Genomic DNA, 72,089 nt, shown 5'->3' with positions numbered 1-72,089 from the left:
GGATGTCCCACCCCTCAGACTGTGCTCCAACTGCTGCATCAGTATAAAAGGGAGCAGCCCAGCTCATTCTAGGCTGACCATCGAGGAGGGAAGAAGCTTGGTGGAGGCTCTTGCCCAGGAGCCACTTCAGCACTTGACTGCAGGAACCAGAGATCCCAAGGACAAGACCAGAGACTTGTTGCCTACAGCCGGCCAATTGGAGGCGGAATCCCAGGGAGCTATCTACACTGATAGGCTCAGAGGCCCCGATGACGTACGGACCCCGACTTCAGGAGGCACGGTAGGAAGTGGCCCAGGGAGGCAGTGTGAGTGGTATCTCCCACCTGAGTCATGGTAGGATCCCCACTGACTGGGTGGTGACCACATTTGCTGCTGACAGGGCCCTGGGCCAGGACCCAGTGGAGCAGGGAGGGCTTGGGTCCCCCTACCCCAGCCATCACTCCTCTCCCCTCCCCCCCCCCCCCCGCCCTGGGTGGCGACCCCTTACTCTTGCCATTAGACCGCACAGCCCTGATCCCCAGGGCATCCATATTGCCTCTGGCCAGTAGGCCACACAGCCCTGATCCCCAAGACAGTCATACTGACTCTGGCCATTGGGCCGCACAGCCCTGACTGTAGCTATTAAGCTGCACAGCCCTGATTCCCAGGGCAGCCATACAGACTTTGGCCACTGGGTTGTGCTGCTCTCAGCCTAAGGATAGTTGGATAGATCATAACCGCAATGGTATCACAACCCCGACCTGCCCCAAAGGGGGACGGGGTGTGCATATCCCACAACAACAAGGAAAATGGGGAAATGTCAGTTATGTAGGTCCATTCACTGATTGCTGGACAAACAGCAAGAATTATGATTAAAGGAGATTAATATGAAGGCACCAGTTGTGATTTCATAGTTATGGTTGAATTCCATTTTGCACATACAGCAGGGATCCAATCCCTGAGGTATAGGGAAAATACAGTATAACTCCCCCATGCACTTACTCTTTGTGCATAGGATGAATTCTATGATAACTTAATTTTAATTGACATAATATGCTTAGGTTATATTTTAATAAATTCGGTTGTAATTAACTTAATTATTAATGATTGCTTCATTATGATTATTCCCAATAAGCCTACATTCAACTGGAGTTGTGGTTGAGAATGCACATCAGTAATTTAATGGCAAAAACATTTCAGGGATGATATGATTGCTTTTAAGTTTATCCTTAACTGAATTTCCACATTTTGAAATAATTATCTCAAAAACAATCAAACATATTTAAAGTATAGAAATACACAGTTAAGGTACCCAGAATAACCTTTACTCTGCCCTGTAGCAACAACATACAATTATGATTAATGAAAACAGTGTTGCCAACTTTCATGATTTCATCGTGTGTCTCACAATTTTGGTATATTTTTCAAACTCCAGCTGCTGGAATTGGGAGAATGCAGGAGCATTTCAGTTTCATTTAATAAATATACGTTTCTATATAACAGTCACCACAGAAATGCTAAATATTTGTGAATAGCTATTAGATACTTGGACAAATGGTTTTACAGAGCTCAAAGAATTCTTAATGTAAACAGAAAACCATGAAACAGTGAAGGGTCATTTTTTCTAGATGAATACCTGACCACCATAAACATTAAGAGCATATACATGTGAACAGACTTCAGTGTTTCTAGGTGTTTTATATCTCCCTCCGAACAGGATACAAGAAAAGATGGACCATTGAGTCTGTTCCTGTACAGCAGTACTTGTGTTCCTTCCTATGGTATGTTTCTGCATAGAAATTTGTGCTCTGTCCATGCATGACCTTTTAATGGCACAATTTAATCTCTGCAAACTTGTCACATTTGATTCTTTACTTTTAAGGTGTTTTGCCTGCCACAAACTTGATTTGTTGGTTTACACAAGTGTAGATTTAAGAAATGAAGTTTGAGACGCTTATGAAATTATTTTAAACTGGATTCAGAGAAATTTAGCCTTTAATTTCTTGTTTTAAAACATTCATAAATTCTCATTTCATTTATCAGATGGTGTAATTGTTTCAGACTATACAGTAACACATAATGGATGATGCATACTAAATTTGAAGTCTCTCAAAATGTATGGTATAACTGTGTGTATCACTGCAGCACATTGCTTGATTATTAGCCACTGCAGCATAACTCTACTGCATTATTAGTTGTGACTGCTATAGGCTACCAGATCACACTAGGGAACAGAATGACTGCCTCCTTACGAGCTGAACTGTAATACACAGGGAGGGGCGGGGGGTGGAAGCTGTGTGATCACAGGGTCTTCAATTTGAGTGACATGTTGGAGGTCTCATGCAGCCAGTACTAAAACATCCTTGAAATTTCTAAACATTGTAGATGATAATTTGCTACCTCAGAAAGTGTTGCGGCCAGCACAGGGGAATTCCTTATTTGTCCTGCTCCTAACAGCTAAAGAGGAACTGCTCACCAAACTAAAAAGTAATGGTAGCTTAGGTACAAGTGATTATGACTTGATCAAATTTATGATGTACAAGCAGTCTAAAATCCAAACCAGTTGTGTGTGTCTGTTTATATATATATATATATATACACACACACACACACACTCGATTTAATAGGGCCAATTTCACAAAGCTGAAAATATGAGCCAAATCAGCTGGGATGAAGAATTCATTCAGAAAAAAATGTGAATGATAGTCAGGAATCATTTAAGAACACCTTATTAGATGACCAAAAAGACAGAATCCCACAAGGCTGTACTGGTTAAAAAACCTACTTGATTTAGAAGGGCAGTGAAGGCAGCTGTAAATATATATGGAAGAAAGGCAAAGCTGATAGTAATGAATATGAATCAGAAGTTAGGAAATGTAGAAAATGGATGAGGGAAGCCAATGGACACAAGGAGAAATCTATGGCCAGCAGAGTTAAGAACAATAAGGAGTTTTTAAAATATATTAGCATTGTCAGGAATCTTTTTGTTCCTATTGGTCCATTACTAGATAGAAACGGTATAATTATCATAATTCAGAAAAGGCAGAAGTGTTCAATGAATATTTCTGTCCTGGGGAAAAAGCAAATGATAGTCTCATCATATAGTGATAACACTCTTTCCATTTTACTAGTATCTCTGGAGAATGTTAAATAGAAGCTACTAAAGTCAGACATTTTTAAATCAGCAGGTCCAAATAACTTGCATCCCAGAAAGTTAACAGAGCTGGCAGAGGAGCTCACCATTGCATTCATGTTGATTTTTCTGTAAGTCTTGGAGCAAGTTTCAGAAGATTGGAAAAAAGCAGACGTTGGGTCAATTATTTTAAAGGGGAAATAGGATTAACCTCACAATTATAGGCCTGTCAGCCTGACATCAATCCCAGGCAAGATAATGGAGTGGTTGATACAGGACTCAATTAATAAAGAATTAAAGGAAATTAAAGGAACGTTTTTGGAAAATAAATCCTGCCAAGCTAACTTGATATCTTTTTGTTTGAGATTACAAGTTTGGTTGTCAAAGATAATAGTTTTGATGTAATATACTTAGACTTCTGTAAGGTGTTTGACTTGGTAATGCATGATAGTTTGATTAAAAAACTAGAATGATATAAAGTTTAACACAGTGCACATTAAGGGTATGTCTATACTACAATATAAACCTGTGCTTGAGCCTGGGCTCAAGCCTAACCCCCTCGTGTCTACACTGCAATTGCACTAACCCAGGCGTTGGACCCAAGGTACCAGGACCTTGCAGGGCTGGAGGGTCCAAACTCAAGTGAAACCAGGACCCAGGGTTTGAGCCCTATTGCTTTGAGGTGTAGACGCAGCTCCTCTTGAGCTGGGAGTTAGCCAGATGTATCCCACAATTCCATGGGACAGCTTCCTTAGTTGTCTCTATCCCAGCAATCTGCAATCCACTCTAGCGAAAATGGAAGGCACCCACCTTTGCAAACAGCAGCAGCTCAAGTCAATGTTAACCCATTCTCTTCCAATTACCCATCTGCAAGCACACTGTCAGAGATCCTCTTGGGTTTGCAATGGAGAGTGAACTGCTCAAGCCTTTTGCAAATCGAGCTGCTTCCTGGCAATGTGCAAGGTGGGCAGTAAAGTTTTCCCACAGTGCACCATGGTCCTAGGCCTAGAGTGGCCATATTGGGGGGCAGCGACTAGGGACTATGGGATATGGTTACATTGACTTGGATCTGTGCACTGCAGTGTAGATGCTGTCATAAACATACAGCTAAGGGTAGCATAAAATCCCTCTTTACCCTGTAAAGGGTTAATTCCTTTTTTACCTGTAAAGGGTTAAGAAGCTCAGATAACCTGGGTGACACCTGACCAAAAGAACCAATAAGGGGAGAAGATACTTTCAAATCTGTGGGGGAAGGTTTTGGTCTGTATCTTTCGGAGCCAGCCAAGAAACAGGCAGGGAAATTCCATCTTCTTAAGTATATCTGAACTAAGCATCTAGTCTTGCAGAAATAGTAAGTAATAGCAGAAATGAAATGCGTTAGATTACCTTTTGTTTTAGCTTGTGAATTTCCCTGTGCTAAGCGGGAGGTTTATCCCTGTTTTTGTAACTGTAAGTTTTGCCTAGAGGGGAAATCCTCTGTGTTTTTGAGTCTTTTGTTATTCTGTAAAGTACTTACCATCCTGATTTTACAAAGGTGATTCCTTTACCTTTTCTTTAATTAAAATTCTTCTTTTAAGAACCCGATTGATTTTTCATTGTTCTTAAGATCCAAGAGTTTGGGTCTGTGTTCACCTGTACCAATTGGTGAGGATATTATTCTCAAGCCTCCCCAGGAAACGGGGTGTAGGGGTTTGGGGGAATATTTGGGGAAGGTAGGGCTCCAAGTGGCCCTCCCTAAATGTTTGTTTAAATCACTTGGTGGTGGCAGCGATACTAAGGCTAAAAAGGAATTTGTGCCTTGGGGAAGTTTTTAACCTAAGCTGGTAAAAATAAGCGTAGGGGGTCTTTCATATGGGTCCCCACATCTGTACCCCAGAGTTCAGAGTGGGGAAGGAACCCTGACAGATGCCAGAGCCCTAGGTTTGAGCATAGGTTAGAAAAGCCCCTAAGATAGGGTTAACAATGTAGATGCTCATGCCCAGGGTTCCCTAACAAGAGTCAGCTAACTTGGATCCCACTAACCCTGGGCTTACATTGCAGTGCAAGACATACCCTAAATGGATTAAAAACTGCTGAACTGATAGGTCTCAAAATGTAACTGTAAATGAGGAATCATGAAATAGGTGTGTGTGTTTATAGTGGGGTCCCACACTTTTGGCCCTATGTTATTTAACATTTTTATCAATGACCTGGAAGAAAACACAAAATCATCAATGAGGTTTGCAAATGACATAAAAATTGGGGGAGTGATCAATAATGAAGAGGGCAGGTCACTGATTCAGAGCTATCTGGATTGCTTGGCAAATTGGATGCAAGCAAACAATATGCAATTTTAATGTGGCTAAATAGAATTGTATACATCTAGGAAGAAAGACTGTTGGCCATAATTACAGGATGGGGGACTCCTAATCTGGGAAGCAGTGACACTGAAAAAGATCGGGGGTCATGGTGGATAATCAGCTGAACATGAGCTCGCCGTGTGACATGGTGGCCAAAAGAGTTAATGAAATCCTGGGATGCATAAAAAGGGGAATTTGGTTGAGGAGTAGAGAGGTTATTTTATCTCTGTATTTGGTACTGGTGCGAACGCTGCTGGAATACTGTGTCCAGTTCTGATGTCCACAATTCAAGGCGGATGTTGATAAATTGGAGAGGGTTCAGAGAAGAGCCTCGAAAATGATGAAAGGATTAGAAAACATGCATTATAGTGACAGACTCAAGGAGCTCAATATAGTCATCTTAACAGAGAAGGTTAAGGAGTGATGTGACTACAGCCTATAAGTATCTACATGGGGAACAAATATTTAATAATGGGCTCTTCGGTCTAACAGAGAAAGGTGTAACAATCCCCTGGCTGGAAATTGAAACTAGACCAATTCATACTGGAAATAAGATGTAAATTTTGAACGTGATAGTAATTAACCATTGGAACAATTTAACAAGGGTTGTGGTGGATTTTCCATCACAGACAATTTTTAAATAAAGATTGGATTTTGTTTTGCTAACAGGAATGCTCTAGGAATTATTTTAGGGCAGTTCTGTGGCCTGTTATGCAGGAGGTCGGACTAGATGATCACAATGGTCCCTTTTGGCCTTGGAATCTATGAATTATCACATTGTCCTGCATTCACTAATCATGCCAGCTACACCAACTTAACAACACCACCTCCCTGAGCAGTGCTGAGTCATGGTCAATGTAGTTAGGTTGACACAGTGAGAGTGTAGACACTGCGTTACTCATGTTGACCGTTACTGACCGCCAGGAGCTGTCCCACAGTGCCCCATGCTGACTGCTCTGGTCACCATTGTAACTCCACTGGCCAGGGGTCAAGTAGAGGTAGGGGTAAGAAGTCGCCCCTCCCCTTTAAAGGCCCGCAAATTTTTGAAATTCCAAATCCTTTTCCTGGTTATCTGGCTTGGCGAGCACACCTAGCAGCTCTCCACTGTTGAGTGTTACTGCCAAACTGACCATGCTGGCTTCATGCTACAGATGCATTCCTGCCTGAAGAAGACAGAAGGTTTTGGCTCTCCTGGGCCTGTGTGGAGAAGAGGCTGTGCAGGCACAGCTCCCATCCAGCTGTAGAAATGTGGACATCTATCAGCAAATTGCTCAGGGGATGCAGGAGAAGGGCTACAAGAGGGACATGCAGCAGTGTTGTGTAAAAGCCAAGGAGGCCAACAATGGAGCTGATGCCAAGCTGTAGACCTGCCACTTTTACAAGGCGACGCATGCCATCCTTGGTGGAGGATTCCCCTCCCCCCCCCCAAAAAAACAAAAAACAGCACTGTGGATACTTCTGAGGAGCCTGAGTCACAGGCCCCCGTCGTGAACAGCGAGGAGGAGGATGGGGGACAGGTGACCAGAGCATCCAGCTGACCAGGTGAATGTGCCTTTGGTTGTTTGAAGGGTCACGGGTTTTGTTTACTTATGAGATTGGACCTCAGTGAGAAAAATATCCCAATGGTTATAGCTGCCTGCTGTGTCCTGAATAATATCTGTGAAACAAAAAGGGAAAGTGCCTGCTGGGGTGGAGGGCAGAGGTGGAGTGGCTGTCTGCTGAATTAGAACAGCCAGATACAAGAGTTATTAGAAGAGCTCAACGTGGAGCTATAGTGCTCGGGGAGGCCCTGCTTGCAGCTTTCTGAACAGTCCTGTGTTCTTAAAGATGCAAGTGCTCCTGGTGAGGATGCACACCACTGACACAAGGAGTCAAGTGTGCACATGCGCAAGTGATGTAATAACTGCAGCAGCTGTATGCTGACGTAAGTTAGGTTGACATAAATGTGTAATGCATACAGACCTGTATCACTATAACTATGTTGCTCAGGACTGTGAAAAATCCACGCCTCTGAGTGATGTAGTTATACTGACCTAACCCCCAGAGTAGATAGTGTTGTGTGGAAGAGAAAAAAAAATGGTTTTAAGTGTAGCTTCTCCCGTCCCCATAGCTACTGCCTCTCAGGGATGTGGATTTAACTATGACAATGGGAGACACATCTAGCAGAGTTATAATTTAAGCTCCCAGGCTCATCTTTTGAAAATCTTATGCAGGTTTTCTTTGAGGATGAGGACTGATAGGTCAGATATAGAGTGATCGCTGTGTGAAAAATGTTCACCCCCAGGTGATAGGGTGTTTTTGTTTTTTATCATTTTCCTGTGTGAGTTCATTCGAGAGTGTAGTGATTGTCTGGATTCACCCACATAGTTACTATTGGGGCATTTAGTGATCTAAATGAGGTACACCACATGTTGTGATAGGCATGTGTAGGATTCATGAATCTTGAAACCTGCACAACACTTTTAAAAGATGACAAGCCTGTGAGCTTAAATTCATAACTTTGCTAGACACTAAAAGTTATGGACTGGATTTATAGCTTATTACAACAATCTGTAACACATTAACTACCTCCCCCCAACTGCTCCCCCCCACACACACCCTTTCTTTTCTTCCCTATGACTGGAGTGGTGTTAACGGGCCACTTCACCTTGAATGGTCCCTTGAAATATGTGTTAACTACTCAGGGCCGGCTCTACTGATTTTGCTGCCCCAAGCAGCGCACCGAATTGCTGCCACGGGCAGCTGAACATAGAAGCTGCCGCCGAATTGCCGCCGCCGCGGAAACACGCATGCTGCCCTAATGGCAGCAATTCGGCGCGCTGCTTTGGGGCAAAAACACGTGGACTGCCGCCCCTTGCAGATTGCCGCCCCAAGCACCTGCTTGGAAGGCTAGTGCCTGGAGCCGGCCCTGTAACTACTTATGCTAAACAATCTGTTCAACCCTTGTATTTAGCTGTGATTCTGAATTAGGGCACGGCTACACTAGAGCGTTTACAGTAATGCAGTGGCACTGATGCAGCTGCGACACTGTCAGATCTGTAATGTAGCTGCTCTAAGCTGACAGGAGAGAGCTCTCCAGTCAGCTTAACTACTCCAACCCCTGCGAACAGCAGAAGCTTTCCTGCCGACACAGTGCTGTCCACCCCAGTGCTTATGTCGGTGTAACTTATGTCACTCAGGGGGTGTGATTTATTCACTCTCCTGAACAACATAAGTTATTCCGACATAAGCTGTAGTGTAGACATATCCTTGAGCTCTGTGTAAACTCAAAAGCTTGTCTCTCTCACCAACAGAAGTTGGTCCCATAAAACAGTGCTTCTCAACCTTTCCAGACTGCTGTATCCCTGAATCCTGAGCCCTGCTGCCTGGGGCTGAAGCATTCAACTTAACTTTGCAGGGATTCCTGTGGTGTGGGGCAGCAGGCAATTGCCCTGCTTGCCAACCCCTAACACTGGCCCTGCACTTGCAACCTCCTCTTCCCCCGCAACCTGTCCCATGACCCCTCTGGGGTTTGCAATCCACAGTTGAGAAACACCCCCTGGAAGATCTCTGCATACCCTCAGGGGTATGCGTAACCCTGGTTGAGAACCACTGCTGTAAAATATGTTACCTCACCCACCTTGTCTCTAACATCCTCAGACCAACACAGCTACAACAACAGTGTATATCACTGTAACACTGTAGAATCCTGTATGTCATTGTGGCAATATTTAGCTATTTTATCACTACGGCTGGGCTGATCCAAACACTCTCGAACTTTTGGGAGGAAGAGGTTAGGATGGTGGGCAGGATTGAAATCTGGATCTAAATGTATGTATTATTGCTAGCCCCCGTATCTAGTGAGGTCCAGCAAAATCCTCAAATCAAACATTAAAGAACATTATGAGAAATGTTTACAGTCTAGGTCTGGATCTACATTTTACAACTTAAGTCTATTCCTAACTATTACAGTTACTGAACAATGTTACGGTCTTGGCTTGTTCTCCCATTAACATAGCATAGCATCAGCTCTCTCACGAATGTGGAAAGAGCAGAACAGATCTTGTTCGGTGAAACGCAACAAAGATACGATTCTAGTTTTATCTCATTTCAGAACTTTTTTTGAGACTTATTTTTTCCCCTAAGCCATCTCCATATCCCATTGCACAAAATGAAATTAAAAAGGGAGAGAAAGAGACAATATGTAATAACTGCTTTCTACACAGCAGACTGTGTAGTTAGTTAGTTAGGATCTCAGTCCGCCTCAGACACAACTTAAAGCAAACCAGCCAGACTGCTGGCCAGCCTGAGAGACCTGTACATTTCTCGGCACTGATTCAAAGAAGGTGTCAATGTAGATTAAGCCGGGTGACTGAAAATAATATATCTGAAATAAAATAAAAGTGCTGTTACGGTAATTCAGCTCACCATTGTTGCTGATTATACTACGGTCACAGGAAAATGGCATTGTAAAAGGCAACTGAGTAATAACATTGCACAATATTTATCAGCTTCATATGTATAGAACTGAATACTTTATTGGTAGTCTGTTCTCTTATGTTTCAGTACTATGCATTACCAGAATAGAGATTCCAAAGATGCTGGTTCAAAAAAATCCATGGTTATTCTAATTTTCCTCCATTTTCTAGTATGAAATTGTAGTTTCCTATACACTAAGTATCATTCTAGGAAATTAGTTTTAACTGATTATATATCTCAACAAGCTATTGTTTTATATCACTGTATATTAAATTATTTGTATACTAGCACAACATTCTCAACCCATGCACAATATCTCATTTATATGATTAATGAATTGTTTCATTGTTAACCCTTAAAACCTGTATATGTACTGTGCTTTCCTATACAGATCTGTTTCTGAAAAATCAGACATTAGGAAGTTTACTTAATAATCCTATTCTGTGAAAATTGTTTACCTCCCTGGGCTGTTTACCTCCTCTGATAATATACTGTCCACAGCACTGCAGTAAAATTTTGTACTTGCAATCCACTTTATATATACCAACTATTGGAACAATTTACCAAGGGTTGTGGTGGATGCTCCATCCCTGGCAATTTTTAAATCAACATTAAATGTTTGAAATGTTCTAGTTCAAATAGGAATTAATTCAGGGAAGTCCTATGGCGTGTGTTATTCAGGAGGTCAGACTAGATGATCACAGTGATCCCTTCTGGCCTTAGAATCTGTTAATTAAATATCCTCCTTATTTATGGTTCTCTTGGTGCCCTTTGAATGCATGTTACATTGTGTAATGATGGAGCGTCAATAGATGGTGCTGTTGAGTTTTAAACTATTGTCTAGGCCAATATGCAAATCTTGATCTAGGCAGAAAGGGTGCTGGGATTTATAGACAGCCTTAAAGAGGTTTTTGTTTACAAGAGTTAATTAAGAATGGACTTTGAATGGGTATATGGGACTTTAAATGGCTGTCTGCTTCCAAGAGGAAAATGCTGAAAAGTAGGTCAGCTACCACATGGCTAAACAGCTAGGCCTCTCCAGGGAAGTATCCACTGTTCCAGTGACTCGGGCCATCAAACGTTCAGCATCTACTGAGTAATTAGTGTTTATAGTTTGCAATTAATGCTATAATAGGATATGCTTTATTTGGTATTGCGCTTGGCTTGACCTATTTGAATGACAACTCTCTGAGCACATCTGCATAGTTTAAATCAAAAAGGTAATGTTTTAAAGGGCATTGTTAATAAGTAAATTGAAAATGTTGTTCCTTTCCTTTTTTTCCTTTATTTCAAACTAGTAAGAGAGAAGCAGCAGTTTAACTCTGTTGTTAATGAACTAAACACATTTATCTAGTATGTAACAGTTTATGTTTTATTTTTAAAAACTGATCCAGAGCATTAATGGAAGTGTAGCAGGATGCAGCTCCAGAATATGCCCCCTTATTTAATGGCATGGCACTGCAGTCACCTTACCTTAGTTTTTCTTCTGGTTCGTCAGTGATTCTCTCAGCCTTCAGCATTTTTCAGTTTCTGAGGTGACTGATCCCTCTGGCTAAGTCACAAACATCCACCCTGTCTGGGGTATCAAAGTTCAAAACATACACAAGAGCCTTCTGTCCCAGTCTCACTGGGCACAGCCCTTCCTTCCTGAGAGCTCATCGTCATCTCACTTCCAGCCCTTCTCCTGGGCTTACCAGCCAGTCATCCCTTTGTACGCAGGGATGATCTACATCTCCTTGCCAAGTAGCAGTGTAAGGGGAACCTGCATGACTCTCTGTGTTTCTGGCCCTGGGAACCCCAAATAATTGGGCTGCCTGCTTCCATAGCTACAAACTTCTCTGCTTCTCCTTTCCAGGGCCTCTTCCCATGCTACCTGACTTCATGGCTGACTTCCTGCTCTTTTATAGGTCACTGCCTCCCAGGGCTTCTCTCGCTGGACTCCTCCCACTCTGGAGTCTCTTCTTTGCTCTCAACCCTGTGTTCAAACTTCTCCCTTCAAACAAACAGACCCAAGGCTGTGCTTCCCTCAGGGCTGGCCTTTCCATGAGGCGAAATGAGGCAGCCACATCAGGTGCCAGACTGTGGGGGGTGGCGCCAGTAGGACCCAGAGTGTAGAAAATTGTGTCTGCTGCTGGTGCATATGTATTCTCTCTGCTCTAGATGCACAGAGATGGTGGAGTGCTGTGCTGCAGGAAGGAGGGCACAAGAGACATAACAGGCAGGCAGGAGAAAAGGTGAGAGGGAATAACAGAAAGCAGCAGGAGCTGAAGGGAGAGAGATGAGGAGGAGCCTCTTATGTACCTCTCTAGCACCCCCAGGAGTCTGGACTGATTAACACCAGGTTCTCAGGGAGCTTCCTGTTTCCTGCTGCTTCCCTGAACCCACTTGAGGAGAACAGGCAGTCAACTGAAGCAGTAGGAGCGAGTTAGGCCCTTAAGACACTGATATCTTCCCTCAATCAGGCCCTGCTACCAGCCTGCTTATTTGTCCCCTTCAATTGAGTGTTGAGAGACACTATAGCTGGCACAGAACAGCAGTCATAAGTGAAAGAAGAAAACACCCCTCTGGGGCAGCATTCAGAAAAAGAAAGAAAGCAAAGGAAGCTTTTCTATCTAAGCAGGAAGGAGCTCTCCTGAGATACCTAGACACAAATGTTCACGGTGAGCGTTCTGGCCCCAGTGAGGATGTGAGTGGTGAGGAGATGCCTGATCTTCCAGTTAGTCAGAGTGCAGGTGACCTGGCAGCTACTGCAGAATCCATATCTCCATCTCAAATGGATGTAACCATGCACATTCCTGAAGAAAAGTGTAGATCAGAGAAGCATGTGGTGGAGGCGCAAGAAACAGCTGCTGCTGAGTTTAGTTCCTTAAGTCTAGATGATCCAGGACTGTGGACCCACTTGAGCAGTAGCCTGAGGGACTTCTTTGTACTGCATGGGCAACGCAAGTGAAAAACTTCATGTTCCCCAAAGACAATGAAAATAGAAGTTTCCATCCAACACGTTACTGGTGTGAAATCCCCAATGGTGACAAAGTGGAGAGGCCATGGCTTATGTACTCAAAAACCCAGACTGCTGCATACTGTTTTTGTTGCAAACTTTTCCAGTCTAATGTTCCAGCCACATTGGGTTCTACAGGAACAAAGGACTGGAAAAATCTCTCTAGAAATCTGGTATGCCATGAGAAGGCAGCAAATCACCAGAGAGCATTCCATAGGTGGAAAGAGCGTGAGATGAGACTAAGGTTAAAGGCCACCATAGATGATCAGCATCAAAAGAAGATTGCATCAGAATCTCTTTACTGGCAAAATGTTCTGAAAAGGCTCATTGCCATTGTGAGAATGCTTGCTACCCAAAACCTAGCACTGCATGGCACTTCAGATCAGCTGTATGTGCCAAACAATGGAAACTTCCTTAAAATTGTGGAGCTGATGGCTGAGTTTGATGCTGTACTCCAGGAGCATCTAAGAAGAGTCACCACCCAAGAAATGTACACACACCACTACCTTGGAAAAACAATTCAAAATGAGATCATACAGTTACTGGCAACAAAAGTCAAACAGAAGATTGTGTCAGATCTGAAGTCAGCAAGATATTACTCTGTTATTCTGGACTGCACACCTGACATCAGCCATACGGAACAAATGACTTTAATGGTGCATTTAGTAACAACAACAGAACTTAGTGAAAATGTACCTGCAATGGTGACTGTCAGAGAGCATTTTCTAGAATGTATTGACATTGATGATACTACAGGAGTTGGAATGACAAATGTGCTTCTTAAAAAGCTGGAAGATACGGGAATTGCGATAGCTGACATGAGAGGTCAGGACTACAATAATGGTGCCAACATGAGAGGAAAGAACAGAAGAGTGCAGACACGGATCCGAGAGTTAAACCCTCGAGTTTTTTTTGTCCCATGCAGGTCTCATTCATTGAACTTGGTGGTCAGTGATGCAGCATCAGCTTCTAGTGAGGCTGCTGAATTTTTTAATCTAATTCAAAGCATCTATGTACAAATTTTTCTCTGCATCAACTCATCGATGGCAAATTTTGAAGCAACATCTGGGAACATCTCTCTGACACTGAAACCCCTGAGTGCCACACGATGGGAAAGTCAAGTGGAGGCGATAAAGTCTATCAAACACAAAATTGGGAAGATAGATGATGCCATCGTTGCCATTATGCAGGATAATGCTATGACAGGAACTGTTCATGGGAGAACAGTGGCAGAGGAAAATAGAATCACCAGAAACATACATAACTACAAATTTTTGTGTGGCTTAGTGTTGTGGTATGACCTACTGTTTGAAATAAATGTTGTAAGCAAGAGACTCCAAGGTGTTGACCTTGATATATCTGGAGCAATGAAACAACTGGACAAAGCAAAGTCATACCTACAGTCTTACCGGTCAGATGAGGGATTTCAAAATGTTCTGAAGAGTGCACAGAAGTTGGCAGAGGAACTTCACACTGAAGCTATTTTCCCACCCATTCAAGAATACAAGAGTCACCGAAGCAGAAGACATTTTGATTACGTGGCATGGGATAATCCCATAAGAGACCCCAAACAACAATTCAAAGTTGAATTCTTTAACCAGGTGCTAGATTGTGCAATACAGTCAGTTGAAGAACGTTTCATGCAGCTCAAGGAACACGGCAGTGTATTTGGGATGTTGTATGATATTCCAAAACTCCTCACTATACCTGAAGAAGACCTACACCAGCAATGCAGGGCACTAGAGACAGTGTTGACACATGATGACATGCGCTATATTGATGCGAGTGATTTAGGTGATGAACTGAAAGCCCTTTCAAAATACATTCAGCAGGATCAACTCCAAAGGCTGTTCTGGAATATATGTGCACAAATAAAATGACCACCCTCTTTCCAAATGCTTTTGTTGCTCTGTGCATACTTCTAACACTTCCTGTAACAGTTGCCAGTGGAGAACGCAGCTTCTCCAAGCTGAAGTTAATAAAAACACATCTATGCTCCACAATGACACAGGAGAGGTTGGTCGGCCTTGCAACCATCTCAATAGAGCATGAGCTGGCCCAGACTGTGGACCTTCGGGAAGCAGTTCAAATCTTTGCAAACAAGAAGGCACGGAGAGCACCACTTTGATTATTCAAACAGATTAAAATGCCAGTGTTTACTATACAGACAAGAAAAGTTACATTTGCTGTTCAGGTGTTTGAAAGTTAAGTGTTACTTAAAATTTTTGAACAAGGCATTTTAAGTTGTTAGTTCTCCTTTATTGGGGTAGGTAGCAGAACAGTACCATGAGAGGAGTAGAACAGGAAGAAGGCAGAATTGAGACCTTTCAAAGTTTTGGGCCAAGCGAGGGGGCATGGGGGCGTCATTTGAGCTCCCCGCCTCAGGTGCCAAAATGTTGTGGGCCGGCCCTGGCTTCCCTTCTAGCAGGCTTCCCCAGCTTGCTAGAGTTCTGTTCTACCCTGCCTCCCTCCCCCGAGATATGCATTGAAAAAGGTACCTCTAGCCCAAAAATATTCTATAGATATCTCTGTACATCTGTTGATGCTCTTCAATGTGCATTAGAGGTATCTGTACAATATTTTTAAGGCAAAAGGAGGCGAGATATGGGTAAATCTCTTTTTTTATTACACACACACACACAGATATATATATATATATATATATATATTGCTTTATTTAATACTTTGGACTCAGCTTGGGTACCAAGTTTTAAGCAGAACTTCCCATTGAGATGAATAAGGTGTTCTGCTGAAAAACTGATGGTATGAGATGGTTTTTACTACTTATTTACTGAATTACAAACTAGAAGTATTTACAACACATACTGTGATAGAAATAGCATATGCGAGACTACAGGTCTGATATAAACTTAATTTTGTATCTTTAATTGGTTTCATTTTGATGGGTTTTAAAGTAACTTTGATTACCAAAATAAAGGTTTGAGAAGATAAGCTGTTTGACTTAAGCTATGTCTACATAGCCCTGCAGTTCAGACTATAGGGGTGTGAATTCTAGCGTATACCAGTGTATTGCACTGTAACTCCCCATGTGGACACTGTGGGCATGAACTAAAAGGTCCCTAGTTTGCATTAATATAGACCTCTTTAAACAGGACCAAGTTAACGTGAACTAGGTACCTTTTAGTTCATGCCTGCAGCATCCAAACAGGGTAGTTAGAGTGCAGCCATTAGTGCTCACTGCAATTCACACCTCTATAGTTCCAAACTGGGGGGCTGTGTAGACAAGCTCTTAAAGCTCATTTCTCAATTAGCAAGAGGAATGTAAATTGTCTTGTTTGCACGAAGAATGATGACATAATTGTAAGTTGTTTAAACTTATTTTTAATTTTATTGATGATGAATGTTGAGTGACTGCTAGGGCACTTTCCACTACCAATCGTCTATTTTTATAGCATATTTTTGTGTCAAACTTTCTGTGAATTGGTGACACAGTGTCATCTCAAGATCTTTCATCCAAATAAGACCATGACCGCTTTCTCAAAAGATTTTTGATATCTGAGCGGGGGTGTCACAGATTTCATCTGTGCAGTATATAAGACACTGGATTTTTTTTTTTTAATTGCCAGCTTCTGTGGGATTTTTCTCAAAACTGATACTAGAAGATGACGTAATTTGAACCTGACTGGACCAAGTCATATGGCTCCAAGGTAGGCCTTGTACCTGATTTTATCCAAAGGCTTTGGAGGGAGGCACTGCAACATGGCGTAACTGAAGTTCATAAACCATAAGAATCCAGGGTAAGGCCAAGAAACCTGGCCCTTCAGGTCAATAAAGTACCCGAGGGACTGACCAGAGCTTCCAAGATTGATCACCTTGGGGGAGACAGTAGGTCACAACATCAACCAATAGTCGACTCCAGCTTTTGACTAGTCTCTCCCTGCACCCAAAGCAGGCCCACTAATGAGAAGCACTGTGCCAGCCAAAGATCACCATCTGGTTCCTTGACAGCAGTTATAGCTCCTTCCTACTCCAGGAGAATTCAGAAGACTGTAAGAACTGAAGAGTCATCTGTTATCTTGAGTTCTGTATTTTTCTTCTCCATTTTTGTATTTTGTTTGTATTAGCTAGAAGACTTCTAAGCCTATTTAAGCTTTCATTTGTAGGGTATGGAAGTGAAAATGTGACTGTGTACACCCATGTGTATGTGAGCGAGAGCACCCATACAGTCCACACAAAGAAGGCACCTCAAAGAAAATTCCCCAAGTAAATAGCCCTAAATATTGTCTCATAAAGTTACTCATTAGCGTGTGTTCTGTGCTCGATGTTTAAAAGTCCCAGGAAGCTTGAAATTGTCACCTATAATTTTTGGTACACAAGAATTGTCAAACTTCTGCTTATCTATGGTGTTCTGTTAGTCTGAATTATAATATTTCTGTTGAGGGTATAGGAAGAAAGGGTTAATCACCCCTACAATAATTGAAATCTAAGGACAAGGTTTTATAATTGGCTCTGAGGCTGTGGTTCAGAGAGTACACACAATCTGGTTTCAGTGTTAAGATATTTACCAGCTCCAAGTTATAGATTTAATTGATTTTCGTACAATTTTTGAATTTGGATCTACAGTGGAACTTCCAAGTTACATACACCTTGGGAATTGAGGTTGTTCGTAACTCTGAAATGTTCTGTAACTCTGAAGATGTTGCGTACTTCAGCAGTGGGAGGGGGGTGATTGGGACTGCAGCCACGGGGTGGGGGTGGAGAACAGAGCTCAGAGTGGGGGGAGGGTTGGGGCTTCTGCCCTGTGGGAGCACTGGGACTCAATGTTTTAGACCTGGGGCTCAGGGCTTCAGCCCTGTGGCTCTGTTCCCAGCTTCTGCCTTGCGGGCGGGGGGCGGGAGGCAGGGCTCCCTGCTGGTTTCAGCTGGGGGGGGGGTCGATGCCAGGGCTCGGGGCTTTAGCTATGGGAGGAGCGCTGGGGCTGAAACTGCTGCTCCCCCCTTAGCTAAAGCCCCAAGCCCCAGCACCCCTTGCCAGGCTGAATCCGGGAATGGAGTCGTGGGGCTGAAGCCCTGAGCCCTGGTGCTCCCCTGGGTCAAAAGCCTTGAGCCCCAGTGCTCCCCCAGGTCAAAAGCCCTGATACCCCCGCCCAGAGCACTGACTTCCCCCCCTGCAGTTGCTGCCCCAACCTCCCATAGCTGAAGCCCTGAACCCCAGGGCTAAAGCCCTGAGGCAGTACAGTATTTGCTGGTTTTTGTTGCTTTTTTTGGTCTCTACTTACTTCCGAGTTCCACGTGGTGTCCAGTTGACCAGTAAGTCTAACTCTGGTGTTCGTATCTTTGAGGTTCTAGTGTATACCCAGATAGACAGCTACCTCATTAGGATCCTCTTTAGAATTTATAAAGACTGGTTATTTTTATTATTAATTTGAAGTTTCAGTTCATTCAATGATTTAATTCCAATCCATCGTTGAGTCTAACCTGGTGATTTGATGTTGATTTGACAGTTGAATTGCTTTATTCTTATTTTGGTTTAATATTAGCTTCACTTTGGTGATATGTTTCCTTGATTTTTTTTTTTGGTTGGTTAAATATTTTAATAAAGTTTGAAAGTTGATACTGTGTCAAATTTCTTTCAATAAGCAATGTGGGTCCAGAGCCTCTGAGGACCTGGGTGGATACCAGAGGGCCAACCTGAAAGTCTGACTAGCTCCCCCTAATTACAGAATATCAAATTACTGTGACATACTGACTACTATGTAAATGATATTGCAAAAGGGCCTGCTTAATATGACACAGGAGTACAAACCTGTGGTGTGTAATCCTGGCACAGTGCTAGATCATGACATCAGTTTTGAAACAGAACTTCCCATTGTGCTATGGCCTGTATTTGGCGTATACTTTCTTTTCTTGTATCTAAATTGTTCTGGTCCATTAATTTAGTATAATCTTGCCTTATGTAGCACACATTATTTATGCTCTTCATGTACTACATTTTGTAAGGGTATAAATTAGACATTGAGAAACCTAATAAACAGATCACTGTTACTTTGCTACCAATTGTTTATAAGCACAAAGAATAAAGTTCCTTTGCTCCATTAAACAGTATTGTATACTCCATGGCACAAATTACTCTAACTCAGTTTGATTGAATCATGCAGCTATTGCTTAGAACTAAAATGATCTTGTTAATAAGTATGCTAGAATAATATTTGCTTCCTACCTAGAGGGCATGGGTGGGGAGACTGGTCAGGGGAAGAGTAGAAAAAGAACAGTGGTGTGCATAGAAACAAAAATGTTAGGGTTATGAGGAAAGATTAAAATTTACTTTATGTATAACTTGGCTATGCAGCAACTAAGAGAGGATATAAATGTCTACAAGTATATAAAGGCTGTGTGAACATTAATGATGGACAGGATTTATTTAGAATGGTACAAAATGGATTAAATTAAGAAGATAAATATTTAGGCTGAAAATCATAAAAGACTTCTGACTTTTAGACCATTTGATGGTTCAGGAGAAGTGGTGAAAACCTAGTTGTCTGGGATGTTAAAAAGTAGCCTGGACAAAAAACTGGAAAATACACTGGAAGGAACAACTTTGCACTTAGAGGCTGATAGGCATCTAATAAGTCTTTTTCATTAGTCTTCTATAGGGTGACCAGACAGCAAATGTGAAAAATTGGGACGGGGGTGGGGAGTAATAGGAGCCTATATAAGAAAAAGACCCCAAAATTGGGACTATCCCTATAAAATCGGGACATCTGGTCACCCTAGGCTTCTATGATTTGGGATTACCCATCTCCCCTCTACAGACCAGCTTACCTCCTATGAAAGAGATCCACGTCAGAGCTGCTCATCCACTGCCAGCTCCCTGCAGATTTCCTGAGGTTCATTGATGGTCCTTTGTGGTTTGCAGCAGCAGGACTTCACTCTGACTTAAATGTGTGGAGCAAAAATATACAGAGGACAGTTTTTCTGCTTCTTCCAACAGTGGAAGAACTCCATAGTTGCAAAAGTCTTTGCAAAGTCAGATTACTGGTGAAAGCCAGTTTGGTGGGCTAGTTGGGAACATTATCCTGCCATGAAGGAGATCTAAGCTTGGGTCCTAAATTCCATTCTTTTTTTCCCTCTGCCCATAAGGCCTAGGATTCTTGTGAAGGAAGCACACTCAGACTCTGATAGATAAGAAAGTGCCTCACACTACTCTACAGTGAACCCCTACCTGGCTCTCAGATCAATGCTGATGGGCTTTGTGCGGTAGTCCAGTCTAGCTTCCTTTGCCTAGAGCCGGGGAATCAAACATACAGCCCACAGGCTGGATCTGGCCCATACTACCTACCTGAAAGGCTGTTAAAGAGAGTGCAGAGCCCTCAGCACTGACCCTGGGGCCTGGCCAACTGGCAAGGAGAGTTCATGCTGTTGCCTTTAAAAGGGTGTCAGGGACCTCCTGCTGCAGGAGGCTCCTAAGGATCTCCAAGATGAATTATAGATGAGTCAGCCAGAATTCCCTTTGGAGACTCCAGCTACAGTACAATGCACTCCATTCAGTGCAGCCCTTGGGTCAAAAGCCACCAGCTTGCTCTCCAGTTGTGTAATAAACACTGCCTTTGATCTGCTGCCACTCCTGCTGTGCATTTCTGTTTCAGGCATGTGACAGTTCTGGTCTCACCTTTCCTGTTAAGGGTTTGGGCAAAACTGGACAGGTTAAGGATGGATCTTGAACTTAAGAAATATCTTTACTTTTGTTGGAGTTGTGTAGGAATGAAATCCATCCAGGGGTGAAATCCATCCCTCATGTAAAGCTACTGAAATTAATAAAGTTCCATAATGTTTCTGTATATTTTTGTTTTGTTTTTTATAACTGAGAACACCAAAAAGAGCACATGCTGTAATATTTTATGTGGATTTCTATTTAATGACTTTTTTTGGTTATTTATAAAATATACTGGTCAGGGATGTTACTTTCTGTGCCCTCACTTATTCCCAGTTAGTCATATTTAGCACATACTGTACCATATCTGCTATTAAAGGAAGGTCATGGTCAGAAATTCTTAACAGCACTGCTGACGAATGCCTAGGCTGCAGTCATGGCCTCCTTGGGCAGTTCACAGAATGCTAGAATGAGCAACTCTATTTGCTTTAGGTTGTTTGTTTGTTTTGACCTATCTACTGTATTAAGTGCCCCAGTCCTGCTAACTTTACTCTTGTAAGAAGTCTGTTGAAGGCCAGGGGATTACTTTGCATGGGTAAGGATTAGTTGGGTGCATAATGGTAGCAGCGTTGAGACCATAATTTTACCCGTAATGTGTTCTTTTCTTTCACAGCAAGCCCACTGAGTCCAACCCTCCTCCCCTTTATTTTGCTATTGGTTAATGTTACAAAGTGTGATCCCTTTGTCCCAGTGCTTCTCAGTAATAAAGGGGGGAAATCCTATTCAACATTTAAACAACAAATATTATTTTCATTTCTAAGATATTTTGTTTGTTTTTGCGCACGCGTGTGCACACACACACACGTCAGACTTGCTATGCACACTAATTTGATGAGAAGACCCATCATCTTATTTCTGGGTCCACATGATCTTGTCTTTTCTCCCTCACCCCACTGTTTTGATGTCCCTCTGTTGTCCCCCAGTTTTGCAGCCTCATCCATGCAGGAGGACCCTTATGTCCACCCAGAGTCCCAGGGAAGTCAATAGGGCTCTAGATGGGGACAGGCGACTGCCAGTGTACATCCTATTGCAGGATGGGAGACTTGGGGCAGATTTTGAAAAAGCATCCAAGGGATTTAGGAGCACAAGTCCCAGTGAAAAATCAAAGGCACTTGTGCTCCTAAAAACCCTAGATTGTAAGTTTTCAGGACAGAGACACTGTGCTATTTATTTGTAATATGAGGCATCTTGTATTTATTGGGGTACAGTAAGGGATGTACATATAAATAGTAGTTAACACTCAGAGAAGTCTTTGATTATAAAACAATTAACTGGATGTTTCAAGAGACCCTTAAAAAGCAGTTTTCCTCCACGTTTTACCTCCTGTCTTTCGTCTCACTGAGGTACCTGCTAACTCTGTTGATCAACAGTCCTGTGATCAACAGTGCGTGGCCCTGTGAGCAGCAGTCATTATTGTTCTGGTGTACCCTGGCATTTTATGTCTGTAATCTCCTTAGACCCCAGCAGGTGGTTCTCTTTGGTAGCTGAGCTGTGTCAAGCTGCTGGGCAGAAGAGGTGATTTAAATGATCTATTCAAAGGAAAGTATAATTCAGCCCATATGTCAGGGCTGTACATGCAGACGGGGGGGGGGGGGGGGGGAAACAGCATAAATGGAGAAAGAAGCACTGAGTCAGCAGCAGGGATGATTAAAATTTATCCAAAACATATTGGCTGAGATTTGTGTAGCGCCTCCCGGATTACTAACGAAAAGAGGCGGGGGGTTGGAATTCCACTGATTGGCAGCTGTACCCTGAGAAAGGGACACAAGGAAACCTTCTAGTCTGTCAGGATCTCATTACTTGCAATGAGTTCTGACAGTTCTTAGGTTACATATGTATAAACCAGTAAGGCAGAAAAGGAAGTAGACAGTAATTTTATTTTGAAGTGGCACTGGGGAAGGATTGTTGTCTTACTTTCTGAATAGTGCAACCACCGCTGTTTCCATATACTGAGTAAACATATAGCATTCTCTTCTCTCCCCCCCCCCCCCCCACACACACACTTCCCTGCTCTGCTCCTCTTGGGCTGTAGCAATAGTGGAGTCTTCTCCATCAAAGTTGCATTGTTCCTTTCTCAAGTTCCTGATTGGAGTGTAAATGTTACATTTTACAGCTATGTATAGTTAAGATTGCAACTGATTTAGTTTCCTTTATAAGCCCAATTTAGACATATCTCTTTCCACCCTCCCCCCAAAAAGTCCTGTGGGTCTCAAAATTTGGTAGGTTTGATCTGATAATGACAGAATTTTCTATGACATTTGGACTGGATCCCATACAAAGTAGTCCATGGAGGGTTGGGGATTGGACTGGAGGCTGCCAGGATCTCATAACATGCTTTTTTGTATCAGAGGGGTAGCCGTGTTAGTCTGAATCTGTAAAAAGCAACAGAGGGTCCTGTGGCACCTTTAAGACTAATAGAAGTATTGGGAGCATAAGCTTTCGTGGGTAAGAACCTCACTTCTTCAGATGCAAGTAATGGAAATCTCCAGAGGCAGGTATAAATCAGTATGGAGATAACGAGGTTAGTTCAGTCAGGGAGGGTGAGGTGCTCTGCTAGCAGTTGAGGTGTGAACACCAAGGGAGGAGAAACTGCTTCTGTAGTTGGCTAGCCATTCACAGTCTTTGTTTAATCCTGATCTGATGGTGTCAAATTTGCAAATGAACTGGAGCTCAGCAGTTTCTCTTTGGAGTCTGGTCCTGAAGTTTTTTTGCTGTAAGATGGCTACCTTTACATCTGCTATTGTGTGTCCAGGGAGGTTGAAGTGTTCTCCTACAGGTTTTTGTATATTGCCATTCCTGATATCTGACTTGTGTCCATTTATCCTCTTGCGTAGTGACTGTCCAGTTTGGCCAATGTACATAGCAGAGGGGCATTGCTGGCACATGATGGCATATATAACATTGGTGGACGTGCAGGTGAATGAGCCGGTGATGTTGTAGCTGATCTGGTTAGGTCCTGTGATGGTGTTGCTGGTGTAGATATGTGGGCAGAGTTGGCATCGAGGTTTGTTGCATGGCTTGGTTCCTGAGTTAGAGTTGTTAGGGTGCGGTGCCTGGTTGCTGGTGAGAATATGCTTAAGGTTGGCGGGTTGTCTGTGGGCGACGACTGGCCTGCCTCCCAAGGTCTGTGAAAGTGAGGGATCATTGTCCAGGATGGGTTGTAGATCACTGATGATGTGTTGGAGAGGTTTAAGCTGAGGACTGTAGGTGATGGCCAGTGGAGTTCTGTTGGTTTCTTTTTTGGGCCTGTCTTGTAGCAGGAGGCTTCTGGGTACACGTCTGGCTCTGTTGATTTGTTTCTTTATTTCCTTGTGTGGGTATCATAGTTTTGAGAATGCTTGGTGAAGATGTTGTAGGTGTTGGTCTCTGTCTGAGGGGTTGGAGCAGATGCGATTGTACCTCAGTGCTTGGCTGTAGACGATGGATCGTGTGGTGTGTCCGGGGTGGAAGCTGGAGGCATGAAGGTAGGCGTAGCGGTCGGTGGGTTTTCGGTATAGGGTGGTGTTAACGTGGCCATCGCTTATTTGTACGGTGGTGTCTAGGAAGTGGACCTCCCGTGTAGATTGGTCCAGGCTGAGGTTGATGGTGGGGTGGAAGCTGTTGAAATCATGGTGGAATTCTTCCAGGGTCTCCTTCCCATGGGTCCAGAATCTTTATACCTACTTGGGGTTATTCTATCTACTACCCAAGATCCACAAACCTGGAAATCTCCAGAGGCAGGTATAAAGATTTCCATTACTTGCATCTGAAGAAGTGAGGTTCTTACCCACAAAAGCTTATGCTCCCAATACTTCTGTTAGTCTTAAAGGTGCCACAGGACCCTCTGTTGCTTTTTACAGATTCAGACTAACACGGCTACCCCTCTGATACTTGACACCATGCAAGGCACTGCATTTAGCCGTATGGAATGGAAATCTATCAACCTCATGAAGAAACTTGCACAAATACAGACAGATATCATCTTCCTTTCCAAATGCAAATGGATGGACATCATACCAAATGGACTGAAGGTGAAAAATCCATTGCTATCTACATACTGCACAGACCACAGTGAGAGATTATGCCATACACTATCAAAGAAACTGAGGAACCACCTGATCAGCATCCTATACAGCAAACAGAAAAACATCAAGAAAGAGCTCTCCAACCTGGAGACTTTCATAAATAACCAACCCTCCACACAAATGGACTTTACTAAAATAAGACAGGAGATCTACATTACACACTTCACCTCTCTACAAAGGAAAAAGGACCGTAAGCTGTCTAAAATCCTACCTGCCACATGGTGCCACAACAGGGGTACCCCTAACTCACCCAGCAATATCGTCAATTTATCCAGCTACACACTCAACCCAGCAGAAGAGTCTGTCCTATCTCGGGGACTCTCTTTTTGCCCCAGCACCCCCACGAACATGATACAGTTCTGTGGTGATCTGGAAGCCTACTTTCGCCGCCTCCGACTCAAAGAATACTTTCAAGATAACACTGAACACCGCACTGATACACAGATACCCTCCCACCAACAACACAGGAAGAAGAACTCCACATGGACTCCTCCTGAGGGTCGAAATGACAGTCTGGACCTATACATAGAATGCTTCCGCCGACGTGCACAGGCAGAAATTGTGGAAAAACAACATCGCTTGCCTCATAACCTAAGTCGTGCAGAACGCAATGCCATCCACAGCCTCAGAAACCACCCTGACATTATCATCAAAGAGGCTGATAAAGGAGGTGCTGTTGTCATCATGAACAGGTCTGACTACCAGAAGGAGGCTGCCAGACAACTCTCCAATACCAAATTCTACAGGCCACTTTCCTCAGATCCCACTGAGGAATACACTAAAAAACTGCACCATCTACTCAGGACACTCCCTACACTAACACAGGAACAAATCAACATACCCTTAGAGCCCCGACCGGGGTTATTCTATCTACTACCCAAGATCCACAAACCTGGAAATCCTGGACGCCCCATCATCTCGGGCATTGGCACTCTCACTGAAGGACTGTCTGGATATGTGGACTCCCTACTCAGACCCTACGCCACCAGCACTCCCAGCTATCTCCGTGACACCACTGATTTCCTGAGAAAACTACAATGCATTGGTGACCTCCCAGAAAACACCATCCTAGCCACCATGGATGTAGAGGCTCTCTACACAAACATCCCACACACAGATGGAATACAAGCTGTCAGGAACAGTATCCCTGATGATGACACAGCACAACTTATTTCTGAGCTCTGTGACTTTATCCTCACGCACAATTATTTCAAATTTGGTGACAATATATACCTCCAGACCAGTGGCACCGCTATGGGCACCCGCATGGCCCCACAATATGCCAACATTTTTATGGCTGACCTGGAACAACGCTTCCTTAGCTCTCGTCCACTCACACCATTTCTCTACCTACGCTACATTGATGACATCTTCATCATCTGGACCCATGGGAAGGAGACTCTGGAAGAATTCCACCATGATTTCAACAGCTTCCACCCCACCATCAACCTCAGCCTGGACCAATCTACACGGGAGGTCCACTTCCTAGACACCACCGTACAAATAAGCGATGGCCACGTTAACACCACCCTATACCGAAAACCCACTGACCGCTACGCCTACCTTCATGCCTCCAGCTTCCACCCCGGACACACCACACGATCCATCGTCTACAGCCAAGCACCGAGGTACAATCGCATCTGCTCCAACCCCTCAGACAGAGACCAACACCTACAACATCTTCACCAAGCATTCTCAAAACTACGATACCCACACAAGGAAATAAAGAAACAAAGCAACAGAGCCAGACGTGTACTCAGAAGCCTCCTGCTACAAGACAGGCCCAAAAAAGAAACCAACAGAACTCCACTGGCCATCACCTACAGTCCTCAGCTTAAACCTCTCCAACGCATCATCAGTGATCTACAACCCATCCTGGACAATGATCCCTCACTTTCACAGACCTTGGGAGGCAGGCCAGTCGTCGCCCACAGACAACCCGCCAACCTTAAGCATATTCTCACCAGCAACCAGACACCGCACCCTAACAACTCTAACTCAGGAACCAAGCCATGCAACAAACCTCGATGCCAACTCTGCCCACATATCTACACCAGCAACACCATCACAGGACCTAACCAGATCAGCTACAACATCACCGGCTCATTCACCTGCACGTCCACCAATGTTATATATGCCATCATGTGCCAGCAATGCCCCTCTGCTATGTACATTGGCCAAACTGGTCAGTCACTACGCAAGAGGATAAATGGACACAAGTCAGATATCAGGAATGGCAATATACAAAAACCTGTAGGAGAACACTTCAACCTCCCTGGACACACAATAGCAGATGTAAAGGTAGCCATCTTACAGCAAAAAAAACTTCAGGACCAGACTCCAAAGAGAAACTGCTGAGCTCCAGTTCATTTGCAAATTTGACACCATCAGATCAGGATTAAACAAAGACTGTGAATGGCTAGCCAACTACAGAAGCAGTTTCTCCTCCCTTGGTGTTCACACCTCAACTGCTAGCAGAGCACCTCACCCGCCCTGACTGAACTAACCTCGTTATCTCCATACTGATTTATACCTGCCTCTGGAGATTTCCATTACTTGCATCTGAAGAAGTGAGGTTCTTACCCACGAAAGCTTATGCTCCCAATACTTCTATTAGTCTTAAAGGTGCCACAGGACCCTCTGTTACATGCTTTTTTGTGATTGCCAGCTTCTTAGGCCTTGGCTACACTGGCGCTGTATAGCGCTGCAACTTGCTGCACTCAGGGGTATGAAAACGCCCCCCCCCCGAGCGCAGCGCTGTAAAGCGCCAGTGTAATCAGCGCCTGCAGCGCTGCACGCTCGCTCGCAATGCTGCAAGCTATTCCCCTCGGAGAGGTGGAGTACTTGCAGTGCTGCAAGAGAGCTCTTGCAGCACTGGCGGCGTGACTACACTCGCGCTTCACAGCGCTGCCGCGGCAGCACTGTGAATTCTCAAGTGTAGCCAAGGCCTTAGGCTGTATCAGAATTGGATCTAGGAAATAGGCTATTTTTGCTGTGATCAGGAATCAACACTAAAGATATTGATCCAGACCTAGAGATCCAAATCCAGACTGCTTTCTCTGGTTGCCAAATTAATGAGTAATTTGGATTTTGAGTTTCAGTTTGGACCCAGAAACTGCAATGAAGGGTTATTTAGAAAGGCCATTGAATGAAAATTTAGAATTAATAATTGTAGAGGGTTTACTTATCCATCAATCTACAATATTTCTACAGTACCTATCACCTTGGTTTCCAAACATCAATAGAATATCCTACTCTAAGAACTTGGAGAATGTAAGCATCAGTGAAAAAGAGGTATTATTTAGGGTGAATCTGGGATAGCTAAAAATAATGGAAGGAACTTGAGAGGAAAAAAGGAGGCACAAGAGAAATTATTTAATGGTAAGATCTACTGTATCTGGCTGGGGAGTAGTTTCCCAAGAGAAATAATAAAAATGTCATTTCTTTGGTGCATTTTAAACTTGTCTGGACAAAGCACTGAAGAATACACTGTAGGTAATAATCTTAATTAATGAGGCTCCATATAAAAGGAATTTGCTGGTTCTTTCAGAGGTAAAGTCACTCAGGTTTAGCCAGAGCTTGCTGTCTGTATAGATGCAGGGCATTGTCTTCAGGTGACAAATGTAAAGTCTTCTGAGTTTGGCCACTGCCATCTCAGTAAAGTTCTAGAAGTGTTGGGAGCATGTCAGGTTGCGACCTGTGTATTGGACCTATGAACTTCCTAGCTGGTAAATGCCAGTAGTGAGACAGTGGGACTATTGTTGCTAAAGATGGTCAGTGCCTCCTTGTCTCAGAGATGTCTAGGTTTTGTCAAGGAGGCTGTGGGGAGGCCTCTTTTCAAGAAATTAACTCTTGCTGCTGATGATCTCAGCAACTACAGACTGCTATTGAATACCCTCCATTTTGGATAAGACTATCAAGTAGGAAGTGCAAAGCAGCCATGGAATTATTTGTTGTCTTCAGATTTCCTTGATCCTCGTTGGTTGAGGTATGATAAACAAGCTGCACTAAAGATGTGGGTTGATGTCTCCACAAGCTACGAACAAAGAGCATCGGACAGTTGCCTTTGTTAGGTGGTGTTGACAAAGCCACCCTCCTTAGTTGGAGTAGATGGCACTGCTGTGAAGTGGCTTCATTTTTTTAAAAATACCAGTCAACTAGGAAAGCAATTATAATTATTCATCCACCCCAAGGGATACTACAGGGATCTACAGATCATATGAGGGTTGTTAAAGAGGGATATGGATATGGGATGTGAAGCATGTGTTTGCCAGCTGTAGGGCTGATCTTGCAGGTGCAGTCCACTATATAACCCAACAATGGGGCTCGGATGAAGGGAGCAGCAGCTCTGGAGGGCCTAAGTATCTCTGTGCTTAAGCATCAGTGTTTGCAATGCTTCTCCGATCCAAATAGGAAGCTCTAATATTTCCATTCAGTGTCACCTATTTTACTGGTAGTGTTGTCTCACTGGTCTGTACTGAGGACTAGTAGCCTCCAGTCCCCATTTCCAGTAAAATCTCCAATAATATTAACAGCATGATCGGGAGAGAAGGCACGGCTGGACTATCACCATGTTTCCATTCTTAGTTGCTGCAGTGGCTCCTCCTCCTCCTCCTTTGCCTTGCCATGGCTGCTTTACCATCATGCTTCCACCCACATGTCTGTCCACTTGCTGGGAGGAAGGGATGAAAGGGAATGTGTGGGGACAGATAGTCAGAACTACTAAAGAACAATTAAATACATTTATTTGTGTTCAACTTTCAAATATCAAAACTCTCTTTTCCATGAGCTGTTCTGAACATGTCAGTATGTAGAAAGTTACTTTGGAGTTTCCAGAGACTGTCAGCTCTTTAGAAGAGAAGTGTGAAATGTACAGAGGAAATCTCAAAAAGGGCTCCATTTTAAATGTTTCCTTTAAGAATGTTTATGAAACTTTTCAGCCAGAAAAAATGATAGAAAATGTAGCTGAATGCTTATGAAGAGTGACTGTATTAAATTTGCAAATAAATTTAATTCTGAAAGTGTGAAAGCAGGACTAACTCCTTCTATGTAAATACCAATCGAGATACAACCTCACCAGTGGAGCCTCTGAAGTGCCCCCTTAATGGGGGGGGGGGCAAATGAGTCAGAGCCTAGCACATCTCATTGCACAATGACAGCCAATCAATTTTATGATGAGGTGTTCTGAAATTAGATACTGTCAATGTAAATAATCAGAGGGCGTGTTTTTCAGAGATGCTGCATATTGAACTCAGTTTGAGTTGTGAGTGGTCAGCTCTGCTGAAAGGCAGGTGCAGAAAGTATGTTCAAAACAATCAGATTTCTTTGCCTAAATTACCTAAATTATTAAGACTGCATGAAATGTAGAAGTCCTATTTCCTTCTCACTATGCTGTTGGTATAGTTTTTGAATTTCAGCATAGATAATGAAAATCAATGAGGGCAACGTCTCTGGTTTATAGTAAGTTTGACTTTCAGGTTGACAGTACTGCAGTGTTGGGTTTGCAAGCTATCCAGGTGATTGCTTGCTTGTTGAAAAACTGTCATCACTGGAATTATTAGAAATTATGGAAATATTTGTATTTGCTTTGTTTTATTAAAGCTTGTTTTTGCAAAATTAGAGTATACATTGTCCCATTAATTATTTTTATTGTTAAAGAAGTTTAATGAAAATTACTGTGTTGTAGTCTGATTCTTTCCACCTGTGTTTTAAAATATAATGAAAGAATAATTTTAACATCAATGGTACAGTGACTCCCTTTGTACGTAAGGGGTTCTTGAGTTTGAAGTGTCTGATGTACCTAACCCTCTCTCTGGCCTGGTCTACACTACAGAGTTAGGTTGAAGGAAGCCACCTTAAGTCGACCTGTTAATGTATGTGTCTACACTACTAGGTCCTTTACGCCGACCTAAGTCACCTCAAAGTCGATTTTCATGGGTCGACTGCGAGGTAGTACAGACGCAGCATTGTGTAATTCAACTTAATTGGCCTCCAGGTGGTGTCCCACAATGCTCATCTGTGACCGCTCTGGAGATCATTCTCAACTCTGCTGCACTGCAGCCAGGTACACAGGAAACAACTCCTCCCCTGCTAAAGCCCCAGGAATTTTTGATTTCCCATTTCCTGTTTGATCAGCATTGGGAGCGTGCCAGCTTGAGTACAGCTGATTGTAGAGACTACACGCCCCAAACGCGCTCCAGCCTGGTCTGCACAGGAGGTGGTGGATCTCATCGCTGCACGAGGAGAAGAGTCTGTGCAGGCAGAGCTCCAATTCAGCAGAAGAAATGCTGACATCTATGCAAAGATCGCTCATGGAATGGGGGAGAAGGGCTACACGAGGGAGACACAGCAGTGCCGTGTGAAAATAAAAGAACTTCGCCTAGCATATCAGAAGGCAAGGGAGGTGAACTGTCGTCCTGTTGCTGAACCCCACACATGCTGGTTCTGCAACGAGTTGCATGCAATTCTCGGGGGTGACACTACCTGTACCCCCACAAGCAATGTGGACACCTCACAGGTGTGTGAGTCTAGGGACAACTGGGAGGATGATATGGAGGATGAGGAGGAGAATGGGAGACGGGAGCGGCGGATCCATTCTCCCCGAGAGCCAGGAAATATTTTTAATCCTGGAGCCCTGTGGGTTGCAGGACATCACAGTGGCCGACCGTGATGCCAGGGAAGGCACCTGTGGTGAGTATAAAGTTACAATCAAAGTCCAGTTAAACTTTAGCGGGCACACACATTCGGTGGTATTGCATGTTTACTGTGAAGAAAAAGCGAGGTGCTGTGGTTCTCTGCTTACAAGAGGCTGCTCCAGCTACGCAGAGGGCGGCCCCCGAAAAAGACTGTTTATGTGGCCTGGGATAGCCCGGGAATCCTCCATGGATATATATAGGAAACTTTCATGGAGGTACTCTGCAATCCTTTGCAGAAGGTTTCTGGGCAGGGCAGTCTTATTTCTTCCACCATGATAGAACACTTTCCTACGCAACTCCTGAATTAATTCTGCTGGCATCATTGCGGTACACAGCAGAGCAGCAGAAGGACCAGGTCTATGCCCAGACTCTTGCAGGATCTCCTTCCTTTCCACCTCTGTTACCCTCAGGAGAGGGATATCAGATAGAGTAACCTAGGGGAAACAGGGGAAGTTCTCATTAAAAGTGCTCTTACAAGGAAAAAAAGGGCATGTAGACCCACCCCACCCTGCCACATTCTGGATCGCCAAACCACGTGGCCACTAATGTGCCTTTACTGTGCTCGGCATGGGTCAGCAAGTAGTTTAAGTGGGTGATAGGGGACTGGGGCCCCACATGTGAGATTCTGCAATTTGGGAGTGAAAACGTTCCCCCCCATCACCACCACCCCATTTGTAAGCAGCTTCCCCTGGTGCTATGGGGAAGGGCCATTGTTCGACTAGCTACTGCTGTTCCAGACATGAGCCTGCCATAAACTTCATTAAAAGTGCGGTCACCCATGACTCTGGGGAGGGGGGGAGGGTTTACTCACCATGGCTGGAACAGCAAAACGGTGCAGTGACTGCTTACGGATTCTGATTATGTTAAGGCTTGCACGTGGTGTAATAAGGCGGGGGGGGGGGGGGCGGTATGAAAATGGCCTTGCTATGGAAACATTTTATGCATGTACAATGGTCCCTTTCTTTTTTCCCATGACAGACAGCTGGAAATGTGTCCTTTGGTGTGTCATCCACACTTGAAAGCAGACTTTCGCTGACTAGAATGAGGAGAAAGAGAATGCGGAAGGACATGCTCACCGAGATAATGAACGTCTCCAGGACTGCTGACACAGAGCTGAGAGTGTGGAGGATTTCACTGTCTGAGAAGTTAGATATGGACATGGAGAGCAGAAAAGCTTCCCATGAGCATGAGTGTGTGGCACAGGATGAGATGCTTTGGATTATGAGGGACCAAGCAGACATGTTGAGGCGTCTGGTTGAACTGCAGGAACAGAAGCAGGAGGGTACAGTCCCTCTGAAGACCCTGGTGGACAACCAGCCAGCATCACCTGGTGCAGAATTACCCTCCCCAAGCGTTCCATGAGGCATGGGAGAAAAGTCCATTATCCCTTTCACTTAACTTAGGGAGAGGGTACAAGGAACAGAAGGCCCCCATTCACAGACTTTTGATGGTCTAGAATGCAATGTTATGTTACACAGCTGAAAATGTTTCTCCCATTCCAACTTTACAACCTCTTTTCCCCAAGGCTAACCTTTTTTTTTCTGTTCTCCCTCTTTACTTATGTTTGTTAAATCAAGTAAATGGATTCGAGAAATAAATGTTCTTTCTTGAGTAGAAGCAGTAGGCTGAGCAGGGGGGAGTTGGCTTTACAGGGACAGTGATACAAGCCAGGTGAAGGCTTGGGAAAGCACAATGCAGACAAGCAGCTCACATTACTGTGACTCATTATTGAAACGGCTTTTCAAAGCCTCGTGGATACACAGTGCCCCTTGCTGTGTTCTTCTTATTGCCCTGGTGTCTGGCTGCTCAAAAATGGCTGCCATGTGATCTGCCTCAATTGCCCCCCCCTTTTCCCCCACAGATATTATGGAGCACACAGCAGGCAGCTATAACCATGGGGATGTTCTCTTCACTAAGGTCCAACCTTGTTAGTAAACTTCTCCAGCACCCTTTTAAATGACCAAAGGCACATTCAACCACCATTCTGCACTTGCGGAGCCTATAGTTGAACCATTCCTTACTGCTGTCCAGACGGACGATGTATGGCTTCATGAGCCATGGGAACAAGGGATAGGCTGGTTCCCACAGGAGAACTATAGACATCTCAACATCGTCAGTGTTCATTTTGTGGTCTGGAAAGAAAGTTCCGGATTGCAGCTTTTTGAACAGACCCGAGTTCCTAAAGATGCACGCGTCATGAACCTTTCCCAACCATCCTACGTTGATGTTGGTGAAACGTCCCCTGTGATCCACCAGCGCTTGCAGCACCATTGAAAAGTATCCCTTTTGGTTAATGTACTCTTTGGCAAGGTGGTCTGGTGCCAAGATGGGGATATGCGTGCCATCTATTGCCCCACCGCAATAAGGGAACCCCATCGTGGCAAAAACATCCACTATGTATCCACCATCGCACATTTCCCAGACTCACTACCCTTCATAGCAGAAATCGATTAATGGCCCTGCATACTTGGAGCACTTGGATTTACCTACTCCAAATTGATTTCCCACTGACCGGTAATTGTCTGGCGCTGCAAGATTCCAAATGGCGATCGCCACTCACTTCTCCACTGTCAGAGCAGCTCTCATTTTTGTGTTGCTGAACTGCAGGGCAGGGGAAAGCTCTGCACAAAGTTCATGGAAAGTGGCCTTCCACATTCGAAAGTTCTGCAGCCACTGCTCCTCCTCCCATACCTGCAAAACAATGCGGTCCCACCAGTCAGTGCTTGTTTCATGGGACCAGAAACGGTGCTCAACAGAATGCAGCTGCTCTGTGACTGCCAGCAGCAACTGTGAATTGTTTTTTTCAATGGCTTGCCACAGGGCTGCTTGCAGGACATCGCTATGTTCCGCGCGGCGGACCCTACTTTGGCTCTGGAAATACTGCAGGGGAAGGCGCGAGGTGTTTGAGATGCTCACAGCAAGAGTGCACAACTGAGCAGGCTCCATGCTTCTGGGGTTATGATGTATGCGTGGCAGTTTTAAGGCGCAAAAAACACTGGGTTGTTTGCCGTTGATATGAGGGAGGGAAGACAGTGCATCCTGGGATGCCGACGCAATGTTCCCGTTCTCCCCTGCGACAATGTTTTGGTCCCATGAGGCACTGCACAAACTTCCCAAAGCACACTGCGGCAAGTTGCACTTTGGGATAGCTACCCACGATGCACTGCTTTGTGCATCGATGCAGGCACTGCTAGTGAGGACCCACTCCATCGAGACAATGAGCGTGGTGTGGCCACGCACAATCAACTTAATTTATTCAGAGGCTTGAGGTCGAATTAGATAAAGTTGACTTAATTTTGTAGTGTAGACAAGCCCTCTGTCTCTCACTTTCATACAGCTGCACACACACACACACACACACCCTCCCCCTAATTTGTTGTCTCCTTTGTCTTCCTCCCAAAAGAGGCAACTCAGCCAGCCACCTAACAGCAAATAAGTCACACTGTAAAACCATCTGCACTCTGCCTCTGACTTGCTGCTATATGTAGGTCTTCTCTGAATGTGGGGTTTGGATCTTGAGGATATTCTACCTTATTCCACCTCTCCAAATCCTGGATTATGGATATCTTTTGCAGTTTAAGGGCCTGACCCTGCAAGCATTCCACGTATGGGACTATCACTGAATTCAGTGTGGAAAGCCTGCAAGTTCAGGCCATTAGGCACTGATCCTGCAACTGGATCTGGGCAGACCCCTGTGCCAATGTGGACCCTGCATAGGTACAAGAATTCTTTTCATGGATACAGTTGCAGGTTCAGAGGTGACATTTTTATCACAACCGCATCAGAAGGTACATAACACTACAGATCTGTTTCTGCTGCCATGGAAATCAATGGCTAAAAGCCTGATGATTTCAGTGGGTAGAGTAAGGGGAAATGCCTACTTTCAACAAAGATATAAGTGCAAAGTGTTAAGAGAAAAAATATTACAAACCACATGCTTATATTCACTTGTATATTGCCTCTGGCTCTGTAGAGAAGGTTAGCCCACAAAAATGTATTAAAGCAGAAACTGCGTCCCATAAATAATCCAGATATTAAAACTTTCTACCTACATGGTTCTTGTTCTAAAAAGAAATGATTTCATAAGTTATTACTTTACACTCATCATGCACAGTCCAAAAACGTTACCAAAAAGCCAACATAATTTGCGGCGAGGGGCGATACGTGACCCTTAGTTGATAAACATTGAATTTTAGTCTGCTGCACGCACTGTCTAACAAAAATTCACTTGGAGAAATGCTGTTCTGCATAGCATTAATAGTAAATCATGATTCTGCAGTTCATATGCCACATTAGAGAGCTAGTTTTGTTCAGAAAAGTTTCAGATAACCAGGGGTCCTGCACTTTTTGAAACAGAGTACACATTTCTGGTTGTGATCATTGTGGGCTCTATTCTCCAAGCTGCTACACGCTTTCAGCTCCCACTGAATCCAAATGGGGATTGAGGGCGGTAGGCACCTGACTGGAATGAGCCCCTTGTGACTTGCCTACTGTTAAAGAATAACTGAATTCTGCCCTGAGACAGTAGGAGTTGAATGCATGAATGTGGGATTAGGATTTGGCCCAAAGTGCATGGAGGAAAAAAAAGAACTTGGACATTTATGTGTGTCTCACTTTAATTTTGGGGGGTGTTCTAATAAATAGACAGAGTCCTTAATCCATTGGTTCTCAACCAGGTGGTGTGGGTGAGCCAACAGATCTCATTGTGTAGTGACCACCCTCTCTTTTTTAATGTTTAGGTGACAAAGGGATCTTGGAACTATTTTCTATTGTAATAGGGGATCATGATATAGAAAAGGCTGAAAATCACTGCCTTAATCTGATGTTAAAATCAATCAGTTTTATTACAGTTTAAATATCTAGGAAATTGTTTTAATGGCCTGTATTTTAAAGCAGTAAGGATTTTTTGGTGTATGATGGAATGGTAAGCCCCTGTAGTGTCTAGCTGGCATGTCTTAAGTGTATTGATTTCAATTAAAAAGTCATTAGCCATTCTTTGAAAGCCAGCTATATAAATAAAATACTGACAGGAATATTTTGCCTATTGTGTCATTCAACTGCCTGAACCATCCAAAAGTCCATTCCTGCCAATGCAAGTAGTTCTAAAGAAGTTAATGGGGCTGCTCGCTGATAAGGCCAGTGCTATGCCTGGTGATGTGTGCAGGGTTGTGCCCTGAGACAGTGATCCTTAGCCTATGGCTCTAAAACTTAATGCAGTTCTTCAGCTGGTGGTTATGGGAAGAGTCATGCAGCTTAATTGAATACAAGGTGGGTAACAAGTTGAAACTGAACTAGCTCTCCTCTTTGACAAGCAGACAAACTGACTAGAGCTGGGTGAATAACTGACTTTTTGGATCACTTGGCAATTTTGAAAAGTTGAAAATAAATTGTTTCAGGTCAGACCAAAAATGAAAATGTTCAAAGTTTTTGGTGAATCAAAAGGTCAAAAAATATATTTTGGGCCAAACAAAATGTTCCATTCAACCTGAAACAAAATGTTTCATTTAGACTTTGATCATTTTTTACATTTTTAGAAGCCCTACTTGTTGCTTTGTAGTGCCTGTAGAAATGTATAACTGCTTAAAATGCCATATGTGTACTACTCATGAGTGTCAGTGCTACGCATGAGTTCTGCAGGTCATTCCAAAGACGTGTTGATGAATCTTTTACACCACACCACAACAGCATGTATTTTGTATTATAGATTGGGCTGGTAGCAATGCCTTTTACTAAGGTTGCCCACCACTTCACATTATAAAACCTGGTTTTCAGTTATTTATCACTCTGCCAATTTAGCTGTTTGGCCAGAAATTTTCCATGCCAGATGTCTGCCTCAGGCTGATATGTTTTGGAAAATTTCAGTCAAAACAGTTCAGTTGTTTCCAAGAATGAGGCTGGGGAAAATAGGTTTTGCAATGTTTTTTTTTTCCTTTTTTTCTTTTTTAAGTCTGGTGACCTTTTCTTTGAAAAGCCTAGTGCCCCCATGTGTTAGAGCAGGGACTTGAAATTTGGCAGGGGTGGTATTTGTCAGAGACATGCCTTTTCCTGTCCCTGTGAAAATCTGTCCAAAGTTGGCCAAGTCATAAGCCTTTGAAAAAATTGCAGTTGGCATGTGCTTAGAGATTTCTTAGATTTTAGAAATCTCCAAGAGTCTCACTGAGCATGCTCAAGCTTATTTCCTCTGGAAAAGTAGCATGTGATCATGTCATTAAAGACTGTAGCATTATGCATATGCACAAGGTGGCCAACTTCAGGTTGCACAGGCAATCTTAACGGTGGCACTTCCAAACTTTTGAGTGCTTGATTTTGCAACCTTAATGTTGTTGTAATATCCTTTGTGCCTAATATGCTGCATATGTTACAGGATCAACTATCTTATAAATGTTTTAGGAATTTTTAAAACATGTTATTGGGGACTCTTTTTGTATCCCCCCCATCCTGTAAAGCCAGGTGTCCCATACCATGAGTCCAACTTTACAGGCCTTGGAGAAGCCCCCCAAAATGACTTTTCTAAATATAAAAATGTCATATTTGAAGCTGCAGTGTCTCAGGACCTACTGAGGCTACAAACAACTGCTATGTCTTTCGTTGGGAAGCTGGGAATCTTGACCGAAAAAAATATATGCATGATATCAAAGATATAAGTAGTTTTAGGCCAGTGGTAAGAAGATAACTTCTCGAAATTGTGAGATAGACCTTAACCTCTGAATGGTCCAGCTTTGAGTATGGCCCATACTGGGCCTCAGGCCAATGTAACTTTAATAGGATGTTACACGTTTTGGAGAAGTGCGGAAACACTTTTGGCGCAGGTTGACGTAAAAATTGGCAGCTGTTTGCTGGAAGACTTGGAATGTTAGAATAGTTACCATTGGAGATGGATTAGTGGGCAGAGTGCTGGTGAGGTGGTCAGATGTGCACAAGAAATACAATTTATCCCACAGTTCTGGACTTTATCCCATGGATAATTCCTCACACTCTATATCTTTATCTAAAGCACTGTAGATATCTGTATCTCTACACAGTTAGCCACATTTTACAAAAAAAATGTAACTTACCTTACCTCTTGGCAGTAAAGTATGTGCAGGTATTCCCTATTATTAGACTGTGAAGATATTCATGATACTACCATTTAAGTCATGGTAATGGGAAAACTAACTAAGGGTGCCCTATATACACACTAATAATTGTCAGAGCAGTAAACTGATCCAAGTCTTACAACATTTAATAGCTAGGCCACCAAATGCAAGAGAGAGTGAGCCCCTTCCAGTGCAGCACTCACAGGGACAAATTCTCTTCTCCACCTCCCCATTACAATTTTGTGGAAGTTAGTGAGGTTGCACCAATGAAACTGAGGAGGAGGATTTGGCTCAGAGCCTGTTTTTAATCTGCACGTATGGTATCAATTTTGGAAGGATTTTGTCCTCACAGCTATAAGGGTTTGTAAAAACATATACTTTTCCTCAGTTAAATTCAGACTTCAGATCACTCATCTGAAATTTCGAATAGTAGAACCTTCTATCTACAAAGCCAGGTGCCTTTTATCTCTTTCTCCATACCTTGCCGTGGAACCAACATCTATATTCAGATGAATGCTTCAGCTGCATGGCCCAAGGGAGAAGTTCACAGGTGCTAGGAGCAGGGCTCCTTGAGGCAAATACTTCTCTGGAGCCCAGTTCCCCTTGGGTATACAGTGGAACCTAAGTCTTAGTAGAATCCAATGTAAAATCTTTGTCCAGTCTTTCCTCTAACTACAGGCACTGGAATCTCTTACTATCTTTAGCCTGCTTGGCCTTGCTTCCTATTGTGTGTCCTTAAAGCTGCTATTAATTTGGACGTGTGGGGCATGACAGACTATGCGCTCTGTATTTTGGGGAACTGTTTCTTATACTTCAATCAGACGCTGCAAAGGTAACACCTCTTAAATGCTTGTTGGAGTCTTCAAACCTCTCAGTGAGGACTGCCACCATTCAGCACAGTCACTGCCAACCACCAACCATTTAACAGTCACACAGGCATGCTTGGACCCAGTTGGACAGAATGCAGTCACCAGTATTTGTGTATCATCCTCAGTCAATTGCCTCAGTGCAAATCTTCTGTATAGGAGTGTTTGGAGAAACACTGTTGAGTGTCTCAGCTCACATACAGTATTCCACTATTGCCACTTCTCCTGCGGTGGGCGCTGATTCCTTCTGGCTAGACACTATACTTGCTGCTGAGGAGAAACAACAGCTTCTCTTTCATCAAGGACTGGAGCTAGACCCTTTGGTGAGGCCACAGTGCTGAGATGTCCTGACTATACTCAGTTCACAAGCTGCAAAAGTACTATTCTCTGAAGCGAACCCACACACGTGAGGAGTTGGCCCTCCCAGCACTTTTTGACTTCCTCTGTCCTTTTTCATTCAGATATGCATCCCCTATCTTCCCTCCCAAATGCCCTCTTTCTCCAACTTCCTTGCCATTCATCTTTCTTCCATTCTCCTCTCAGTTCTCCCCTTTTTGCTTCACTTGTCTCCTATGTTCACAGAGCCCAAATATTAATTTCCCAGATGGCTGCAATGCTGCTTCCGTTTCCAGCTGAAACCAGTTTGTTTTTCTAAACAAGTTTTAGCTGCAATCCTGAAATCACTTTCAACAAACATTCACACAAACCAAACTTTGCTTTTTCTCAAACATTTGCAAGTAAATAAAAAGGGAGTCAAACATGGCTGAATCTAAACATGCTAGAGACGTTACCAGAGAGTTGTGCAAATATGTTTTTCCTCTCAATTCTTTGCCCATAGCTCTTACAGAATTTTGTGACACTCAGCAGGACTTGTTCTCTACCTCTCTAACTGTATGAAGGAAGGAATTTTTTTATAGTATTGCTTTTCTTCATTATTTTTATTAACTCCATGAGAGTTTTGCCAGGCCACTCTAAAGTGGTTATTGTGCATAAGGAAATCACTTCTGCTATATAAGTACTGAGGACTGAACTCATTCTGATGTCCAGTGGGGTGGCATTATATAGTCATGGCCCACTATAGAAAAATCCCTGCCTTCGGTGTCCAAGCTTCTTGCCCTCTATTCTGCTAACCTATTTACTGCTTGCCCTCTACTGCTTGACTATCACAGTTGTAGAGGTGGAAAGAGAGACCCTCCAAGTCAGGAATTACTGTATTCAGTGCTTTCTACACTAGAGTTCTGATCTCTACATTGAGACCGTGCTTGACAGGAAGCAAGTGTTAGAAATGATGTGCTCTTACTGGTCTGGCCTATTAAAGGCAGACCTCGTCTTGCTGAACTAATTGGAGTTTCCTTGTGGCCATTATTTCGTATTTATAGCACATTCCTGTAATAGAGCCTAGAGGACTCACACGCACAGTGTGACTAGGTCCATGTCAGATAGAAGGGAGTGCAGCCAGCTGAAGATGGCTTCTCGTTATTTTGTTTCCTAGGAGCAATCGAGGAGACCAATAAGGCTCCAAGGTTGTGCATTAGCTTTGCAATCATAAGGCACATATCCTACAAGGACAATAAGCTTATAGCCTCAGGCAGCTATTTGAAAACGGCCAACTCTTGCTGGCTTTCACACAACAAAGTCAACAGATAAAATTATCATTCACATTACCACAAACTTGGCCCTCTTCCCTTGAAGAAATGCAGAATGATCCAAAAAGAAAAACTCTCAAAAACAATCCGAATGAAACAAATTCCAAGAAGAATGCTGCCTACGACATTTCTATATCCAGAAGCAGAACAAGGTGAACCAGTTCAGACATGGACATGAAGCCATTCAATGCTGCTTTTCTTTCCTATGACTATCATCATCCTTTTGGGCTCTTAGCAGAGTTCTATTGATATGAAATAATAAATCCAATTACGAGAGAGAGAGATAGAAAGCAGACCAAGAACACAACAGTACTAATATTCCACTGCCTGGGAAAATTAAGAGAAATAAAATTAAAATGCTAGGTCTAATTCAAGTTAAACTTGTGTGTCCAAACCAGACAAAATCCAGGAAATTCACATTTGTTCCTGGGGCACGTACTTATGTTAGCCCAGATAGGCTGGTTCCATCCGAGTTATAAACCATGGACAATGGGGTTATATTAAAAATGCTAACAGACTCCTGAACTACGACCAAAAAGAGTTGCACCATTCCCAGCTGTTTGGTGATCTCCTGGCCTCTGCCAGTGCTGACAGGCATAGACTGCGGAGCCATGAGGCCCAAGGCCCAACCTCTTTTTAAATAAGCACATGGAAAACTACACATGTAAGGGGCCCCAGCACCTTGCCCACCCAGCGCTTTGCACAGCAGTGGACATGCCACTCATCCCAGCTGTCAGAAGCTGCAGCTCCGTGCTCTTCCTTGCCGCCTCCATTACTATTGGCTGGTCCAGACTTGCTGCCCAGCCAATAGTAATGCCACTTTCCAAACTGCTGGAACTGGAACCTTCCCAAGCCCCTCAAGGGCCAGACTGAAGTGGTGGCACCCCCAAGAAGCAAGTCTGGGCAGAAGCCAGGTCCTGCTCAACCATTGTGGCCTGATGGGGATGGCTGCAGGGCCGGGGAATTGTCACTGCTACCTCGCAGCACTGGAGTTCAAGTAGGTGCAGAGCAGCCTCCCTGCCTGCCCCACTGGGACTCTACCTCCTCCCTTGAACCTGCTATCTAGGTGAGTGTTTTCAGTTTCATTCTGTTCCAAAGTAACCATGTTAAGTGCTTGTAGTGTGTAACCTCTCTAAGATATTATTTGAATTTACAACTTCAAATGATTGTTGTCATATTGTATTAAAACATCACTAGGGAAGTTATTTACTGCTGCCCTCTTGTAACATTTCTTTTGGGCAATGCTATTGTAGGTGCTTTAGCCTAGAAATGGTAAAAATAAACATTGGTAATTTTATTTTTATTAAATTGACCAATATTTTGGGGTAAATACAAATTAGAATAATTCAGCATGAAGCAGTACAGCATACCATTTCAAAGAAGCAATTCTTCAACCACAATTGACCATCTAATACCTTAATCAGTGCAGGTGTACCAATTTTAATATCAACTTGAACCTATCCACTGTGAAAAAATGATGAATGTAATGTATGGAGCAAATCTATGGCCTCCCTCCCACTTTAAATGGTGCTCTGTGGCTCCTGGCAATAGGTAATGAGCCACTTGTCTATTCTTAATCACAAATGACTCTTTACTGGCCTTTAAATGATGTTTGAGATACTGGCCCCATTGGAGTCAATAGGAGTTATGCCATTTACTCCAGTTGGGCCAGGATTTCACCCAAAGTGCTTGTAATTGTGATTGTATCTCTTGGAAAACATTTAGATTCAGACCTTAACAAGAGCTGGGTGTATTTGTATCACCCAAACAAATCAGTCTATTTAAATTCTGAAAAGCCGTGGCTTTGTTCAGTGACTAGGAGGAAAAAAATCAAGTGGATGGGGCAAACAGGCCACTATGACTGTTTTGTTTCTTGAAGGGTTTGAACAACCAACCGAAAAGTCATTGCCAGGGCCGTGAAAGACTTTGCCAGATCTCCAAGATGCTTTGCTCTCCAAGTCAGTATCTTCTCCCTTTTACCTGTCAAATATTTAGAAGTTTGATCTGTCTGTAAGATAAATGCTGTTGGATACTTAGAAGTTTAATACATGCCTAAAAATTGATTGCATAGTACCTTTGGGACCTCATTTGAAGCCAGTTGATTTACATTCAATTCCATTGAAACTGCAGATGCAAAGTTAGTAGACCCTTGTACTCATGGAAGTCTAGTGGGAAGACTTTAGAGCTCTGGATTTGTCACTCTGCAATCTTTATGCTCTGGGAACTTTTATAACTGTGTATTCTACCTTTCTTTCAAGCGTTGGGTAGATATACTGTAACATAAGATGCTCAACATCAATTGACTCCCTAAGAAACCCTGGTATTAAATCACTGAACACTCTATAAAAACTTGCTTCCCACTTTGAGCGTCTATTTATTCACTTTCTTTTTGGTTTTTATTAAGGAGTTTGTAACAGCTACTTATTTTTGGCGACTATCTGTTACATCTCCTCTGAAAATCAGGATAGATTTTTATTTTGGCAAGAGGACTTTGGTTTGGCCAAAGGGCAGCTCACATGCCTAGCATTTTCAATTAGTCTAGATTGAGTATAGAAATACTGTTCTGGTTTTAGTGTACTATTACAAAAAAGTAAACCAAGAAATAAAAAGATAAACATGTGGATTCTGATTACTGAAAGGTTTCTTCAAGAATATTCATATTATGGGATATCTCAAAACCTCAAGCAATTACACTTGGAGGAACTGGATGTTCTCGGCATATGTATCGTTTGCCATTTTGTTCATTTCAAATCCACACAGATTAACAATCCAAATAGTTTGTCTTGCTATAAATTTACTCTACTTCTGTGTGCTTGGTGGGCCCTCTAAGTTATGTGTGCCCTTACAGTCTCTTAGATTAATTCTTCAGTTTTTACTCAGGCAAAACTATTGATGTCAATGGGAGTTTTGCCTGAGTGAAGACAGCAGTTCTGTGCCCTATCTTCCTTCCTGCAGCATATAGAAATAGAAACCCATTTCAGCAGTGGGACCTTCCTCAGTCTTAGGAAAAATATGTGATCCCCCCTCTGCCCCCCCGAAAGACCAGAATACAGATAGGCAAACAGTGTCCCCTCCAATCTTATTTTCTGTTTCTCAAATACATTTGAACACACATTTTAAGCTTTTCTTATTTGGCTGGCTAATATGCTGAGACATAACCAGTTTTGATTTCCTGCCTCTCTTATCTAGGCCTAATCTTGGTATCAAAACTGAGCAAATTCTTTTAATTGAACTTCATTTTTTCCCTAGGTCCCACTTTCTCTTGGGAGTAGCCTGAGCTTCCTTGAGATAGCTAGTAATGTCTTTTGGGGGGCAGGGGAGAAGCTTCTAAGAGGGATTGGTTTTGCACGGCTTAAAAGATATTCCATCTGGACTAAGAGGTATTGGCTTTATTTCTCCCAGTTTAAATGAAGAATGGACTTATTCCAACTATTAATCCAACTCTGCGTGGGCTTTCCAGAAGATTGTACTACATCAACATTACAATGTAAAACCTTTGACTTGAGTGGGATACTTCTGCTGGGAAGGAGAGGGGAAATGAAGGTAATTATTCTTATTTGTTATATATCCATTTGTTACTCAAGGTGGAAGGACGGTGATAGAAAGAACTCTGCTTCTTTATATAGGGCTGCCTCTTTAGATATACCTCCTCTCCAACTCCAAGTTGCTTTGGCACAACTTTGGAGTGGGAGCCTCTTAGGAAAAATCAATTGATGTTACTTGTGATTAGTTAAAATCAACCCTCACTCCCAATTTAATGATGTTCTGAGTTTTGTGCATTTGGAACAATTCGTTTTGTTTAGGAGAGAGCTTGCCCACCACATACCTGGTTCTTTGCCCCAGGTTTTTATAATGTTACATAGGCTTTAACGTAAAATATCCTGTGATTTAATTGTAAGTGATTCTGGGTTCCAAACTTGAGACATCTGAAAGTAGCATAATGTTCAGTAGCTCCCGAGCACTGATCCTCTAAAAATCAGGTCCCTTTTAAGATGGCAGTGGTTGGACACCCAAAATCATGGCTGTATTTCATAGGGTGCTGTATGTCCTGAGGGCTAGCCCAGTCCAACATCCACCATTTGCAGAGACAACCCTGCATTTGAAAGATTATCCTATCTCTTTTCCTCATATTTTACGCTTATCATTTGTCGCCTGAAAGCCTGTGATAGGCAGGAGCTTCCTCTTCCAGGGAACATTCTAGGGACCGTCCCAGATCTCAGTTACACTGGCACAGTAGAGAGATTTCCTTGCCTGTAGAAAGTTCTTCGGACAATGTGGTCACAGACCTGAGTGATGAATTATTATGGAAGACCTAGTTCTCGTCTGTCCTGTTCTGAATCTGAAATCCTAAGCAGCAGCTATGGAAGGACAGAAAAGTTTGGGTTTCAATTTACTTGCCTGTAAGCATAGTTAGAAAGTATGCACAAGTGCTAGCAATGGTGGGAAATTTTAGCAAAAATGTCATTGTGTAGACCAGGCTTATGGGTGTGACAAATCTGAGGGTAGCTTTTTAAACTGGTTTCATCGCCAGGCCATAGGCATCCCTGTCCATTATTTACTGTGGGTTTTGAGCCTAACCATTCTCTAACTTCCTAATTCACCCTATCTCTGTGTAGCACTGTGGGATATTTTGAATTAAAGATGCTAGGAAAATTCTCCTGATCATGCACTACTTGTCAGTCTGCAAAATGTTGGTTTTTAAGGGTTTTGAGGGTGTTCAGCTGTCAGCACTTTCTTGTTTTTCCATATTTTTTTATGCAACAGAAACACCAATGAGAACATATTTAAAATATTCTTCACCGCTAAAGATCTAGTGCTCCAAGGCAAATTAAAATGTAAAAGAACCTGCAAAAAACAAACAAAGGTGATAAGCTCTCATGTGCAAGAGAAACACACTTCATCTGGCAAAGACTCTTTGAAGGAGGCTTTTGTCCAATGAAGGGTAACATTTTTGAACATGGTAAATCTTGAGCTGTAATTCTCTTTTCATTGTTGGACTGATTATGTAATAAATACCACAGCTGTACAAAGCAAATTGTTTCTGGATTCTACAGAGGTTTTGTTCCCACTGCAGAATTCATTAACATAATGTTCTGTGTATTTCCTGCAGGTTAGCAATGATTGTTCTAGTCAGTTCTTGACTTGTATTTTCTCTTGAAGAATCTGCTAGTTTTGTCCTGTATTTGAAACTGTTTCTATGGACATAAACATTAAGCTGTCATTTCACATTTCCTTTGGGTAGCTTAGAGCACAAAGTTATTTTTCCACCAAAGGGGTCTGATAGGAACACTGCAATTTCAGTACAAAGCATCTTTGTATTATATGATCTATTTCAGTTGTGTTCTCACTGGCTTCTTATTATTGATCATTTTGATCAATATATTGGTTATGAGCACTTAGAGGTAATCAGTTAAAGCAAATGTCTTCCTTGCCTAATATGTAAACATTTAGGACCAAAAAAAACAACCGCCTCCCCCACAACTTGTTACAGTAACTCCTCACTTAAAGTCATCCTGGTTAACATTGTTTCGTTGTTGATCAATTAGGGAACATGCTCGTTTAAAGTTGTGCAATGCTCCCTTCTAATGTCGTTTGGTAGCCATCTGCCTTGTCCACTGCTTGCAGGAAGATCAGCCCGTTGGAGCTAGCTGGTAAGGGCTTGGAACCAGGGTGGACCGGCAGCTCCCCTATGAGCTCCCCACTCCCCTAAGTTCCCTGTGCGGCAGCCACCCAGCAGGCTAGCAATTGCCGGCAGTTCAGCTGTCCCTCCCCCCACTGCCATGTGCTGCTCCTGCCCTCTGCCTTGGAGCTGCTCCCGGGAGCCTCCTGCTTGCTATGCGGGGTGGCGGGGAAGAGGAGGAGCTAATGTCAGGGTGTCCCCCTCCCCCTTGCTCCTGCCCCTCGCTTACCCCTTCTCCATATAGAGCAGGGTGGGGACATGACAGGGCTCAGGACGGAGAGAGCTTGCTGGCCGCAGCTGCTGTCTCAACGTCCTGATCTTTTTAAAGGCAAGTACTTAGAATGGTGTCAGCGTACTTCAAGGGGCAATGCGCATCTCTCTCTCTCACACACACACAGGGTGTGTGTCTCTGTCTGCCATGCTGTCTCCCCTCCCTCCATTTGTGCTGCCTTGTAGAGTGTGAGGCTAACAGCAATTTGTTAATATAAATGGGGGGGGGGGTTAGGTTCCAGGATTAATTCTTATGGGGAAATTGGATTTGCTTAACATCGTTTCGCTTAAAGTCGCATTTTTCAGGAACATAACTACAACGTTAAGCGAGGAGTTACTGTACATTGTTTCACTTATGTTTTAAGTAAGTGTATACTGGCATTTTTAAATAGTGTGTGTCAATAGTATGACAGTTCCAAATACCTGTCCACCCAAATGTTATGGATTCTTCTTCATTGTAAACACTGAACCGTTTGGCCTCACCTTTGTAATTCTCTACTCCAGGGGTTCTGAAACTTCATTGCACCACGGCCCCGTTCTGACAACAAAAATTACCACACGACCCCAGGAGGGAGGACCAAAGCTCAAGCCCGCCTGAGCCCCGCTGCCCTGGGTTGGGGGGCCAAAGCTCAAGGACTTCAGCCCCAGGCAGGGGGCCTGTAACCTGAGCCCCGCCGCACAGGGCTGAAGCCCTCAGTCTTCAGCCTCAGTCCCAGACCCTAGCACAGTCAGTGGCGCTGGAATGCTTTTTATAGTTGGGGTGCTGAAAGCCAGCAAAATGATCTCCAACCTTTTTACCTCCTGCCCTGCCCCCAGGGCTGCCCAGAGGGGGGGGCAAGTGGGGCAATTTGCCCTAGGCCCCAGGCCCCGCAGGGGCCCCCACGAGAGTTTTTCGGGGGCCCTGGAGTGGGGTCCTTCACTCGCTCCGGGGGCCCCCGGAGCTTCTTCCACTCCGGGTCTTTGGCGGCAGTTCAGCAGCGGGGGGTCCTTCCGCCCTGGGACTCACCGCTGAAGTGCCCTGAAGACCCGCGGCGGGGGGTCCTTCCGCCCCTGGACCCGCCGCCGAAGTGCCGGGTCTTCGGCGGCAATTCGGCGGCGGGGACCCCCTGCTGCCGAAGACCCCAGGCCCCCTGAATCCTCTGGGTGGCCCTGCCTGCCCCCCTCCCACCCGCTGAGGCTGGGAGCAGGGCCATGTCTCCAGGAGCAGGGGTACAGACAGGGATAAGGGGCCTGAGGCTGGGGCCACAGCTAGGGGCAGGTACGAGGCCAGTAGCGGAGCCCCACATGCAGGACTCACAGCCAGGACCCTGCATGCAGGGCCAGGAGCGGGGCCAGCAGTTGGGACCCTGTGTGCACGGCCGGGTGCAGGACCGGTGGCCAGGACTCCTGGGCATGGGGCCAGCAGCCATGATGGATCTGTATTCACCAGGGAATTGGTGAGAGGTTTCTAAAAGCTTCCCAGGGTAGGGAATGGTGGCAGCGGACCAGAACTAAGCTGGTAGTTAAGCTTAGAAGTCCTCATGCAGGCCCCCACTCTTGTACCCTAAAGTTCAAAGTGGGGATACAGCGAACCTATCCTTGTAACAAAGCCCGATGCCAACTCTGTCCACATATCTATTCAAGTGACATCATCATAGGGCCTAATCACATCAGCCATACCATCAGGGGCTCGTTCACCTGCACATCTACCAATGTGATATATGCCATCATGTGCCAGCAATGCCCCTCTGTCATGTACTTTGGCCAAACCGGACAGTCTCTACGCAAAAGAATTAATGGACACAAATCTGACATCAGGAATCATAATACTCAAAAACCAGTGGGAGAACACTTTAACCTGCCTGGCCATTCTATGACAGACCTGCGGGTGGCTATCTTAAAACAGAAACACTTCAAAAACAAACTCCAACGAGAGACTGCTGAGCTGGAATTGATATGCAAACTAGACACAATCAACACAGGATTAAATAAAGACTGGGAATGGCTGAGCCATTACAAACATTGAATCTATCTCCCCTTGTAAGTATTTTCACACTTGCTTCTTATCAAACTGTCTGTACTGAGCCATCTTGATTATCACTTCAAAAGTTTTTTTTCTCTTACTTAATTGGCCTCTCAGAGTTGGTAAGACAACTCCCACCTGTTCATGCTCTCTGTATGTGTGTGTATATATATCTCCTCAATATATGTTTCACTCTATATGCATCCGAAGAAGTGGGTTGTAGCCCACGAAAGCTTATGCTCTAATAAATTTGTTAGTCTCTAAGGTGCCACAAGTACTCCTGTTCTTTTTCCAAAGAAGTTGTTTCTCTTGTTGTTGCTTATCCTGAGCCTCCTCTAAATTCTCTTTCCAGCTGCTCAGACTCCGGCTATACCACAGTCCAGCAACCAGTTAAGTCAGACATTCTCTGTATTTAATAGGTAAACTACAGAAGATCTCATGGATTAATTCATTCTGTTTGGACGATTGACAATGTTTGAAGAAGGAAGTTCAGTTGATCTTATATGAATTACAGAATATTTTGTTTTCCTCTTCCCTTCTAATAGATTCCATTAGCATATTCTCAGTTGCTTCAATTAAAGGCAGACCTGAGCTCCCGAGTCGTCCTGCTGCCGCTTTTTGAGCGGCCGCCAGCAAGGTAAGGGGGGCTGCTGCAAGCTCTCCAGGCCTGCCCGGAGGGGAGGGCAGGGCAATGGGGCCCCCGCCCCCAGCCCCACGAGGATCATGTTGTCTTGTCTCCCCCCCCCACCCCCTCCCCCCTCAGAGCCGCAGGCCTGCAGCATGGCCAGCTCAGCTGCTGAGCTCCAGCCTCCGGGCTACCGGCAAGGGGGGGGGGCTGTGAGTTTGGGGGAGTGGGGGGGGTGGATAGGGGTCGGGGCAGTCAGAGGGCAGGGAACAGGGGGATTGAATGGGGGCAAGGGTACTGGGGGGGCAGTCAGGAAGGGGCAGGGGTTGGATGGGGCGGTGGGGGGCAGTCAGGGGCAGGGGTTCCAGCGGCAGTCGGGGACAGAGAGAAGGGGTGGTTGGATGGGGCAGGGGTCCCGGGGGGCCATCAGGAATGAGAGGAGGGGTTGGATGGGGTGGCAGGGGGCAGTCAGGGGACAGGGAAGGGGGGTGGATGGGGCAGGGCTCCCGGGGGGAGCGTGAAGGAACGTGGGGGGTTGGATGGGGCAGGAGTCCCGGAGGCGGGGGGGGCCACGACCCCCTCATGGGGTGAGGAGGAGGGAACCGGTTGTTAATTTTTTGGCAGCTCATCACTGGTCCTGCCCCTGCATCCTGTAGCCCAGAATGAGCTGGGCTTCCTCTATTTATACTGCTAGCGCATCTGGAGCATGCCCGGTCCCACCGGGGAGGCAGGACTTCCGCTGTCAATAATATGAGCTTAACCCTGTCTGGGTGAATGCAGGGTAAGCAGACCCCATCACACACCCTCCCCCTTAAGAAGGACCCCTGAGGGTGGTCCGTCTCCTCTTCCTCCCCTCCCGTCTAGAAAAAAAATCTGCGTTAGCATGGGTCTTACCCAGACGATGAAATACACGGAAGTCATAGGGTTGGAGTGAGAGGTACCAGCACATAATCCGGGGGTTTGTGTCCTTCATGCTGTGTATCCACCTGAGGGGGGCATGGTCCGTGATCAATTTGAAGGTGTTGCCCAGCAGGTAATAGCGTAGGGCATCAATAGCCCATTTCATGGCCAGGGCCTCTTTCTCTATTGTTGAGTAATGTCGTTCCTGTGGAAATAATTTGTGACTCAGGTACAGTACTGGATGTTCTTCCCCCTCCAGCTCTTGGGAGAGTACGGCCCCTAAGCCCACCTCTGAGGCATCTGTTTGGAGTATGAACTCCTTTGTAAAGTTGAGGTGTCGCAGGACTGGTTCCTGTGTGAGTCGCTCTTTCAGAGTCTTGAAGGCTTCTTCGCACTGGTCAGACCATTGCACCTGTCGCAGCTGAGAGTTCTTCGTCAGGTCCGAGAGGGGGGCGGCTATCGACGCAAAGTCTGGTACAAAACGGCAATAATACCCAGACAGTCCCAAAAACTGACATACCTGTTTCTTCGTCTTTGGTGTGGGTGTATCCATAAGGGCTTGTACCTTATTGATTAGGGGGCGCAATTTCCCTCCCCCTACAATGTACCCAAGATACGTCACCTCTTCCTGCCCAAGATGGCACTTAGCCGAGTTGGCCGTAAGGCTGGCTGCTCTGAGGGCCTGGAACACCCCAGCAGGGTGTTGTAGGTGGTCCTCCCAGTTACTATTGTAGACTATAGTGTCATCTATATAAGCCGCTGCATACTGATCATGAGGCAGCAAGATCTTATTCATCAACCGCTGGAAAGTAGCCGTGGCTCCATGTTGTCTGAATGGCATGGTTACAAAGTGGAAGAGGCCAAATGGTGTTGGGAAGGCCGTTTTTTCCCAGGAGTTTGGTGTTAGGGGGATTTGCCAGTACCCTTTGGTTAAATCTAGGGTTGACAAATACCCGCTTCCCCAAGACATTCTATGTGTTCTTCCACTCGGGGCATTGGGTATGCATCGAACCGAGAGATAGTGTTGACCTTCTGGAAATCGATACAGAATCGAATGGTCTATCGGGTTTTGGGATCAGAATGATTGGGCTGTGCCATTCACTCTTCGACTCCTTGACCACCCCCATCTCAAGCATTGTATCCAGTTCCTGTCGTACTGTGGCCCACATCTTCCGGGGCAGTGGTCTGTGGTCGTCCCTCACTCTCTGGCCGGGTGTTGTCACGGTATGATGGCCCATAAGGTTGGTTCATCCCGTGCGGGTCATTAGAACGCTGAGGAAGTCACTTCTGAGCTGCTGTATTTGCTCCTGCTGTGCCGTGGCGAGGCTCGTCCCGAGCATAGTCGGCCTTGGATCTGGGGGTTCCCCTGCTAGGGGTCCAAGTTCTGGGTCCGGGGGTGACGGGATGATGAACAAGGCCTCTCTGGCCTTCCAGGCCTTCAGAAGATTCACGTGATACATACGGGTCTCCCTCCATCATCCTGGCAGCTGGACCTCGTAATCTACTGGCCCAACTCGCCGGGTCACCTCGTAAGGCCCCTGCCATTTGGCCAGGAGTTTTGACTCTGCAGAGGGCAACAAGAGCCGATCCCCTGGGTCGACACTCCGCACCTTAGTTCCTCTGTTATAGAGCTGTCTTTGCGTCTTTTGGGCCCGCATAAGGTTCTCTCAGGTGAAAGCACCCAGGGCTTGGAGCTGCTTTCAGAGGCGTAACGCATACTTGGTGGTCCCGAGTACTTGTGTCTCCTGCACCCGCCTCCGGCCCGACGAGGATCATGTTGTCTTCCCCCCCACCCCCCTCAGAGCCACAGCATGGCCAGCTCAGCTGCTGAGCTCCAGCCTCCGGGCTACCGGCAAGAGGGGGGGGCTGCGAGCTCCAGGGCCGCGCGGGGGGGGGGGGGAGGATGTGTGGGGCAATTTGCCCGGCCCCTGGCCCCACGAGGATGTCTGTCTCCCCCCTGGCCCCACTAGACATCGAGCCATTGATCACTACCCGTTGATCCCAATGATTTAGCCAGCTTTCTATCCACCTTATAGTACATTCATCCAATCCATACTTCTTTAACTTGCTGGCAAGAATACTGTGGGAGACCGTATCAAAAGCTTTGCTAAAGTCAAGATATATCATGTCCACCACTTTCCCCTGATCACCTTCCTCTCCTCCAAGTGCTTCAAAATGGATTCCTTGAGGACCTGCTCCATGATTTTTCCAGGAACTGAGGTGGGGCTGACCAGTCTGTAGTTCCCCGGATTCTCCTTCTTCCCTTTTTTAAAGATGGGCACTTTATTTGCCTTTTTCCAATCGTCCAGGACCTCCCCCAATCGCCACGAGTTTTCAAAGATAATGGCCAATGGCGCTGCAATCACATCAACCAACTCTCTCAGCACCGTTGGATGCAGCATATCCGACCCCATGGACTTGTGCATGTCCAGCTCTTCTAAATAGTCCTTAACCTGTTCTTTCACCACTGAGGGCTGCTCACCTCCTCCCCATCCTGTGCTGCCCAGTGCAGCACTCTGGGAGCTGACCATGTCTGTGAAGACCGAGGCAAAAAAAGGATTAAGTACCTCAGCTTTTTCCACGTTGTCTGTCACTAGGTTGCCTCCCCCATTCAGTAAGGGTCCCACACTTTCCCTGACCACCTTCTTGTTGCTAACATACCTGTAGAAACCCTTCTTGTTACCCTTCACCAGGGCCGGCTCCAGGGTTTTGGCCGCCCCAAGCAGCCAAACAAACAAACAAAAAAGCCGCGATCGCGATCTGCGGCGACAATTCGGCGGGAGGTCCTTCGCTCCGAGCAGGAGTGAGGGACCGTCCACTGAATTGCCGCCGAACAGCTAGACGTGCCGCCCCTCTCCGAAGTGGCCGCCCCAAGCACCTGCTTGGTAAGCTGGTGCCTGGAGCCGGCCCTGCCCTTCACATCCCTTGCTAGCTGCAACTCCAATTATGCTTTGGCCTTCCTGATTACACCCGTGCATGCTCGAGCAATATTTTTATACTCCTCCCTAGTCATCTATCCAAGTTTCCACTTCTTGTAGGCTCCTTTTTGTGTTTAAGCTCACCAAAAATTTCTCGGTTAAGTCAAGCTGGTCGCCTGACATATTTGCTATTCTTTCTGCCCATCGGAATGGTTTGTTCCTGTGCCTCCAATAAGGCTTCTTTAAAATACTGCCAGCTCTCTTGGACTTCTTTCCCCCTCGTATTAGTCTCCCAGGGGATCCTGCCCATCAGTTCCCTGAGGGAGTCAAAGTCTGTTTTTCTGAAGTCCAGGGTCCATATTCTGCTACTCTCCTTTCTTCCTTTTGTCAGGATCCTGAACTCGACCATTTCATGGTCACTGCTGCCCAGGTTGCCAGCAACTTCTACTTCCCCTACCTCTTTTCAGCTTGAAAAAGAGATGACTAAGGGGGAATATGATAGAGATCTATAAAATCATGACTGGTGTGGAGAAAGTAAATAAGGAAGTGTTATTTACTCCTTTTCATAACACAAGAACTAGGGGTCACCGAATGAAATTAATAGGCAGCAAGTTTAAAACAAACAAAAGGAAGTATTTTTTTCAGACACCGCACATTCAACCTGTGGAACTCCTTGCCAGAGGATGTTGTGAAGGCCAAGACTATAACAGGGTTCAAAAAAGAACTAGATAAATTCATGGAGGAGGTCCATCAATGGCTATTAGCCAGGATGGGCAGGGATGGTGTCCCTAGCCTCTGTTTGCCAGAAGCTGGGAATGGGCGATGGGGGATGGGTCACTTGATGATTACCTGTTCTGTTTATTCCCTCTGGGGCACCTGGCATTGGTCAGTGTTGGAAAACAGGATACTGGGCTAGATGGACCTTTTGCCTGACCCAGGATGGCCGGTCTTACGACCCAGCGTACCCCTTACAGCCATGGCTGATTAAGTCTTACACTAGAAACCTGGACAGCAGTAAGGAGCAGTTCAACAATAGGCTGAGTAGGTGCAGGATGACCGTGGAATATGCGTTTGGCAGATTAAAGGTGTGATGATGATGCCTTTATAGCAGGTTAGACATCAATGAGGATAATATTCCCATAGTCATAGCCACGTGCTGTACGTTGCACAATATTTGTGAAGTGAAGAGTGAAAAGTTTGCTCGGGGTGGATTGCTGATGCAGACCACCTGGCTGCTGATTTTGGCATCCAGATATGAGGGCTATCACAGGGGTACAACAGGAGGCAATTCGAATCAGGGAGGCTTTGAGGCAACACTTTGAAAATTAGAACCAGTAATGTCTACTACTATGCTCAGGACTGCAATGCTTAATGAAATCGAGTTTTGCTAGGAAGCATATTTTATTTTTATGGCCTAGGATTCCATATAAGGAAATGATTAAACTGCTTGTGTATGTGTTGCTGCCATCTGCTATCACAATTTGCAGGAAACAAATAAAGATTACTTATCATTCAATATAATTGCACAGAAAAAACACACACACACACACACATATGCTTGGTGGGAGAGACGGTACCAGGGGAGGGCTGACTTTCAGAGCTGTGCGTAAGTCCAGCTATCATTTGAAAAGGTGTCCGTGGGGGTGGAGTGAATGGGAAAGCAAGGAGTCCCAGAAAGCAAAAAGGAATGCATGTGTGGAGTTTGGGGAGGGCATGGGAAAGAGTTCTGAATGTGCTGAAGGGGAGGGCGGGCACACATCTGCTCAGTCTGGAGCGTTATGAGGGACTTCAGCAACCAGTTTGTTCCTCCATAACTTTAATCATCCTCTCAGTAGCGTACTTAACGAAGGCCTCATTGTCTTTTCTGTCCTGCCTTTCAATTTCCCTCCACTCCATGTGTTCCCTCTTCTGCATCTGACTATTGCAGCAGCTCCTGGAACATGTCCTCCTTGCTCCATCTTGGGCTCTTTCTTATCTGGCAGACAGGGCCGGCTCCAGGGTTTTGGCCGCCCCAAGCAGCCAAACAAAAGAAAAAAAAAAAAAAAAAAAGAAGCCGCGATCGCGATCTGCGGCGGCAATTCGGCGGAAGGTCCTTCGCTCCGAGCAGGAGTGAGGGACCGTCCGCCAAATTGCCGCCGAACAGCTGGATGGGCCGCCCCTCTCCGAAGTGGCCGCCCCAAGCACCTGCTTGGTAAGCTGGTGCCTGGAGCCGGCCCTGCTGGCAGAGATGCTCTGCCGGTGTGTAGGAGGTGCCTCTGAAGGCCACATCTGCAAAATCACAAGGAACAATACACAGAAGCATGATTAAGTACATGCACAGCATTGAAACAGTATAGTAAAATAAACCTCTAATAATATACCAATCACTTTCTCGCTGACCCTTGACAAGCACCCATGTTGGCGAACACCCCACACATGGTGAGTTTATCCTGGGGCAGGAGACATTGTACATGGGGAGAAAAGCAATATGAAAGGCTAGCAGTGCAGTTGACTAGGGACAATATTATTAATTTTCCCACTCTTTTCCACAGACGGGGGTCATTGTAGCAGCTATGTCACTCCTGAGAGTAAGCAAGGAAGCAAGGGTGCATCTACTGCATGCTTGCGGCTTTGGACTTAGTCCCTATGCTGCTCACCTGTGTGACACTTTGGTCCCTGTGCAAATGATTGCAGAATGGCGCGGGAAAGTTTCCTTCAATGGGGGAAGGAACAAAGCAGCTCTGCCAAGGAATCTCTGGCAGAGGATTGCTGAGTACCTCCAGGAAAGTTTCCTAGAGATTTCTATGGAGGATTCCCATGAAATATCAATGTGCATCAACACCCTGTTCCGCCACACTGCGCCTTAGCTGCACAGGAAAATGTCCAGCACACAGAAACACAGCCAGCCTTGCACATTTTTCTACCTCAACCCACTCCGCACTACACAAAGCAAAACCACTTACTAGGGGTCTCCTCTCCTGCTTCTTGCTCACTGGAGTACGACTGCTGAGACTGGCTAGACACCTCTGAAGTGGAGAACGGCTCCTGACTGGACGCGCCGCCAGGTGACCCCGCCGTGGGCTCCACATCATCGTCTAACTCAACCTCTTCATCAATGACTTTGTCCTCTAAGTTGTCCACTTTCCACCGGCTCCAGCCCCTCTGAAGTATGCATGGGGCTCTTGGTGGTGGAGGTGGGGTTGCCGCCGAGGATAGCATCCAACTCCTTATAGAAATGGTAGGTCTTCGGTGCAGCACCGGAGCAATGGTTTGCCTCCCTCACCTTCTGGTACTCCTGCCTCAGCTCCTTGATCTGTGCTCTGCACTGCACCATGTCCCAATTATAGCCCTTTTCACACAAGCCTCGAGAAATCTGCCTGTAGGTACTGAAATTCCTATGGCTGGAGCGCAGCTGGGACTGCACAGCCTCCCCAAATACTGAGCAGATCCAGCAGTTCCACAGTGGTCCACGCGGGACAGTGTCTGCTACATGGAGTCGCCATTGTCAGCTGGGAAGATGTGATGTGAGCTCTCCAAGCCAAGCAAACAGGAAGTAGAATTTCAAAAATTCCCGGGGCTTTAAAGCGGGAGGGTGGATGGTTGCTTACCTGGCTGCAGGGCAGCGGAATTGGAACTGCTGACCAGAGCAGTCAGGATGGACATTGTGGGACACCTTTGGGAGGCCAATTAAAGCGATAAAATCAAGCACTGTGTCTACACTGGCACTTTGTCAACAAATCTTTTGCGCAAAAAGCCCTATGTCTCACGTCGAGGTGGTTTTATTTTGTCACCAAAACAGAAGAGTTTTGTTACCAAACTTGGCATTGCAGTGTGTACACCACCACTGTTTTGCCACCAAAAGCTGCCTTTTGCCAGCAAAACTCTGCAGTGTAGGCAAGGCTTTATTCATGCTTAATTTGTTCTCTTGATATAAAATAAATATCATTCTGATTTGAAGTATATGGTGTGGAAGTATATGGTAAATGTAAGAAAACTGGCCTGTTATGGGATGTGTAGGATTATTTTCTCCAATAGAGAACTGGCTTGGCAACATTTTTCTTTGCTGAAGATAATTATTTATGTAATACGTATTTCCAGAGTCACCAACTGTGCTTTTTACCCAGCGGTGTTGGCAGAATGCATTCTCTCTGATGTATTAGCAGTGTTTCTAAGAGGCTGGTCAATAAGTTATAAAGTAAATTTTGTTTAGAATGTTTGTTACAGATGGAAATACAGCACACAAAATGTAATCACCTCAAATAGGAGGGCAGGGTCACCATCAGAATTCATGGTCACATTATCTGTTCAGCACCTCATTTGTCATTTTCATTCTCGTGAATGGGCCAAGACCAATTATCACATATAGCATACGGTAACAAGGACCCATGATTTGAGAGGAAATGATGCAGCAGCTCCCAAGACCAACAAGCAGGGTTGATATGCAGGATGTTTATACTGAGTTGATTACTAATAGATTGGACATGAAATTGATTAGCAATGTATGCTTTGAACACATCATGTCACTTTGCTGGTGCTTTTTCCAGCTGTGTGTTTTCTTTTGCTAGGAGACATCCAGAAATAACTGTACAAAAACACAGAACCTTCTTCACAATTCCTTCTAAGAACACCAAACACAGCTCAACTACTTTTTTTTTTTTTTTTTTTGCATTGTTTAAAGCCTTACATAAACCTAGAAGAGGCCCACAAAGGGAAGACTGCTCAGTTCCAGGGACTGGTCTTGATTTTCTGCTTGGGATAATGAAGATCAGGAATCCATCCCTAATTAAAAGCAAACAAAAATATGTAACTTTTTCACATACATTCTTTACATACTCATAGCTAAACATGTTATGTACACAGTATTGTTTTCTCTTAATTCACCTTTACTAAGCTATGCACAAGCAGCCTCAGCTGCAGGGTAAAGTGGGGAGCATTTATAACTTAAAATTTAACCCTTTCACTGCTTCTAGAGTGGTGCTTTGTTCCCTTCACAGCAGTTTTCAATAAGCATTGTTCAAATGACCAGACCATAACAAAGTGGCTAGTCTTGCCACTTTAAAACTAAACTTAACCCCTTCTTCAATTTCTCATCTGCTGCTGGAGTAGTTCTTGTTCCCTTTGCAGCAGTTTTCCAGGGAAATGTTATTCTAATGAATGGGGCCTAAGAAAGATGTGAGTCTTGACGCTTTGTATGTGTGTGTGTGTGTGTGTGTGTGTGTGTGTATATATATATATATAAATATATATATGTAGCTTCCAAGATGCAAGTTTTTCATTAAGAAGTTAGTGTCAAATTAAGTGTTAATTACAGTGATTAGGTGTTAATAACAGTGAACTGTACAAGTTACAGTACAAAGTAGACCATGTTGTTTTGCATAGTGGTATTAAAGAGCCTTTCCCATTGCAAAATAAGGTCTGGGCTGGTTTACATCAATTTTTATTGTCTCTTTTCAGAGTAGCAGCCGTGTTAGTCTGTATCCGCAAAAAGAACAGGAGTACTTGTGGCACCTTAGAGACTAACAAATTTATTTGAGCATAAGCTTTCGTGGGCCCACGAAAGCTTATGCTCAAATAAATTTGTTAGTCTCTAAGGTGCCACAAGTACTCCTATTGTCTCTTTGATTCCTGTCCATCAGCTTAACAGTGATGGTGGAGTTGAATGAAGTCTTTCCACTGCTTTCTATCTTGTACCAATTTCACAGCTTTGTTCATCTTTAAAACTTTTTATTGTATGTCATTCTTTACAATGTCTATTCAATTATCTTCAGTCTTCCTCTCTTTCTGCTGCCTTGCATTCTGGTATGCATTGCCATCTATGATAATCTTTCAGCTCCATTACATCAATTACATCCCATAGCAGCAGCACCTTACTGGGGGCTTGTCTTCACTACCGGGGATATCAATGCTGCTGCAATCAATGCAGCGGGTGTTAATTTAGTGGGTCTAGTGAAGACCTGCTAAATTGACGGCAGAGTAAATCCAGTACTCCAGCTCCCAGAGAAGAGTAAGGGAAGTTGACCGGAGAGCGTCTCCCATTGACACAGCGCAGTGAAGACACTTGGATAAGTCGACCTAAACTACATCAACTCCAGCTACATTATTCACGTAGCTGAAGTAGCGTAACTTAGGTTGACTTATCCCAGTAGTGAAGACAAGCCCTGAAATGAGCTTATTCTAGTACTTTTGGCTGCCTTCCTGGAGTAGAATCCTGACACTGCCATTATTGGTTTAGTTCAATCAGATCAATCAATAGCTATATGTATCTAATTTTCTCTACAAGGAAATCTTCCTGATGATTTCTGTGGTTATTTTTCATTCTGTGCTATTAGAACTACAAATGCAGATTTCAGAATTCAACAGAATATTTTGAACTAGAAATTTAACTTAGAGACCATTGATATGCAACTTTGCTTTTATATATATCTATAGTGAGAGAGACATGATTTGACTTTGGCTATGAAAGGTGCTTGATACAGTCAGAGCAACTCCAAACACTTATACAAAGCACTGAGTTGGATACTGGTAGTTAGAGCAGTTGCTGATTATAAAGGCTGTACTGACAGCTTTGAATTACATAACCTAAATGTTGAACAGAACACTTAAAAGAGCAGAAAAGCAATCTTCAAGGAGTCTCACCTGAACTTCTACTTACACCTGAACAACCTTCAGACAGGCAGAAGGTCTGTTTAACATCTGCTCTGAATGAAATCTCCTCAAAACAGCACCTCCTCGTACTGCACTGCATTGTCAGCAGGTAGAATGGGAACTAACACTCTTCTGCCCTGGTGTATGACTATTAGGTCTGGTCTCCACTACAAAATTAAGTTGGCTTAACTATGTCGCTCAAGAGTGTGAAAAATCCACTTATAGTTAAGCCCACCTAACCCCTGGTGTAGACAGGCGAGGTCAACCTAGCTACTGCCTGTCGGGGAAGTGGATTACCTATGTTGAGGGAAGGACCCCTTCCGTTGGTGTTGGCAGTATCTACACTGAAGTGCTATAGTAGCGCAGCTGTGCCACTGTCAGGTTTAAGTGTAGACGTACCCTTAGGGCTAATCTGCACTGGCAACCGTGTCTAAAAAACCCACCTCCACGAGGGGCGTAGCTACCAGTGCTGGGAGTGTGGCTCCCAGCGCTGGTGCACTGTCTACACTGGCGCTTTACAGTGCTGAAACTTGCTGTGCTCAGAGGGGTGTTTTTTCACACCCCTGAGCGAGAAAGTTGCAGCGCTGTACATTGCCAGTGTAGACAAGCCCTTAATCACTGTCTTCACTACGCTATTAATACTGAATCATTCTTTGTGTGGATTACATGTTGGATAGGGCTGAAGGTTCAGAAATCTGGAGATTTTATGCAAGTGATCTACCCTAATTTGCATATTTGAACAGAATTTAAAAAAAAACAAAAAAACTCAGTGGGGTTCCAAACATCATCCACAATCTAACTTCTGCTCTTTTCATTTCTCCCTCTATTTTAATTATACATTTTTTCCTTGAAAGAAGAGGTGGCCGTGGGAGTGAGTTGAAAATGCTGAGTAGGCAGCTGGGGCCAAAATAGGACCTCTGGCCTATGATCCCTATTGCACCTGGACATCGCTTAACGGGGAATTGTAGTTTTTGCAAAATGCAAGTAAGATGTATATCCATTTTATATAAACTAGTAAATCAATATACATCCGTGTTGTCCAATAAGACACACAACTTACGTGTATGGCTTTAGAGAACCTGGGGAATTTTAGCCCCGGGTGTGTGAGCTTGCACTCTCTTTCTTGTGGGTTAGCACAAGCAGGCAGAGACTCTGGAACGATGACAGTGGCACAAGCTCAGTAACAACAGAAGACATATTTATTACTGGAAGAGGGTACAAAGGCAGCCCCCCTCCTGCTGGTGCTGCTCCCAATCCTCACAAACCTCTTTGCCTTCCCTCAGGAAGCACCCCTCTCCCCTGACCTTCCTCTCAGGGTTATCTTCTAGGTCAAGGATCCTTTCCCTGTGGGAGCAGCCACGCCCTTTAGGGGCTGTGTGTGGATATGCCACACACACAGATCCATCCAGTACAGTAACTCTGTTTACATCCCTTTTGTACAAGGATCAGGGAATGAACCCAGACATTCTGGTTCAAGGGGGTGTCCATGAATTACACAACCCAATTTTGGTGATTTTTTTCAAGACCCACCCATCCCGTGTAACACTTTATAACACTGAAACAAACACAGACAATTAAGGACCCACCTGCCCCCTAATATATTATATGACTTATGGACAGCCCTCAGTCCCAGCCTGGATAATTCTGCTCCTCCATTTCAATGCTAATTTTCTTTCTCCCCACCCTGTGGAGCCACATCTCTTGCTCCAATGTAATCGATTCCCTTTTCTCTCTCTCTCTCTCACCCCAACCAGTACTGGTTATGTAACGATCAATGCAGACAACACCTCCACCAAGAGGTGGTGCTGTGTCTTTATCTTCGTACTTATTATTTGGAGGTTATGGTGTGTCTGTTTGGGGGAGGAAGCTTTGAGTCCTGTCTGTTACTTGCAGTGTCCCAATAAATCCTTTGATTTCTATAAGTGACTATTACACTTACTTGTCTTGGCTGAACTACAGTATTCCAGTCCCACCACAGTCTGCCCTCCCTGTTTCATTACTTGTGGTAGGGATCTTACTGCAACTTCTCTTTCCACACATTGTTGCTCTGTAGTCCTTTCTCTCTACTGTATGAATCAGCTCTCTTTCTCTCTTTCCTGGTGTTATCCAAGACCTTGTCTACACTTGTGGCATTATGTAGGGTATGTGAGGCTACACACAGCAGTAAAAGGCAGGCTGTGTCCACACTCATTGTGATGTGTAGCTACACACAGCTGTGAAAGACTTTGTTGGGGGGTTGGGGAAGCAGAAGAGAAGGTCTTTGGCTGCTCCCCACTGCTGGAGGCTTTGCCCACTGCCTCCTGTTGCCAGAGCCTTTCCCCACTGCAGAGCCATTCACTGCAGTGGGGAAAGGCTCTGGCAGTGGCCTACTATACTGCTAAAAATAGTAGTGTAGGTGTGGGAGGTACTGCTTGGACACTTAGGCCTGGTCTACACTACCCGCCTGAATCGGCGGGTAGAAATCGACCTCTCGGGGATCGATTTATCGCGTCCCGTCAGGACGCGACAATCGATCCCCGAATCGACGCTCTTACTCCACCAGCGAAGGTGGGAGTAAGAGCCGTCGACGGGAAGCCGCGGAGGTCGATTTTGCCACCGTCCTCACAGCGGGGTAAGTCGGCTGCGATACGTCGAATTCAGCTACGCTATTCGCGTAGCTGAATTTGCGTATCTTAAATCGACTCCCCCCTGTAGTGTAGATGTAGCCTTAGAGAGCCATGTAGAGTATGTATCCTGGGGGTGCAGGGATGTAGGGCACTCTAGTCTACTAATTTAAACAGTGCCTCACCATCTATACTGCTGTTTATACACATGGTAGCTGTGCATGCAATGCCTGTACCATACATACTCTCATAATTGTAGACATACCTTAGATAACTGCCTGGCACTCAAGACAGGAAATGCATGCAGTTATACAGCAGTTTTGGAGAGGCTATCTAGAACTGGAAACCCACTACGGAAACTTAATATGGTTAAAGATTCTAGTCTCATCCTTTATCATTACATACCTATTGAGTAGTACTGTATGTCCCAGCTTGTACCATTGATTGCAGTAGTAATACTCTCAGAGTAAGATTTGACATAGTCCAAGTTGACAAAATTCAGCCTTTAAGGATTTTGCCTTCTTGTGTACATATGAAACTCACAATAAACATTTTTTGTATTAATACATTTGGAAACACCATGGAATTTTTTTTTTACTCTCTAATATTGAAACATGGATTTACTTTTCTTACTTTTAAGATCTGTTATAGACTTCTTACTATCTATGGTCTTATTAACAGTATGAGAGTTGACAAAATAAAAAAACGCACATCTTTGAGACATCTTAGTTTCTATTAACTTTCCAAGGCACAGAGATGCCCTTTTAAAAAACTTGTCCGCACCATGCCTTTCTGGTACCTGGCCCTTTAGAACTGGCAGAGAACAGCTGTTGTAATCCTGACCTAGAGTAACCATTTTGTAACTGAGAGCTGATAACTGCATCTTTTTTCTTCACTAATTGGTGAGTATTTAACTTCTGTTTTTCCTTATTTTGTCTCTTATTCCTATGGAGATTACCTATCTTTACTAACACTTATAATAGCTCAGTGTTATGCTTTGGTTAACAGAAATGTTTCCTATAACATTTAAGGATAAGCTAAGAATAGACCAACTTTGTTTATTGTAGTATTTTTCCAGAGACTTATTTGGGTTAGTTTCTGGTTTTCCTTTCCTTCTTTTGCTCATTACAGTCTCTCTTGTTAGCATGCTATGATAACTTGAAAAATATAATAAAAATGTGTGTTGGACAATGGGTATAATCATGGAACAAAAATACTTTCTCAGGAAACCTATTACCACTCTTTTTTTTTAAATGGTTGGATGTGGGAGCCAAAGTTATGATGTTCTGAAGCTACTTATTGTGGTATTTTAAGTGACTGACTTCTCTACTCTAGCAAACTAATGTGTTTCTGGGCCTCTTTTTCTGTACTTTGTTCACATCAGCTAACTTATTAAGTTTAGTGTGCATGATATTAATGTAACTTTAAATAGGGATATCAAATTTCTTAAGGATGAGACCCATTGGTGTTACCCAAAGATAACAGTAGGTAGCTTCACTTGGATTGCAAGCTCTTGAGGGCAGGCAGAGTGGTGGTTTTTCATTTTGTGTGTGTGCGTGCATGCAGTGTCTAGTACAATGGGCACCGGTTCCCTGATTAGCATTTCTATTGTGATATTAATATGAAGAAATGTTTAGACTCCAAGAGCTTTGCAGGGTTTCATTATGTTTTCAAGGTAAAGAAAAAACAAAAAATGCACCAACAGAAATTCAAGTTTGAGTTGTCTATTAAGTGTTTATAAATCAAAGACACTATAACATGTTGAGAAATGAATACTCTACAGGCTTTGTGCCAGCTGTCACAAGATGGGCAGGGTGTCTGGCCTCCCAGAGTATGAATATCAGGCATCTCCACTAACAGCCAGGGCCATCTGTACAGAGGTCTAGTGCATCTGTGCTGGCTCCAGTGCCCACTCCACCTCCCTGACAGTACAGTACTAGTGGAATCATGCTGTCAGGAACTCACTCACCCCTGTTGTTCTGGGAACACCCCAAGGAGAGATTCCACAGCACAGAGGGGTGCTGCTGAGAAGTCAATACAGCCTCAGGCTGCACTAGGTTTTCAGTGAATTCTTCAAGGCTTACTGAAAGGAAGATGCATCTAAATTCTGATGGCAGAATCTTCTGTAACTGGTAGTGATTTAGGAGCTGGATTTGCAGACTATGCTGCCTTTTGTGTGGTGACAGTGAGAAAAAATATCTTTGACACTGTAAATTGAGAAAATTCAATATATTATGGCTGACAGAATTAAATGCTCTCCCTGGAATTTTTACAGTCGCATTCGTCCTAAAAACCACATTTAAAGTGTTTCAAGATGCATATTTTTAAATGTTCTAGATGGTTTTTGCAAGGGGTTATTTTATTTAGTATGCTATTGATCCTACTACTGCAAAAATAGAGGCTGAATCTATTAAACACTAAAAGTAAGCAAAATATGCAAATTTAAAATATTCCTATTGAATATTCCCATACATTTTTCTCGTTTTCTCCTGCCAGATGGGCTTTTCTGCCAGCTACAAACAGCTCTGCTGTTTCCAAGAAGCAGATGTCAGAGCAGCAAAAGTAATTTAAGGGCACTGGAATATTGACTTACAAGAATACCCATGTAAATAAGAAAAGGATCCATCCTCTTTTTCTGTAGACTTTGAGTAGGACAAGCTCCCAGTAGCCAGAAGGAAGAGGAGCTGAGACAGAACTCTCTAGCTTGTCCCTTTCAGCAGCTAGATAAGAGTCCTACTAAGCCAGGGGTAGGCAACCTATGGCACGCGTGCCGAAGGCGGCACGTGAGCTGATTTTCAGTGGCAGTCACACTGCCCGGGTCCTGGCGGCTCTGCATTTTAATTTAATTTTAAATAAAGCTTCTTAAAAATTTTGAAAACCTTATTTATTTTACATACAACAATAGTTTAGTTATATATTATAGACTTCTAGAAAGAGACCTTCTAAAAATGTTAAAATGTATTACTGGCACGCGAAACCTTAAATCAGAGTGAATAAATGAAGACTCGGCACACCACCTCTGAAAGGTTGCCGACCCCGTACTAAGCAGTGAATATGTGTTGTGGAGCTTGTTAGAAAAACTGTTGTAATTTAATTTGGGGGGGGAAATGCTTTTAATTACATATCTTTAATTTTGCACTTACCCTCTTTATAGTAAATTTTTGAAGCATACACCACTAAGTTCTTTGCACTCCCAAAGCAACCCATAGTTCTCTCAGTAAGTGTTTTAGACTCATTTTCTTGAACGATCCACATTCGAAGTATCATGTTTGTATTAGGAAATAGGTAAGCATAGAGAATGCTGCATCTGTTCTGGCACCAAAAAATGCATTAAGGAGTATCTAGTGCAATATGAAGCAAGATACAAACTTTTGATGTGTTCATCAGAAAAACATTTATTAGCTATGTTGGTCACAGGGCAAAATTGTAGTCCGCCTTGTGCAAGTGCCCAGAGCTTGAAGAGTGTGCAGACAACCAAGCAGGGTACCGGCAATCTAAGAATGCAGCTAATGCACTTTATAATAATGCTTGGCCTTAAGGGGACATGTTTATCATGTTTGGATGCATGTCCCCCTGAAAACATTCAGCTGTTAGCAGCGTGCACTGGCCAGCTTGTGCCCCTGCTCATTTTTGGCTCCATTATTTCCTGCTGTCCCTGAGGAGAGTCCTGAATGGTCTTGTGAGCAAGGCACTGGGGCTGGCCCTAAACAGACTTGAGTTCACTTCCTTTCTCTGCCAGAGTCTCTGTGACCTTAGATAAGTAGTATGATCTTTTTCCCAGCTGTAAACTAGAGTTATTTCCCCCCTCACAAGGGAGCTGTGAGAATAAATTCATAAGTGTTTGTTGGGCACTTCTTCACTGTGGCAAAAGGGACCATAAAAGTAGATACCATCATTAAGGCTAAGATTTTGTCACGGATATTTTTAGTAAAAGTCACGGACAGATCACAGGCAATAAAGACATATTCACGGAAGCCCATGACCTGTCTCTGACTTTTACAAAAAATATCCATGGGGAGCTGCGGGGTCCCCACAACGCCCGCGGCGGCTGGGCAGCTACAGGGGACCCTGCTCGGAGCTCTGGAGGCTCCCACTGCCCATGGGGGCTTGGAGCTGTGGAGTCCCCCCACTGTTTGCACTCAGAACTGTGGGGTCCCCCTGCCTCCTGCAGTGGCTGAGAGCTGCAGGGTCCCCCTGCCACCCATGAGCTGTGGGGGCCCTCACTGCTAGTGGTGGCTGGGAGCTGTGGGGTACCCCCACCTCCTGCAGCAACTTGTAGCTCCAGGGGGCCCCCACCATATGTGCCGGCTTTGAGCTGCGGGGTACCCCCTGCCACCTTGGGTGGCGGGGGTGCTCCGCAGCTCCCGGACGCCGTGGCTGAAGTCACGGAGGTCTCTAGAAATCATGGATTCCATGACCTCCATGTCAAAATCGGAGCCTTAACCATCATATCCTTTCCTGTGTAGGCTATGTTTAGGAGACCCTTCACTTGGATGCTACCCCTGGGCCCCACCCTACCAGCATGCCTTTCTCTCAAAAGTAGGATTTTGCCCTTAGTATAAAGCTCCACCCAGTCTTACTATTTTACTTGTCTTCCACTTTAGAAAGTAGGTTTTATGTATCTAAGTACGTATAAGATACTGTATTAATTCACACCTGTCCAGCCTTCCAATTGCATATAGAGTAACTTTCATCTAACCACTTCTGAATTCCTTATCTATTTGAGAACCAAACTTTACTGCTGATGTTGTGCCACTCAGGTGAGATAATGGACAGTAAACAATAAACCTTGGATTTAGCAACATTATTGCCTCAGCAATTACACCAGAGGATTTCCCACCCCAGCTTCCATTTTTCAACATCAAGCTTAACAAGAGTGTGAGGAAATGGAAGGAAACAAAAAAGGGATTAAAATATTGTAGTTCAAATTTCATTGCTTATTTATGGAATGATATACTATTTTTCACTCACTTGTTCTTCCTGGTTCCTTGTTGAAGAAGCAGAAACATCTGTCTTTTCTCCTTCAAGCAGGAGAATCCTGAGTCTCAATTTTACAAACAGTATCAGTTACATGCAGTAAGTTTCACTCTCTGCCTTACTAATTACTTTCCATCAGCTCGTCCCTCAGGCATCGTGGTTTGCAGAAAAATGCTGACAATCGACCATAATGGCTTTTAAAATTAGTTATTAAGCCAAGCCTTTTGCAGCAAGAATTTCCATAAATAGTTTTTTTTAAAAGAATCATCTTCATCTGGAGGCTTTTTTCTTATTATTAAGATAAAACTATCTCTCAGCAATTCCAGAAGGAAGAAGTTGGTTTCATACTGACGTAACCTCTGTTCTGACCTTTTCCATCTCAGAAGGACTCACTTTGATTCTATAGCTGAATTCTCAGACCTGGCTACAAGTGGAGTTCTAGAAATTGATGTATAAAGCAGTGTTTGTGACTAGGATGAGCAGGATGCATTAGTTTTCGAGAACATATATATTCTCCTTTTCCCATGACTTTGTCTTCTTTCTGGTAGTGTATCATCTTGGTCTCCTACAGAGAAAGCAGCATTGAACTTCCAGTGATGAAAAGATGATTAATGAAGCACAAAACTGCATACAGTTTACTTGCGGGGGAAGGGCACAGTGAAGTGCTGCATGTGAGAACTCTGGGCAAATGGTGTGTGAAATTGTTGACAAATTAAGCCTTTTAAATGGACACTTTCTGGAGAATATTGGCTTAGTATCAACCTGTGTAATGTGACTTCTATAGATTGCATGTGGAGCTATTATTTTTTACCCTTGGAAGGGCTTTACTGTTTTGAGCTGTAATAAAGGCTAGTGCTGACTGCTAGTATAGTAGGGATGTGAAGAAAACTTCCAAGAGTGGTAGTGCATTATTCATTAATTATTCATTCATTTTTATGTACCATTCCAAGGGCCCCACCACCAGAGCATACAGGCGCCATGATATGAATTTAGAAGCTCCTCAAGCTCCTCAATAAGGAGACATGAGTCTCTAAGTCCTTCCCCCTCAATAATGAAGCTACTTAAAGGGATATAATCAGTGATATTCTTCCAAGAACAAGCAGCCTTAGTACTCTTCAGCTTAGTTGCTGGGAGAAAGGTTAAAGAAAGAGACGAGTCTTGCAGTGTTCCTACAGTTGATAGGTTTCAGAGTAGCAGCCGTGTTAGTCTGTATCCGCAAAAATAACAGGAGTACTTGTGGCACCTTAGAGACTAACAAATTTATTAGAGCATAAGCTTTCGTGGGCTACAACCCACTTCTTCGGATGCATATAGAGTGAACCATATATTGAGGAGATATATATACACACACATACAGAGAGCATGAACAGGTGGGAGTTGTCTTACCAACTCTGGGAGGCCAATTAAGTAAGAGAAAAAAAACTTTTGAAGTGATAATCAAGATGGCTCAGTACAGACAGTTTGATAAGAAGCAAGTGTGAAAATACTTACAAGGGGAGATAGATTCAATGTTTGTAATGGCTCAGCCATTCCCAATCCCTATTTAGCCCTGAGTTGATTGTGTCTAGTTTGCATATCAATTCCAGCTCAGCAGTCTCTCGTTGGAGTCTGTTTTTGAAGTTTTTCTGTTTTAAGATAGCCACCCACAGGTCTGTCAAAGAATGGCCAGACAGGTTAAAGTGTTCTCCCACTGATTTTTGAGTATTATGATTCCTGATGTCAGATTTGTGTCCATTAATTCTTTTGCGTAGAGACTGTCCGGTTTGGCCAATGTACATGGCAGAGGGGCATTGCTGGCACATGATGGCATATATCACATTGGTAGATGTGCAGGTGAACGAGCCACTGATGGTATGGCTGATGTGATTAGGCCCTATGATGGTGTCACTTGAATAGATATGTGGACAGAGTTGGCATCGGGCTTTGTTACAAGGATAGGTTCCTGGGTCAGTGTTTTTGTTCAGTGATGTGTGGTTGCTGGTGAGTATTTGCTTTAGGTTGGGGGGTTGTCTGTAAGCGAGGACAGGTCTGTCTCCCAAGATCTGTGAGAGTAAAGGATCATCTTTCAGGATAGGTTGTAGATCTCTGATGATGCGCTGGAGAGGTTTTAGTTGGGGGCTGAAGGTGACAGCTAGTGGTGTTCTGTTATTTTCTTTGTTGGCCCTGTCTTGTAGGAGGTGACTTCTGGGTACTCGTCTGGCTCTGTCAATCTGTTTTTTCACTTCAGCAGGTGGGTATTGTAGTTTTAAGAATGCTTGATAGAGATCTTGTAGGTGCTTGTCTCTATCTGAGGGATTGGAGCAAATGCGGTTATATCTTAGAGCTTGGCTGTAGACAATGGATCGTGTGGTGTGTCCTGGATGGAAGCTGGAGGCATGTAGGTAAGTGTAGCGGTCAGTAGGTTTCCGGTACAGGGTGGTATTTATGTGACCATCGCTTATTAGCACAGTAGTGTCCAGGAAATGGACCGCTTGTGTGGATTGATCTAGGCTGAGGTTGATGGTGGGATGGAAATTATTGAAATCATGGTGGAATTCCTCAAGGGCTTCTTTTCCATGGGTCCAGATGATGAAGATGTCATCAATGTAGCGCAAGTAGAGTAGGGGCGTTAGGGGACGAGAGCTAAGGAAGCGTTGTTCTAAGTCAGCCATAAAAATGTTGGCATACTGCGGGGCCATGCGGGTACCCATAGCAGTGCCGCTGACTTGAAGGTATATATTGTCCCCAAATGTGAAATAGTTGTGGGTGAGGACAAAGTCACAGAGTTCAGCCACCAGGTTAGCTGTGACATTATCGGGGATACTGTTCCTGATAGCTTGTAGTCCATCTGTGTGTGGAATATTGGTGTAGAGGGCTTCTACGTCCATAGTGGCCAGGATGGTGTTTTCTGGAAGATCACCGATGGATTCTAGTTTCCTCAGGAAGTCAGTAGTATCTCGAAGATAGCTAGGAGTGCTGGTAGCGTAGGGTCTGAGGAGAGAGTCTGCGGTGACCTAGAATCCTGCTTTCGACGTCTCCGACTCAAAGAATATTTCCAACATACCTCTGAACAGCATACTAACCCACAGAATCCCCCCTACCAGCACTACAAACAAAAGGATTCTGCGTGGACTCCTCCGGACGGTCGAAACAACAGACTGGATTTCTACATAGATTGCTTCCGTCAACGTGCAAAGGCTGAAATTGTGGATAAGCAACATCACTTGCTCCATAACCTCAGCCATGCTGAACACAACGCCATCTACAGCCTCAGAAACAACCCTGACATCATTATCAAAAAGGCTGACAAAGGAGGTGCTGTCGTCATCATGAATAAATTGGAATATGACCACGAGGCTGCTAGACAGCTCTCTAACACCACATTCTACAGGCCATTATCCTCTGATCCCACTGAGGATTACCTAAAGAAACTACACCATCTTCTAAAAAAACTCCCTGACAAAGCACAGGAACAAATCTGTACAGACACATGCCTAGAACCCCGACCAGGGACATTCTATTTGCTACCCAAGATCCATAAACCTGGAAATCCTGGACGCCCCATCATCTCAGGCATTGGCACCCTAACATCAGGCTTGTCTGGTTATGTGGACTCTCTCCTCAGACCCTACGCTACCAGCACTCCTAGCTATCTTCGAGATACTACTGACTTCCTGAGGAAACTAGAATCCATCGGTGATCTTCCAGAAAACACCATCCTGGCCACTATGGACGTAGAAGCCCTCTACACCAATATTCCACACACAGATGGACTACAAGCTATCAGGAACAGTATCCCCGATAATGTCACAGCTAACCTGGTGGCTGAACTCTGTGACTTTGTCCTCACCCACAACTATTTCACATTTGGGGACAATATATACCTTCAAGTCAGCGGCACTGCTATGGGTACCCGCATGGCCCCGCAGTATGCCAACATTTTTATGGCTGACTTAGAACAACGCTTCCTTAGCTCTCGTCCCCTAACGCCCCTACTCTACTTGCGCTACATTGATGACATCTTCATCATCTGGACCCATGGAAAAGAAGCCCTTGAGGAATTCCACCATGATTTCAATAATTTCCATCCCACCATCAACCTCAGCCTAGATCAATCCACACAAGCGGTCCATTTCCTGGACACTACTGTGCTAATAAGCGATGGTCACATAAATACCACCCTGTACCGGAAACCTACTGACCGCTACACTTACCTACATGCCTCCAGCTTCCATCCAGGACACACCACACGATCCATTGTCTACAGCCAAGCTCTAAGATATAACCGCATTTGCTCCAATCCCTCAGATAGAGACAAGCACCTACAAGATCTCTATCAAGCATTCTTAAAACTACAATACCCACCTGCTGAAGTGAAAAAACAGATTGACAGAGCCAGACGAGTACCCAGAAGTCACCTCCTACAAGACAGGGCCAACAAAGAAAATAACAGAACACCACTAGCTGTCACCTTCAGCCCCCAACTAAAACCTCTCCAGCGCATCATCAGAGATCTACAACCTATCCTGAAAGATGATCCTTTACTCTCACAGATCTTGGGAGACAGACCTGTCCTCGCTTACAGA

The sequence above is a fragment of the Emys orbicularis genome, chromosome 2 (assembly GCF_028017835.1).
Source record: "Emys orbicularis isolate rEmyOrb1 chromosome 2, rEmyOrb1.hap1, whole genome shotgun sequence".
Classification (NCBI taxonomy): Eukaryota; Metazoa; Chordata; order Testudines; family Emydidae; genus Emys; species Emys orbicularis.
Note: the sequence above shows the minus strand (reverse complement) of the source record.